Source organism: Callospermophilus lateralis, chromosome 15 (assembly GCF_048772815.1).
Source record: "Callospermophilus lateralis isolate mCalLat2 chromosome 15, mCalLat2.hap1, whole genome shotgun sequence".
NCBI classification, from domain to species: Eukaryota; Metazoa; Chordata; class Mammalia; order Rodentia; family Sciuridae; genus Callospermophilus; species Callospermophilus lateralis.
In genome coordinates, this window is record NC_135319.1 from 82,834,053 (window position 1) to 82,906,141 (window position 72,089).

Below are 72,089 nucleotides of genomic sequence, written 5' to 3' on the forward strand. Positions count from 1 at the left end.
TTCCTCGTGGTGATTCTTCATGTCCTTGTGATTTTAGATTCTAAGTTCATCCTCAGCAGTGGCAAGGCCCCTGAATTGTGAAAGAAAAATAAATAAAGTTCCATGTCAAGTAACCATAAGTTTGACTTGAATTCAGCACCAGAAAGGCCCCAACCATGTCCAGGCCCATCCATGGGCCCACAGCCCCTGGGAGAACATCATGTAATAAGCCGCCCAGAACTTGGTGGACTAAAACAGCAGCATTTATTCCACTCAGAAATCTGCGATCAGGGGCTGGGCTCAGGGGAAATGGGACATCTCTATCCTACTGGCCTCGGCTGGAACAACACAAAGGCCAAGAGCTGGAATGCTGAAGGCTCATCCCAGTGTCCGGCAATTCAAACTGTGGATTCAGATGGTGGGGACTGCAATAGCTCGGACCACCTCAGCCACCTTCCTCTAGCTCTGTGTGGCCTCCACATGTGGCCTCTCCAGGATGACAGCTCTGCCTAGCCAGACTTCTTATATGTTGGCTAAAGAGAGGAGAGAACCATAAGGAAACTGGATCGTGTTTGTTGTTTAGTTTCAGAGCATCATTTCTTCCATGTTGGTTTGTTTTTTTGGTACCAGAGGTGGTTAACCACTGAGCCACGTCCCCAGTCCCCCCGCCCCGACCTTTTTTTTTTTTTTTTGAGACAGGGTTTAAGTTGCTTAGGGCCTTGTTAAATTGTTGAGGCTGGCCTCAAACTTGGAATCCTCCTCAATCTCCTGAGTTGCTGGGATTACAAGCGTGTGCCACAACACCCACATGTTCCAGTTTTTAGACCCAAGACCATCTCCAATTTAAAGAGAGGCATGAAAATCTCAGCAGAGAAATCTCAGCATCACATCTTCAAAGGAACTTGTGAGATGAGCAAGGTGGATTGCAGCCATGTTTGGAAAATATAATCTACCCTGTCCCCTTCAGAAAGAACCCTGCTATGCCACCACGCAACCTTCCCTAATGAGACCTGTCGCCATCAGCCAGGTTCCTGTGCACTGAAGAAGGGGAAATAACCAGACATTTTAGGGACTGCTGAACACTTGCTCTGAACCAGCATGATCCAAAGTGGCCATGGTGTTGTGGATGGAGGACGGATGCAGCAATGTGAACTCCCACCCGTCAAGACTCACATTCCCCAGGGGAACCAGCTCGGGATCACTGACAAGTAGACTAAATTGGGCCACTGTCATCATGGAGGGGCAGCACTTTTTTTCTGGTTGGAATGCAATCTCAAGGTATGGACTTGCCTTTCTTGCTGGCCATCCTGCAAAATCGACCTGCAGAGGCTTCCTGGACACCTAATTCACAGTGGTGGTGTTTACTTGGAGGCCAGGGTAAGGAGAAAAGGAAGACTTACAAACCAAAATAAATAGGGAAATTGTACTACTCAAACCTAACCGTCATCAAGTTCAGATTAGTCAAGGGTCCCTTCTGACAACTGAAGGCCAGCAGATGTAATGTTCCAGGGGAGAACTGTTTTTAAAATTAATGTCCCAAGCCAGGTATGGTGTCATAAATATGTAATCCCAGCTACTCAGGAGGCTGAGGCAGAAGGATCATAAATTTGAGGCCAGATTCTGAAACTTAGACCCTATCTCAAAAAAAGGGTGAGGGGAGTTATGTGTAGATCAATGGTAGAGCTCTTGCCTAGCATACTTGAGACCCCGGATTCAATCCTTGTGCCCCCCTCCAAAAAACTCCTGCCTCACCACAAATTTATTAGATAAAAACTTAAAATGAGGGCTGGGTATATAGCTCAGTTGGTATGCACAAGGCCCTGAGTTCAGTCCCCAGCAACACACACACACACACACAAAAAAAAAAAAAAAAAAAAACCCTTGAAATTAGAAAAAAGTTTTTCAATTATAGGAAAGTATTTCTTCAACTGTCCACTAGGCTTTCTGCAAGTTGCAGACACAGAAACATGAAGACCATTTAATTCTATTTTTTAAAAAATACGATCTAACTTTTATGCTGTAGCCACCCTGAAAACAGTATGTCCCGATATGTATCCCACCAAGTAAACCTCAACTTTCCCAGGAGGTGAAGTTGTGCACTGTCAAGGTCCCCCAGGAAGTCAGCTCTCTGACCTCTCCAAATGGATCCCTGACTGGGCTGCAGCCCATTCCCACAGGGGACCAGCCTGACGCCCTGGCCACCCCTCCCAGGGACCAGGACAGGCTCTGACCGCCAGCTTCATCCTGGCAGATGCCTGGGCCAGGGCTTTGGGCTTCCTCCTCAATCTGGAAACAGTTCTATCTGTTCTCACAGCCTGAGGCGGGTCAGACGGGGTCACGGAGGCACCACCCACGCCCAGCCCCCTTCCTGAAGTAGAAATGGGTGCCCGGTACGATTAGATCTGTTTCTTTTCTTTAAAAGCTTCTCTGCCAGGAGAACTCAGATCCAGTTAGTCACTGAATACAAGTGTTAGCAGCTGCAGAAAGGGGCTCGAGGTGGCCACCATCACTTACTCACCCTTTACTGAATAAACCTCGGCTCAGAGCTGTGAGCCAAAAGAGGAGCCGGGAGGTCCCGCGGAGGAGGACAGCAGAATGTAACAACACTGTGTCAGGGAAATGTGAGTCACTAATTTCAGGAAGGGGGGCAGGGTGGAGACCCACGGGGGTCAGGGAAGTGGTACTGGTCAAGTCTCCTTTAGAGGCAAGAAGCAGAATCCCAGATTAAACTGTCACATTAAAAGAGATTTATTGGATCATCTAACAGGGAAATCCAGGGGTATCCTGCTTCAGGAATAACTGGATCCAGAGGCTCAAGCAATGTTGTCCTTAGGGCTCTGACAGTATATGATTTTCTTTTGCATGGCGGTGCTCTTCCGGTGCAGGCAAGATGGCCACTAGCAGTCACAAACCCCTAACATCCCAGGTGACATGACAAAAAAAGAACGCTTTCCTCTTGTAAGATTCTCAATCTCAGGGAAGGGTCTGGTTAACCCTGGTTGGGTCCCGTCACCCATGCCTGAGCCCATGCCTTGGCCCATCCCTGTGACCAGGGAGAGAGGATTCTGGATTGGTCTGTGTCAGCCCTTCCAGGACCACCTGGCATGAGACAGGCGTTATCCAGAAAAACTTAAGCGAGTTTGGGAAAGCATGCTTCATCAGCCAATGGCCTGAGCAGCCGGAGCCGGCCTTAGGAAACCAGCATGGGACAGGAATGACCCAGAGAACATCTGGCGAGGGAGTGGAAAGCAGAGGAGAGCACCAGAGCTCCAGGCAACTCCTCGCTGTGCTTTGACTCTCTCCTCCCCAGGGCTGTCACTCTGCTGAACCTGGGGGTGGCAGGTGGGCGCAGAGGGAGAGGTGAAGAAGCCCAGAGGACAGGACTCCTGGGTGGGCTATTCTGAGAATGACGTCGCCACCACCAGGTCCTGGCTGGACGCCCCCCAAGCGTCCGGTGCTGGCAACCCCTGGGCAAGTGTAGCTACCGAGACCTGCTGGCAGGTGGGCGAGGTCCCTGCAGAGGCCATCTGGCTGAGTCTCCAGGACAAGGGAGGCCATCGCTGTCAGGCTTCCGTGGCAGACACAGCAGCAACGAGAAGACAGGAGCTCCGTCCGCACCTGGAATCTGACATCCTGCATCCAAACTTGGGTATTTTTTTTAAAAAATGAGTCAGCCAATATACAGCTCAATAAAGAAAAATAAATACTCTAATCCCACCACCTAAGGCCACCGTTTACAACCTTTTATCATCTTCCTATACTTTTATGTATGCATATATACAAAAGCAAAGGTACACACCAACAGTTTAAAAGAAGGGGAGTTCACCGTGTTTGGTGACCCCATTTCACAGTGGGGTGGGTTCACGTTTCCAAGCCACTGCCTGACCTGCTCCTGCAGAGCGGGGCACCTGGGACCTAAAGGAGAGAAGCGACTGGCCAGTTTCACGGAGCAAGTCACAGGTGGGTCTGAAACATGGACCCTGGCTCTGGGTCACTCAGGCCCTTTCCATCCATACTGCTGCCACCCATGACTTCCTTTCTGAAGGTGGCACCAGTGGTCCACCAGGGGCCTGTGGCCTCCGGTGGCAGGCAGCAGCTGGCCAGGAGATCATGCCTTGGACTGCCCCAACAGATCCTGCATGCACCCAGCCCTCAACCTCAGGGCAGCCTGCAGAACAGCCACGGTGCCGGCCTGGCCAGGACCCTGCTTCCTGTCCAGGGGGCTGTCGCCTCCTGTCCTCTGGCTGGACTGGGCTGCACAGGGAGACGGCCCTACACTTTATCTCTGGCTGCGAGATGAAGTGGGCACCTCCCAAGCATAGCCAGGTGGTCAGGATTCTCTGCAGGGCTCGGAGACACATGCTGCGCTTTTCTTTGGTTCCAGAATGGAGCTAATCATTAGCAAATGCCACCCACCTGGATGCCATGGGCCCTGACAATGCATCCAGCATCCTGAAAGGCAACTCCATCACCCAGAACCTTCCCAGGGAACTAGAGGAAAGCGGACAGATAAAATAGCAGCTTGAGACACACCCAATAGGGCTGCTGTCCCCTGAGACACAGGAGGACAATCACAGCTGAATCAGAGAACAGATGGGTGATGGCTGTTCATCTATTGGACTGGGTTCAAATTCCCTTCCAGCTTTCACTGGCTGTGTGGCCTTGGGTATGTTGCATTCCTCTCTGAGCCTCACCCTCCATATCTATAAAATGGAATTGCCCATAATAATCCTCTCTGGGTTGTTGGGGATTAAATGAGTTAACAGTACCGGGTATGCTACTCTTGATTCTTATCATTAGTGTGTGTGTGTGTGTGTGTGTGTGTGTGTGTGTGTATGTACCAGGGATTGAGCTCAGGGGCCCTTCCATCCCCAGCCCTATTTTGTATTTCAGTTAGGGACAGGGTCTCACTGGGTTGGTTTTTATTATTTGGCTGGCAGTCATGCAAACTATCATGTTGGTAAATAACGGCCATATGATAAGATACTCAAAACACCAAATTATGTGTTAGTCACTTTCTAAGCTGTAGTCTACATCTCTTGCTTTCTTTTTTTTTTCTTTTATTTATTTTTTGGTTTTAGGTGAACACAATATCTTTATTTTGTTTCTCTGCGGTACTGAGAATCGAACCCAGTGCCTCACGCATGCTAGGCGAGCACGCTACCACTTGAGCCACATCCCCAGCCCCATCTCTTGCCTTCTTAAACAGAGTAAATGAAATTTAACGTGTACCCAAGAATTCAGAATTAACATTGCCAAATTACTATATTCTGCCCCGTGCAGAAATACCTACAGATGCATGTCCACCTCCTCCTTTACCTCCAATAACTTTTGGTCTGAGCTGAGAAACCAGGTAAAATAGTATGTAAAAGTGTGTGCAAAGGAAGGGCCAACAGGCTCCTAGAGAGGGGCCCACCTTCTGCTTAGCAAAACTGCAGCAGTAGGTCACCTCTGTTCAGAGACATCAATCCCAGGCCTTCCAACTCACTTCCCACTTTGCAGCCTCACCCTGGATGGCCAAGGGCTGGGGAGGGAGGAGTGTCTGGTCAAAAAAAGTGACCATTACTTCCCAGAAGTGTGACACACAAGTTCCTTTCTAGAGATTTCAGTTGAAGTGAATTAAAGTCTCTGACATCTGGGTTTCTCCTTCCAGTCTGGGAGGGACCATTCTGGAGTCATCCTGAGAAGAGCCAGCTGCCAGTGGCCTCAGGGAAACGGTGTGGGTCTCCGGACCTGTGACTCCCCAGCTTGTCATCCACACAGCACTCACAGTGCCCCGCCGGCCCCCACGTTCCCTTTCTGCAGTCCTGGCTCTCCTCGCCCAGCAGACATTTGCAGAAACCAGAACGGGCACCAAGGGTCTCTCCCTCCAGAGCCCCCACCACGTGGAGGAGCAGACAGAAACCAGCCAGGTCCACTCAAGTCTCCTATCGCGTGATGGGGAGGTGACAGGTACAAAGTCCCTGAGGACTCAGAGGTGAAAGTGATCTGCTCTGCTGCGTGGGAAAAGGGGAAGCATTCTGAAGGGAAACTAGAGTCGAGGCTTGAAAGCCTAAAAGGGGGAAGGGAAGTGTATTCCTGGCCGAGCAAGCGGCTTGTGCAGAGGTTTGTGTGAAGTCGAGGCCAGAGCACAAACCTCCCTACAGCATTCAGTCACCACACTGTCCCAAAGGGCCAGAAATCCCCAAGAGCTGACGATGGAGACCCCTAGGTCTGTTTTAAGATTCAGGGACCCAAGGTTCCACATCAGTCCCTCAGCCAGGTCCACCCAAGGAACAGGCATATCTTAATACCTTGCAATCGCTATGCGTGGTGGTCCGTGCCTGTAAACTAGCTATTAGGGAAGCTGAGGCATGAGCGTCAGCAACTGAGTGAAACCCTGTCTCAAAATAAAATAAAATGAAGGTTGGGAATGTAGTTCAGTGGTACAGCATCTCTGGGTTCAATCCCCAGTGCTGGAGTAGCAGGGATCTTGTGGTCACCTGCTGAAATCAGTAACCACAGAGGAGCAACTGGCCCTGCGTACACAATGTTTTCATAGAGCAGCTGATCCCCTGGGCAAACCGACTAAAAATAGCCTTGGGATAGATTTCCAGACAAGACTGACGCATTCAAACCAAAAAGACTCCAAGATTGGCACAGGCGGTGAAACCCAAATATCAGTAGGCTCCTGCAGCCTGCGGAGCACTGGCTCCATCAGCAGCAGATCTGCTCATTGAGCACCTGCCAGACCGGGGAACAGAGACGGGAGTGTGTACCACCCCTTAAATAGACCACGGCTTGTCCACGGCAGGGCTCTACATGTACTGACCCCAAAAGGGTCTAAGACACAGTTAATGAAAAAAGCAAAATGCAGGATTTATGGGATCTCAGCTACATTAAACTTAAAAAGAATGCCCAAGTGTGCATGCATGTGCAAGCACATGGCAAAAAACACAGGGCTACCTCACAAGCCCGTGCAGTGGTACCATTAACCCCACTGAAATTTCTGAGGTCACGGAACCTGACCATGAGATATATAACAACAATTGCTAAGATTTATGCAGCAATTTTTTTAAACATTAAACTCACTCATGAATGAACTGAGGGATGCTGTGTGCCTGGCCCCAACCCTCCCATACTCCCACAGACAAAACAGCACAAACCAAGCCCCACCTCCACCTCCAGAGTGCTCACACTCCAGGGGTTGCCCCTGGGGGAGAAATCACAGAGGGTAAGATGAGGCAGTGTGGGGGGCAACTTTAGTGTCATCTGCATTGTTTGAATTTTTATAATAGGAAAAAAATCCACTATTTGAATAATTAACATGTATTTTTAGTGTTTTCATTGAAAAGGTACTTTTGCATTTGAGGTGCTTACTCTTCAGGTCTCATACCCCAATACTGGGAGATTTTGGTTTGGGTTTTTAATAAATATTTTTTTAATCATACATGGATTATTTATTTTTTTATGTGGTGCTAAGGATCAAACCCAGTGCCTCACACATGCCAGAAGAGTGTGCTTCCACGGAGTCACAACCCCAGCCCCACATTTTTAATAATTTTAGTTTTAATTACTATAATAGTAATGTGCATTGAGAAAAGTAAAATATGTATTTCAAAAATCTAGAAAAAGGCATTCTGAATGTTTTCGCCATACAGAAATGGTGTCTGAGGCGACAGGTACGTTCGCCCTGGTTTGAACAGTGTGCTGTGGAGTCGTGTGGAGACGTGGAAACGATTTGGTACGCTCTGAAGTGAGTAATCAGCAACATCGACTAATAATAAAAGACCAATATGCACAATTTTTATGTGTTTGTGTGTGCATGAAAAAATGAATTTGGTATTTTTTTTTTGAAAAGTGAGACACCGATACGTGCCACTCAGAGGAACCTTGCTATGCTTGTCCCTTCGCTCAACTTTATGCAGCTGTCACCCCATGGGATCTTTAGAGGCACATGATAGTCATTTACAGATCAGTTCTCAACCAGGGGTGACTTCGCCTCTGAGGGACAAGAGGCAAAGTCTGGGGACATTTTGGTTGTCACACTGGAGACAGGGCAATTATTCCTGGCATCTAATGGGTAGGCCCAGGGAGGCTGCTAAGCATTCCACAAGGTTGGGGACAGTGGGGGTAAGACACAATGCAGAACTACTCACCCCAAAACATCCACAGGGCTGAGGCTGGGAACAACAACTAGCCCAAGGTGACGTGGCCAGGGACACAGGCAAGATATTGGCATCCCAAACCCGCGCACACACTACCCTCCAGGCCAAAGGGCAAGTAAAGTTGGAAATGGGATTAAGATTTCTAGTCAGCTGATCCTAAAATAGGGAGAGGATCTGTATTATCCAGGGGTGCAATCACCGGGGCCCTTAAAAGGAAGAGGTGTCATAGAGATGCGGAGTGGGACTGACTCACCCAACACGCTAGTTTTGAAGATGGGAGACCCCCAAAGCCTAGCTCGTGACCCATGTTAGAAGAAGGGGGAAAGTATCTGTAATCTCATCCCATATCCCAGGGAGAACCACTGTTATTATTTCAGAGTTACACCAGTTACAGATTTAAATTGTGAGCATTTGCCCAGGTCATTAAAATTAAAACATAACTTCCATTGACTATATAATAACCACCATCACTGAACTACTCTTTTTTTTGGGGGGGGGGGGTTTACTAAGGATTAAACCCAGGGTCACTCTACCACTGAGCTACATCTCCAGCCCTTTTCATTTTCTATTTTTAGCAAGGTCTCACTAAGTTGCCTAGGCTGGTCTTGAACTTTTGATTCTCCTGCCTCAGCTCCAAATAGTGAGGATTACAGTCCTGCACCATGCCCAACTAAGGTGTTCCTCCCCCACTTTGGCCATTAGGTTGTTTTCAATTCTGTACTATTACAAACAACCCCACAAATAATGATTTTTGCTGTAATTTCTGAGTGCATCTTGGGTTACAGTCAGCACATAATGATATTTCAGTCAACAACAGATGCATAAGATAACAGAGCCATGAGATGACAAGCTGTCTTTTTTGTTTTTTTTTTAAATACCAGGGATTGAACTCAGGGGCACTCGACCACTGAGCCACATCCCCACTGAGCCACATCCCCACATCCCCAGCCCTATTTTGTATTTTATTAGAGACTGAGTTGCTTAGGACCTTGAGATTGCTGAGGCTGGCTTTGAACTTGCAATTCTCCTGTCTCAGCCTCCTGAGCCGCTGGGGTTACAGGAGTGTACCACCACGCCTGGCTTTGTGACAGCTGTCGTAATTGATCTCACAATGAGGGAATCATCCATTCTATGAGACATTTCTCAGGCCAGGTCCCTGTTAAGAAGTGACTGTTTCCTTAGAATGAATTCCTAGAAGTGAAATCACTGATCCAACAGGAAGGAAAATGTTGACACTCTTAACAGACCCCACCAAAGGACCCTCCCACACAGGAGGCACAGGAAAGTATCCACTTCATCATATTCCTCAAAAAGCCAAAGGATTTTTAAAATATAATGTGATCGATACAAATTGTATCTTGTTTTAATTTGCCCTTCTTTGATTATTAAAGGAGTTGGACCATTTTATCTTCCATTTGCAAATCGCTTTATTTCCTCCAAGAATCCTTTTTCCATATACATTGCCTATCTTCTACTTCTATGTTAATTTTCTAGCCAGTTCATGGTTTTGCTTGGGTTGGTTTTTACAGTGCCAGGGACGAAACCCAGGGCCTCACACATGCTAGGCAAGCGCTCTACCACTGAGCCACACTCCCAGCCATGTGTGTGTGTGTGTGTGTGTGTGCGCGTGCGCGCGCATGCTATCACTGGGAATTGAACCCAGGGGTGCTCTACCACTGGCCTCCACCCCTAGTCACTTCTATTTTTAGTGTGAGACAGGGCCTAAGTTGCCTAGGCTGGCCTGGGACTGGAAATCAGTCTCCCTGACTGCCTCAGTCTCCTCAAATAGCTGGGATTACAGGCATGCACCACCATGCCCAGCAAGGTTTGTTTACATAAGTAAATATCAACAATAAAAACAGTGGCCCTGTATTCTCATATGTGCAATAGACATTTTAGAAACCATATTTTGGGGAGGTATTTGCCATGTACATTTGTCATGTTTTATAAAGATATTTGCCATAAACAGTCGTTTGCTGTGGCCCTTTAAAACTTTGTCATTGTTATTGTTTTATACCCTCTTTGCCCCCAGGTTGTTAGATCTTTTGCTTTTTCCTTTGGAATTTCATCCATCATCTAAATGCCTTTCAAGACCCTCCCTGTTCAGAAAAGGAATAAATATTTACATGCATTTCCTTCTAGGTTGTGTGTGCACAGTTTAATTTCCTAAACTTAACTCTTTAATTTACAATCCATTGGACCATAAAATGCCAACCATGAAGACACAGTTCATGCAACATTTCAAAGTTATAAACAGATGGAAAAGTGAAATTATAACCCCAAGAAAAATTTAGCAAAAGCAAGCTTGAATGCGACATACACTAGATTACAGGTGTCCTTGCTGTGGTGCGGCAAGGCTGTTAGGCACAAAGGGCGAGCAGATCACACAAGACCCCCCAGTAGAAGCATCCCCTCTCCACAGACAAAGCCTTGTTCAACATGTCCTGCCTCACACTGAGATCCCTAGGGCTGGCCACTGGAGTAGATGCTCTGGTTCCCCTGGACTTCCTCCTTCTACGCCATGCTCAAGTTCACAAAGAAGCCAAAGGCCCTGCCTGGGGCTGCCTGAGTTCTGCTTCCCTGTCCATCTCCCACACCCAGGGGAGGAAGGATGGAAACTCCTCTAACCAACTCCAAGTGGAGATGGGTGTCCTCCTGGATAGAGAAGCCAGATCATCAAAGAGGGGATGGGTTACAGCCTGAAGCAGTACTTCTCCCTTCTCCATTGTGTGTCTGTGTCTGTGAGGTGCTGAGGACTGAACCCAGGGTCTCACCCATGCTAGGCAAGTGCTCTGCCACTAGCTACACCCCAAGCCTGGAGCAGTAATTCTCAACGGCAGTGTCTAGCCAGGACCTACTAATAATAAAGGACCAAAGACTGCAAATAATTCACACTTTGCCAAAACTTTTCCCCCCTATTTTTAGGAAATAGGGTCTCACTGTGTGGCCCAGGCTGACCCCCAAACTCCCAGAATCAAGCGATTCCCCTGCCTTGGTCTCTCAAGTAGCTGGGACTACAGATACCCCCACCACATGCAGCAAAACTTCTCATTTTTAGTATGTAGCTTCAAAAGACACACACACACACACACACACACACACACACACACACACACAGAGCAAAACTATGTATAAACCATGTGCTTTTCCATCACTTTCAGTCGCCTTCTCTGGTCCCACACGGTCCCCAGAGAAGCACTGTCCCAAGCCTCCCAGTCATTCCCTTGCTCTCCCCTACAGCTGTACATTTTCATGTTTTTTTGGTGTTAAAATTTCTTAGACCAAATAAATTCAGTGAAGTGTGTTTGAGCAACACAAAAACAATTCTCAAATCCAGCAGCTCCTGAAGCCAGAACAGTGTGATCACTTACAGGAGAGCAGAAGTGAGGCTCGGAAAACAACCTAATTATCTATAGCCTAGTCAATCAACCAGTCAATTGGTTACAGATTAACTAGTTAATTGCTTACAGCTTAATTGGCTACAGTGCCCGTGCAATCAACCACAGCTCAGTCACTGCAATTAAACTATATTGGTTTGGTGTGTGGGGCCCGGTTCAGATGCTCCTAGAAGTTCATGGCCGCCTGCAAAATACTATTTAACATTATATTTATCAAAATTGAAACAGAATACATTTCATTCTTTTGCAATCATATTTTTTTTTCATTCAACATTATGCCCACGTTTTCTCACGAAGCTCTAATTCACGCATTAATGCTGCTCAATGTGTTCCACTGAATAAACACATCACAAGTTATGTATCCTGTCTACTGTTGATGAACAGTTGGGCTATTTCCAGTTTGGGGCAATTAAGAGTAATGCTGCTGCTGGGTGCAGTGGCACATGCTTGTAATCCCAGCATCTTAGGAGGCTGAGACAGGAGGATTGCTAATTCTAAGCCAGCCTCAGCAAAAGCAAGGCGCTAAGCAATTCAGAGACCCTGTCTCTAAATTTAAAAAATACAAAAATAGGGCTGGGGATGTGGCTCAGCAGTGGAGTACACACCCCACCCCAAAAAAAATGAAGAATGCTGCTGCGAACATCTTTTACAACTTTGAGGTATAACTTATATCACACAAAACTCATTATATAAGTGGGCCCATTTATAAATACATATAGTTATGCAAATGCATACAGTTGTGCACCCTCACCACTTCATCTTAGAACACTTCCATAAATAACCCAGGAGCTCCTCCTGCCCCTCTGCAGTCAGCCCCACCCACCCACCATGAATATCTCCAAGCAACTGCTAATCTGCTTCCAAACTCTATATCACTATCTTTTCTAGAAATTTCATACAAGTTGAACTGTACAATATCTTTTGTGTCTGGCTTCTTTCGCTTAGCAGTTTTTGAGGGTCATCTATCCTGTTGTATATACCCATAGGTTTTCCCTTTTTATTGCTGAGGAGTAGTGGTTCATTCTGTGGATATACCACACTTTGTTGATTCATCAGTTGGTGGATTATATTCAGGCTATTATGAATGATACTGCTAAGAATACTGGTGTACTAGGCTTTGGACCTCTGTTTTCATTTCTCTTGGGTACATACATGCTCTAGGAGTACGAGTCATTTGGTAAATTTATTTATTTTTTGTTTAATTTTTGGCCATGCTGGAGATCAGACCCAGAGACTCCGACAGGCTAGGCAAGTGTTCTGCTGCTGAGCTACACCCCCAGCCCTTTTTATTTTGAAACAAAGTCTCACCAAGTTGTCCAGACTAGCCTTGGACTTGTGACCTTCCTGCCCCAGCCTCCAAATTGCTGGGATTAAAGGATTGTGCCACCATGCCCCACTAGAGTGCTTTTAAAAGGACTTGATTTTGTTTGGGGGACATCTGACATGGAATGTGATGTACCCATTTTGCCCCAAGTGATACTTGCTCTGTCCCTTCCCACTGCTGTGCACTGCTGGCCTTTCCAACCCCCCTAGCAGAAACTCAGCTACCCCAAGAACAACCAGGTGCATCTGAAGAGGCTCACACCCAGCTTGGAGTGAGAACAACAAAGGTGCAAGTCTCAGCCCTGCTACTTCTTAGCAGCAGAAGTCTCTGCAGTAGCAGAGCGAATCAGCCCTAGCCCTACAGGGCAGCTGGGCGAGGTGGGAGCCGCTAGGCAAGGTGGGGGCCGCTGGGCGAGGTGGGGGCCGCTGGAGTGACACGTAGAGGAATTATTTCTATTTCTATCAGCTGGGAGCCTTTAGCCCACAGGCAGGGGAAAGCCATACCCTAAAGCACCTGCCCTCAATCCCCACTACCCCTTTGAGACCTTGTCTACACACAGGCAATTTTGTCAACCAAGTCAGCTACAAGAATACCCAGCTCCAAGTGGCTCAAACAAGGAAGTTTACGCTTCCAGTGTGCTGAGTTATCTTGTGCAAACAGTCACCAAGTCACCCCAGGACTGGGTCAGCAGCCCTCTTCTTACCCCCATTGTGACCAGGGGAAATGAGATGTTTTCTGCTTGTCCTAAACCTATAAGCGGCTGCCACTTTACATATGAGGAGTCCCTTCACTTTTCAGAGGAAAGAGCTGTGGCCCAGAGGCGTTAGGTTCCTCATCCAAGGCCACCTGTGTCTTTGCAACCTGGCCCAGCAAGCTCCCCATTTCAGCAAGGGATGCTTCCAGAGGCAGGACCTGGACAGAATCAACACTCTGCAGGCAAGATCCCCCCCATGCCAGCCCCTCCTCACCCCTGCAACCCCACAGCTGGGGCAGCTGAAACATTTCTGGCCCCTTGCAAAAGCTTGGCAAGCAGACCAGCAGGAACCCAGAGCCCGACAAACAGCACCTCTAGAGCTGCTGGACACCAGCCAAGCTGCCCCATTCCCCAGGGCTGACTTCATGCTTCTGAAGAGCACAAGGCCTGTGTGCAGTCTCTCAGGGTTCAGCTCTTGTGCCAGCAAAGGAAACAGCCCTGGCTGGGGACATGCAGAGAGGTGAGAATGTGGAGCCCAGGCAGCCCCACCACCACCACCCATAGGAAACTGAGCAACACCCCTGACTGCTAAAATGAGGCCTGATGCCCACCTGTCTTCTTGCCTTGACTGTCTGAGGGTGTCCTCTGGAGAAATGTCCACACCCTGGCTACTTCCACCTGTTTCGTTCCAGACTCCTGGAAAGTGAACAAAAGACAGTCAGACTTCATGGGAAGTACTAAGACCCACTCTCAAGTCAGTCCTCCCACCTCAAAGAGCTGGCAAGCTCACTGCCAGGCTGAGGACTGTGCTTGGTGACAAAAGTAACCATTTATTTTACCCAGAGCTGGAGCAGTTGCCACTTTGCCCCTTCTATGGTGACTAACAGCAAAGGCTTCCAGGGTACAATGCCCAGCATGCGCCCGTGACAAACACCTTCATGCTTCACTTCCACTTTCAGTTTTTCCTTTTGGGCCAAATGCCTGCTTGACAGTGGGCAACGGTGACAACGAGCAAGGTGAGCAGCCACGGAAATAACACGTGGCCAGACTCCAGAACACACTTGTTCCTTCCACTTCCTTCTGGGGCATCTCTGTCCTGTCACCACTGCCCACTCACTCAGGCTGCAAGTCCCCAGCAAGGCATTTGTTCTTATTCAAGTTCATATCCAAGTTCCTATTCTCCTCATTCCATCACATAAGAACTATGTGGGGCAAGAAAGAAGGTCTCCGTTTGTTTGCCTTCCTTCGTTGGGCCTGACCCAGAGGGAGCAGAAACAGTAGTTTTAAACTTTCCTTGCTGAACTTTTTCTCAGAATGATGGTTCCCACTCTTCAGAGCTCAAAAAGTCTGCGTCCCTTGGAGGTATGCAGGCTGCAGGATCACGGTGGAATTTTCCATTTATAGAATAATAATCTTCATACCACTCTGGGGCCTGCATTCTCATGGTAAGAGCTCAAGTTCAGTGTCAGCAAACCTGCCAGGCTTCTGTGGGAGTCCCAGAGCACTTGGGCTCTTCTATTTATTTTTGGTGGAAGAGGGGGAAGAAATAAAGGATGACTTTTTAACTTGAGTGCCAACACAAACTTGAATGAGGAACTGTATTGGCAAGTGGATTGTACTACTGCCTGGTTGCAGGTCTCATATCACCTTTTGTCGGGGGCTAAGAGCCCTAACCCAACAGGTGATCAGAACAGGCACCACTTTACTGCCTCAAGTCCTTCCCTGTGCCTGCCAGCAGGCCTTGGATTGCTTCCTGCAGGCAGGGGCCCAAGCTACAGGCACATCAGACCGTCTCACTACTCTTTCCACCTTCCCTTGCTCTGCATTTGAATTCTGTCCATGCATGTACCAATTCCATCTCTTGAAATACCTTCTAGACATGGTGTGGTGGGGAAGCCACAGTGTCAAGAGAGATTGGGCCCCAGTCCTGGTTGTGGCTATCACACAGTTAACTGTGTAACCTCAAAAAAGTCTTTTCTTCAGAGGCTCATTTTCTTCATCTGTAAAGACTAGTAGGAATGAGACCAAAGACCTCTTCCACCACTAACACTGATTCACCCACTCATTCATTTTAATGTCAGCCCAGGCCAACATTAGCATCCTCTGCCAGGCCACCCTAAACCTGGAGGGTACAGCCAGACCTGGAAGTGTGACTTCGGGCCTAACCAGGGCTTTCAACATCAGGGATCCCATCTCTTAGTTTGAATACCCATTGCACGGTCCAGAGCCGGGGAAGGAAAGCCTTGACCTGCCACTGGCCCAGAGCATGCATTTTACTGTGCAATATCTAGGTCACATCCTAGAAGAGCCCTCAGTGCCTCAAAACTTTCCTTCTTTTGATCTTAAAGGGGGAAAAAAATTACCTCTTCCTGGGAAAGGCAAGACAACCTGTCATCCTATCAGTCAATCAAAAAAGTATCTAAATTTTGTTCTCCAATGTTTTTACAAATGAAAATCTTATTCGCCTCAAAGCATTAAATTATAATGTTGGATATGCTATTTTTCAAATTGCATACACCCTAGATTTCAATACAGACCCCCCAGGGGAGAGAGACTTCACACCCATCATCATCATCACTGTCCTAAGCTCTGTGACGGGTGGCGATTTTCTGGCCCTGCCCTCACTCCTACCTAAGTCACCAGCGAATGGCCCCAGACTGAACACCTGTAGGAAGGCTCTAGGTCCTGTGGGAAACTCCAGCGCACCTCCGCTATTTACTAAAACTGAAAGCTCTCTGAGCCTTGGAGGTTTGTGAGTATTTCATTCGCCAGAAAACGTTCCCGAGCCCTGTGCGATCGAAGTTACTGGGTCGCTGGGCGGCTACGATGTAAGAGGTGCATCCTGAGATCTCCCCCGTGTCCTACCTCCTACGGCTTTTCTTGCGCACGTTGGCGAGAAGCTAGGAGGCAAAAAGAGGGCTTCTCAATCCGCAGCCCACGGTCATCCTAGGCTGGAAGGTGGCATCCCCCGCCCGCCATCCCGAACCCTGACTTCGTCGACCCTCACCAGCAGACCCAGGGAGGCCCAGGCCTGATCACCTGTTCCAGTCCCAGGGTCCAGCTCTGGAATCAAGGCGAGCCTCCGCGCCTCCGCCCGGGTCGGCTCTCCCCTACTTTCCCTCACCTCCCCGCTGCGCGTGCCGCGCACGCCCCCTCCCCAGCCGCCACCAATCAGCATCGGGAGCGGCGCCCGTGGCGCTGGGGCTCCGGTCCGCAGCCAGTTAGCGCCGCGGTCCGAGGCGGCGCCTCGCCCGCCCCCTCACAATATGAAAGGCGCCCCGCAGCTGGCGAGGCGGGCGCAGCGCGCTGGGCGCGGGAGCCGCGCGGGTCTGAGCGGAGCGCGCGCACTGCCCGCCCGCCCCCGGCGCGCCCGCCTCTGCTCCGCCTCCGTCCGGGGCGCAGGCGAGGTGGCCCGGGCGGGGGAGCGCAGGGGGCAGGGCCGCAGCGGCGAGGAGGGGCGCGGGGAGGAGCGGGCCCGATAAAAAGCAGCGAGGCGGCCCCACCCCGCGGCTGACCGGCGGGCAGGCTCGGCGCGTCCCTTCCGTCCGGCCTGCGCCGGCGGCAGGGAGGCGGCGTGCGGCCCGCAGCCCGCCCATGGAGGCTTTTCCCTGGGCGCCCCGCTCGCCCCGCCGTGGCCGCGCCCCCGCGCCCATGGCGGTCGTGCCCAGTGCCCGCTACGTGAGTGCCCAGGGTCAGGCGCACCCGCAGCCCTTCAGCTCGTGGAACGACTACCTGGGGCTTGCTACGCTCATCACCAAGGCGGTGGACGGCGAACCGCGCTTCGGCTGCGCCCGTGGCGAGGACGGCGGTGGCGGCTCCCCGCCCTCTTCGTCGTCCTCGTCCTGTTGCTCCCCCCACACGGGGGCCGGGCCCGGGGCGCTGGGGCCGGCGCTGGGGCCGCCCGACTACGACGAGGACGACGACGACGACGACGACAGCGACGAGCCGGGGTCCCGGGGCCGCTTCCTGGGGGGCGCGCTGGAGCTACGCGCGCTGGAGCTATGCGCAGGCCCCGCCGAAAATGGTCTGCTGGAGGAGCGCTTCGCCGAGCTGAGCCCGTTCGCAGGTCGCGCCGCCGCGGTGCTGCTGGGCTGCGCGCCCGCCGCCGCCACCACCCCCGAGGTGACGCCGCGAGAGGAGCGGGCCCCGGCGTGGGCGGCCGAGCCCCGACTGCAAGCTGCCTCGGGGACAGCCGCCGCCCGGCTGCTCAAACCCGAGCTGCAGGTGTGCGTGTTCTGCCGGAACAACAAGGAGGCGGTGGCTCTCTACACCACCCACATCCTGAAGGGCCCCGACGGGAGAGTGTTGTGCCCGGTGCTGCGTCGCTACACGTGCCCCCTGTGCGGCGCCAGCGGCGACAACGCGCACACCATCAAGTACTGTCCGCTCTCCAAAGTGCCAGCGCCGCCCGCCGCGCGTCCGCCGCCGCGCGGCGCTAGGGACAGCCTGCCAGGCAAGAAGCTGCGCTGAGGGCCCGGCGTCCAGTCTGCGGGCACCTGACGCTACTGCCCTCCGTTTTGTTCTGCGAACGGTCTTTCCCGGTTTATTGGTTGAGATGCGGAGCTGTCCGCACTGGCTCAACCTGGAACGTCGTGAAGTCGGCGGTGCGGGAGTACTTCTGTCAAGCAGATTGAGACTAGACGCTTTTTTTTTTTTTTTTTTGGGGAGGGGAATGGATGAGGGGGACTGTGTTTCTAGTTTGCACACATAGAGGACTGCGAAGGCGGCTGGATGATATGGCAGCCGAGACGCTGTTTATTTACTATACGTCGACCTATTTTAGATGCGCGTCGGTATGAAATTATCTCTAATCTTGGGTGTTTCGTTTTATGAATGGAGGCACTTCACTAGGTCTAGTATATTTTTTTAATAGCCTCTGAACTGAGCTTAAAACTGACGATTTTATGGAATGTCAGCAAAATGACTATTTTATTGTTTGATGCACTATTTTAGTTGTCCTTAGTTATATTCTAATTCCAGGTGAAGCAATTACAAGCATTATAAGAAGTGAAATTTAGTTCTTTTCAGTATTAATTTGGGTGGGTATTCCCTCCTTGTGGCTTGTTTCCGTCCTAACTGGAGGTGTAAAATGCAGTCTGTAGCAGGTAGAATACAGCTCCTTTTATGTACCAGATCTTTTATTACTGAACTAGCAACTAGCCTTTTTCACCTTTAAAAACTGTGCCAAGTCATAATCATATTGTGTATACACTTGGAGATGGTGCTGTTTAAAAAAAATATTTATACAGTATGATTGCATAGCATTTTCTCTTCATGCCCCCAACTTCCCATTTCCGTTTTTTTTTAAACAGTTTAGTTGCCAGTGGACCTTTATTTTACTTATATGTGGTGCTGCAAAAAGAACCCAGTGCCTCGCAAAAGTTGGGGAAGCACTCTACCACTGAGCCACAAACCCAGCCCACCACCCATTTTCAGTTCTTCACAAATATTATAGAACAGTGCTCATCCTGACTTGCTCAATTTCAGGATTCCTAAATAGTGAAGGAAAGCTTACTGTAGCCATTATCCCTCAAACTAAAACACAAGATGGGAAAACTGATGTAATAACATGGAGTGGAATCTTCAGTATAGGTTATCTGGCTTCGGATATTGGCACACCAGAATTGGCACTGATCAAAATAACTGCTGGGGATTGCAGATTAGAAACAGGGCTCCCCTCATGTTCCCAGTCTTCACAGAAGACCCCCATATGCTTCTGGAACCCTGCCAGTTATCAGTGAGAAACCTGATTCATAGGCAAAGGTTTCTAATCATGACCTTACTTCCAAGATCATTTAAATTCAACATGCTGCATGCCATACTATGGTATGTAGATACCTACCCGTGAAGACAGATGTACGCAGCAAAAAAACGAAGTGAATTAAGATGAATGCATGAACACAACTACCTGAAAATACTACCAAGAGATTAAGTACATAAAGCTACCAGTAGGCAGATTTAGCTAGGGTATTAGGAGCCAGACTCCTTTGGTATTAAACAGCTAACTTCCTCCATAGTAAATTGACTTGATCTGGAACACTCATTTGAAGGCATAACAGTCGCCAAGGTAAATCATACTGGGTGGCTTTTGGAACCAAGGGGGGAGGGGTAAACAGGCAAGCTGGGTTTTTTTTTTTTTTTTTTTTTTAACCAAGAAAATAATCCACTGGGAAGTCTAACTGCAGATCTGACTGGGCCTAAGTTTAAGTAGCTTAATAAAACCACTAATTACTTGTTCTGTTCTTTTGCTAGAAGATATACAATTTAAATAAGCTTTGCTTTATGCAGGTCAATATGAAGTTGGTACTTCCCTGGCTGCTCTGCTCAACCTTTTCAAAATGGTCACTCACTATAGGGCTGGGGCTGTAGCTCAATGTCAGAGCACTTGCCTAGCATGTGTGAGGCACTGTTTGATCCCAGGCACTGCATAAAAATAAATATTAAAGGCATGCTGTCCATCAACAACTAAAAAAAGGCGGTGGGGGGGGGGTTGACATCAGTATAAACAAAGAGTGCATTTTTCCAGGCCAAAAGGCCTAGACAAGTGACCAAATCAATTTGGCTGCTTTGAATTTTTTTTTTAAGCCAAATTATACTGTTCCAAATTATACATGTTCAAGCAGGTGATACTGACATACCCTTAATACAAGAGAAATCATTGTGATGAGATGTAAATGATAATCTGCTTACCCCGCCTCTTTACTGAGATCTGTTTTAACCCAAGGTCTCCCACAACAAGCTCTACAGCTGAACTACTCAGCTCACTCATTCGCTGTTCTGACATTATTTTACCAGAACTTGAACACTAAGCATCTTAACAATGTGGAAGCAGAGAGGGTCCGAGTCCAGGATAGCAGAAACCCAAGTGCTGGATCACAAAGCAACAGCATCAGACTCCTCTGCCCTTCTGCTGTGCTCTCAGTTCTGATTCCCAAGACAAAGAAACCCTGGGAGAAGGATGTCTGGGAAATGGTCCAAGCCAGTTTGCAAACTGGCCTTGAAACCTGTTATACATGCTTCTATGACTCACTTAAACAAGTCTGATAAAATGTATCTTGATTGGGATTTATCTATGACATCATATGTACAATTTGCTTTACAGTAACAAATTCATAGCAGGTCATTGCCCCAGATAATCACTGATCTTTTTATGAAAGAAAAGATTCTCACAGAAGAGCTTTTAAGACTTCCACATGTTTCATACACCAGAAATGAAGTGTTTAAAACTGATCACTGATAACAGAAAAGCTGCATCTGATTAAGTCAAAAAGCATCAACAGTCCCTCTTCTGGCCTTGTAACTGTACCAACAGGAACTCTCAACAGTAACAATCAAGTTTCCCATGCCCACAGCCACTAAAATTTAGTAAATAACATTCTCTAAAATTAAGTCATGCCCCTCACCAGGTGAAATTAAGGAGTTTCAGTTAAGAAAGGAGGGCACTTTATAGGAAATGTCCTAGCTGCATTTGCATTCTGTGTTATAATTAAGGTTGTTTTCTATTTTCTTTGATATTCATTGAAACATTTAATGGCACTGATACAAACTCAAGTAAAATAAACTTCAGCTGAATATGCAAACTTACCATTATATAACACTTTATGATCACAAATCAACACTAAAACAAATTCTGTAAGTATTTTATTTATCACTGAAGAAAAAACACAGCAGCAAGTTCTGGGTTGGCTTCAATAAGACCAAATAGTTAATCTTTAACATAGCTACTACACTCCAAAAATTGAAGTCAACACAGTCATTACTACAAATTACTTGTTGAAAGAATCTATTCTGAAGAGAAAGGAAATTAGGAAAAAGAATTTAAAGAATTCCTCCAAATCACACATTTATAAATATTGTCATATTTAAAATGCTTGAAAGGCATGAAGTCTCCATTAATGGAAAAGCAGTTTGCTATTGGCAACAGAAAAAAACAGCGATAGTTTACCAAATGCTTTAAAATTTAAAAGCTGTACTGTTTTGGGTTTGCACTTGAACAGTATTGTCATTACAATAATGACTGCAAATTGCTTTATACTCACCTCTTCTTAAGTAAAATCTACAGAAAATCCCACTGTATCCAATGTCTGTAATATTTACTGCACTTAGAGTGAACCTAAAAACTTCCTAAATTTAGTTAATAGTAAATACCTCAAAATACCTAAAGAGGTATGTTTCAACCGCTAATGGTGTGAAAATTGTTTCAGATCCACTGGTTTAAAGGGTCTTCGAATACATTTTAACAAAAGCTTAACACCTCATTCCAAATTAATATCAAATATTTCAAAATCAAACAAAAAAATATCAGTTCTATACCAAGATACAGGTGTTATTCCATACCCGATGGGTTCACATTTTAAATTTATTTTTTAGTTTTTCTCTTTTGTAAACAAGTGATTGATGAAATAATGCAACACCTTAAATTCCAGAAAATGGCATGGTTTTCCAACCTTCTGTGGAAACGGTGCATGATCAATCTATTATATAGGATTAATACGAGTTCATGCTTTTTGTGTTATGGTGAAACAACATTAAAGAATCCAATTTAGATTGGTTGAAGAACAAGTATAATAATCCTTGAATGTGATCAAACCTATGTAAGACACGAGTCTGAATCCACCATCTTGGGACTTAACGTCGTACCGTGGTCCATCCATCTTCATCAGTCTCATTTTTAGTACGACGAAGGGATTCCCTATCCTTCTCAGCTCTCCATGAGGTCTTTTCTTTTTCACCGTCTCGGTCTCGGTCCCGGTCCCGGTCCCGATCCCGATCCCGATCCCGTTCCCGTTCTCGTTCCCGGTCCCGGTCTCTTTCTCTCTCTCTCGAAAGAGCTGGGGGAGGAACTCGGCGAGGGGGATCCCGTTCTTCTGCCCGGTCATCTTTCCTATCATCAGCACGTCTCCAAGAGCTTACTAAAAAGTTCAATTTAGAAAATAAAGCTTAAGTATATATTATATTCTTCTGGCTCACGCTAAACATAACTCGAGCAAAAGGAATACTTCCCACACTGAAGATTAACAGTACAGAATCACAACTTTAAAAAAAAAAAAAAAAAAAAAAAAAATCAATAAAAGTTCCACATATTTTAATTATTTTGACTATAATTCCTGAAAAAAAATCTTTAACATACTTAAGAGAGATAACTCAAAATTTCAAAACAAAACAGAAATCATTGGCCTGGAAAATATACTAATAGTTATAAAATTTTAATACAAAGTGATAAAACTCCGGCTGACCTGATGGGTATGTCACCACGGGCTTATAATCCCAGCTACTCTGGTGTCAGGCAGGAGGATTGCAAGATCAAGAACAGTCTGGCCAACTTTAAACTTCATTAGCAAGACCCTTTCCCAAAAATTTTTAAAAGGACTGGGGGTATAGCTCAGTGGTAAACTGCTTGCCTAGTATGCACAAGGCCATGGGTTCAATCCCCAGCACAGGGTGGAGGATACTAGGTGAATGGACATTGTTAAATTGAAAGCATTTGGGGCTCTTGTTGAAAAATTTAACAACAAATTAGCCATAAAAATATAAAATTTTAAATTATGGCTATAAGAGAATAAACTTATAATACTGCTGTACAAGGCAAAATACTAAAAGTGTAGGATTGGGGCTGTAGCTCAGTGGCAGACATGTGAGACACTGGGTTCTATCCTTAGCCCCACATAAAAATAAATAATAAAGGCACACTGTCCATCTACAACTACAAAAAAATGGATAAATAAACAAATAAAAAATACTAAAAGGGTGTGAGAACAAGTACTTAAGTGCAATGGGCATATTAAATACATTAAAATATTTTTTAACGTTTCAACTGTTAAAATTTCAGAGAAAGAACTATTAAACTTTGTGCTAATCTGCCAGGATCTTAATTCTAAAATAACTGATTAAACTGCTTCTTCCTTTGTGCTAAATAAATTTCATCACCACATATTGCTCATTAACCAATTTGGTCTATTAATGTACTTTAAATTTAGATGAGCTAAGTCACAGCTTGACCATTAAGTGAATGAGAATCACAAGTTCTAAACTAAAATAGACTGTTTACCTGGTTTGGGGTGTTGATGCAGATTTACAAAATAACTACATAAAACCCAAACTGCCAAAATGACTGTTCTCCAACACTCCAGCATAAATAACATTCATACCTTCTTCACGTTCTGATCTGAGGGGAGGCCCTCTCCGGTCTCTGTCATCTCTGAGATCTCTTCTTTCCCTTAGATCACGACGATCATCTCTCTCACGACGACGATCATCCCTATCTCTGTCATCTCGGCGACTTGAATCTCTCCAGCTCGAAGATTCCTCAGCTGGTCCTCTTCTCCAGCCACCTTCATCCCTGTAACCATTTAAAATGACAAGTTCTTGCTGAAGGTAAACTATACAGGCAATTTTAAGTGAACACATCATACCCAACTTGATGCTTAGTTTATGAATATATAAGGGACAAGGTTTAAACTCCTAGGTGGACCTCAGATACTGTACCCACGCTGGTTTCATTTCCAGTTTATATAACCTGTAGATAGCTACACACAGTTTAAGACATTGTCTCATGAAAGGGATAATTCAATTATATGAACTCTAAAATTTTATTACATGATTTAAGAGATAAATGAGAAAAGAAAGGTTTCTTAAAACACAGTTTGGAATACACGAAGAGTATTTAAAAGAATATTAAAACTGTAACTCTACAACAGTTCAATTAGAAACATCCAACCTAAAAAAAAAAGAGAGAAAAAAAAATTCCCAACCTGGGTCTTCTGAAGCGATCCTCACGATCCCCACCATCTCTCTCTCTGTCCCTCTCTCTTTCGGGGTCTTTCTCATTCTCCTCACGATCATGATTGTCTCTATCCCTTTCTTTGTCTCTATCCCATTCACGTTCTTCTGATGGCCTTGATTCTCGAGGTGGACCCCAACTCTCTTCTCTGGCCTTTTCTTTCTCTCTCCATCCACCTATTTTTTTTTTAAATAAGCAGCAAAATATTTTTTCACTCAAGAAACAGTTCAGTAATCATAAAGGTATGTTGAAATTAATTCATTATTTAGAATGATGAAGACACTCCAATTTCATTTAAAATGAAAAATACTAAAGTTGTTGTGTGTCACTGCATAGACTACCTGGGTTTATGTTCCGTAAAATAAAAATATCATTGAATTTTTACTGTAAGCAAAGGTTTGGGGTATACAATTTGTCCTGAGGATAAGCAGACTGTTCATTTTAGCAGAAAACCTAAAGAGCTTTCCTTGAGCATTAAAGCCCAAATTATGAGTCATTTATACCTTGCAACATTCTCAGAATCTTCATCACCAAAAAAGACTCTTTCCATATTCCTGTCATCCACCACTTACCACCCACCATCTAGTCATGAAACAAAGACAAATGCTTTGATCCTGCCCCATGTCTTGCATGTAGCCATGGATCTGAAATCTATAAAGAGGTCAAAGGAAGCAAACATTTCAGTGAAAACTTATCATAGCTATACCACAAATAATTATTACTGTCACCAACACAGACACTAACCTAAACCATATGCCTAAATTGCCTTGCTCAATCCTATCAATAGCTGAGTCGGTCTTAATATTATCAGATTCTGTGCTTGCTAAAAACTAGCAACCCCAAAATTTAGTCTTTTGGCACCTTGCAGTCACTCCAAAGCAGCAAAAATTGTGAGTCGCCCAACATACACGACCACAGCTAAAGTGGGCAGCACTTTGCCTTCTGGTTTCAGCTCTTACTCTAACAAGTGTCCTTTCCAAGGATTATTTATTTAGTGCCATGTTTTTCATAACTTTGTGGTTTGCTACTGACTTCACTGTTTCAAACAACCCAAGCATACTACTGAAATGCTATCTAGTATCCCCAAGCACAAGAGGGCTATGAATGATGTCTCTTAGGGAGAAAATATATTATGTATCAAAAAAGCTTTGCTCAGACATGAGTTACAGTACTGTTGGCAGTGAATTCTATGCTCATGAAGCAATATTATGTTTCAAATAAGGTACCCTGAAAAAAACACATAAACATAGTTATTCTGACTGGCTAAAATATGACCAGAGGCCCAAAGGAACCTAATGTTATATTTCCTCTAGGACTCCTCAGTACCTACTGTACAGTTAACTACATTTTACATGAGGCCCCAAAGGTCACTTGCCCAGGGTCAGAACAGAAAAGATATAGATAGTACAACCAAAGATAAAGACAAGGAAGCTGTTCGCTTAGATCAGAACTTAGAATGGCTTTTTATAGCACAAAGAAAAGAACTGGGAGTAGAACCAGTGGAGATAAGTTAGTAGGTAAAAGCAAGACCTCAAAGAATCATGGTGGCCCAGACAGAAGTTCAAGCAGATAGAATACAAATGTGGGTGGTTTTAAGGAACATCAAAAAGGCAGATTAAATTAAATTAAAGGATGAAAGAGACCAGAGAAAGGAGAGCTCCCAAATTTCTAAATTATACAGTTAAGACAGTGGTGAGCCGACAGAAAAGTAGGAGTTTTATACAAGTTGAGTCTAAAATGTCAGTGAGGTTTCCCAGTGGAAACGTACCATGTGTGAAAAGCAGTTGTTGCCAATGTGCAATACACAGACATCACCTAAAGATGGTCACAAATGTGTCATAGACACATACAACTATAGAAGGATCATAAAGTGAAAAAGATGAATAGGCCCAGAATTAAAAAAACAAAAAGAGTTCTTCCATGTATAATCCTACAGTGGACAGGAGTCTGCATAAATATTTAATAACTGTACATTTTAAAGATCTATTTTCAAGAAGGCTGGCCTAAGATAGAACCTGAAGAATACTTAATATTTAAGTGATGGGAACAGAAAAATAGCACTCAAAGCAACATCCAACTGAACAGAAAGAAAATGAGCCCAACACCACTACAGAAGACAGTATCTGTTTTGGGGTGTGGAACAACAAAGGAAACTTTTGACATGAAATTGACTACATAAGGCATTTATGAAAAAAGATCCACTTATAAACAGAAAATGATAATATAGCTGAATGTCATTTATCCATTTAAAATTCATTTTCTGCATGTAAACACATCAGATGCCACAGAGCATCTCAACTAGTTGTCTATATACCAGAATTTTACCTGGCTTAACAAATGGCCTCCAGGGACCAGGTCTGGAGTCTTCACTTCGTCTGGGAATCCGATCCTCTTCATTACGTCTGGGAATCCGATCATCATCCATGTTTCTCCAAGGCCCCCTGTCATCATCTGCACCACGTCTGGAAATTCTATCATCATCAGCATTCCTCCAAGGTCCTCGGTCATCATCCAACCCTCGCCTGGGACCCCGGTCATCATCCATGCCCCGCCTTGGACCCCGATCATCATCAGCATTGCGCCAGGATGATCGCTCATCATCAGCACCTCCTCGCCTGGGCCCCCGGTCCTCATCCATTCCACGTCTTGGTCCTCTGTCCTCATCAGCTGTTCGCCAGCTTCCTCTGTCGTCATCCAGTCCTCGTCTAGGTGGTCTATCATCATCTGCATGACGCCAACTTCCCCTGTCATCATCACCAATTCGTCTGGGAGGCCTGTCATCATCTGCATTACGCCAAGAAGGACGGTCATCATCTGTTCCACGACGAGAGAAGCGATCTTCATCAGGACCACGTCTAGGGCCTCTGTCGTCATCCATGCTGCGCCTAGGCACCCGATCATCATCTGGTCTAAGAGAGGACTCTCTCTCTTCATCATCTCCCAAACGCCTGGGTCGATCTTCATCTCTCCGATGAGGCCTTTCCTCATCCCGCACTTCTCCACGTCTCCACTCCCTACAGAGGAACAGCCACACATTTTTAAGGTCAAGTATTTTCACAAAGCATCCCATCATTCAGGAATTGTATTTTATTTTATTGCCTTTAAAAATACCTCAGGCCAGTATGGTGATGCTCACCTAAAATCTCATGACTCAGGAAACAGAAACAAAAGGATTCCAAGTTTGAGGCCAGCCTAGGCAACTCATGAGATCGTCTCTCAAAATATAAAAAGATCTGGGGATGCAGCTGAGTGGTAGAGCACTTCTGGGTTCCATCCCCAGCAGCAAAAAATAAAAACCACCCAGGCACAGTAGTACATGCCTGTAATCCCAGTGGCTTGGGTGGGTGAAACAGGAGAATGAACTGCAATAAAGCAAGGACGTAAGTAACTTCAACTTGGAAGGCAGAGGCAGAAGGATCTTGAGTTCAAAGCCAGCCTCAGCAAAAAGCAAGGCACCAAGCAACTCAGTGAGACCCTGTCTCTAAATAAAATACAAAACACGACTGAGGATGTGGGTCAGTGGTCAAATATCCCCAAGTTCAATCCCCAATACCAAAAGGGGTGGGATGGGGGGCAAAGTGGGGGAAACAAGAACCTTGGCAATTTCTAATCTTTTATAATGATTATTCTAAACTTACTTTCTGAACAGAAACTAAAAAGCTGGCATTCTTGTCTGCCACTAGTAGTTATTTCAAGGACAGCTACGTCTATTTAGCAAATCTAAGGAAAAAGTGTTATAGAATTCTTCCTTCTTACTCTCTAAACTCAATACTCTTAGGGAATTTAAAATATCTGAGTGTTTAGAGGTTAGTCATCATAGTAAGGGTGGAATAAAGAATTAGGCATGATAATAATTCTCAGCTTTTCCTTTCTCCATCCCTACAAATAAGCCTATTTTAAAAACCACTGGTAGATGTTGAGTGTGGTGGCACACACCTGTAATCCTTTGAGGCCAAGGTGCGAGGATCACAAGTTCAGTGTCAGCAACTTAGTGAGACCCTAAGCCACTTAGCAAGACCCTGTCTCAAATAAAAAAGGGCTGGGAATGTAGCTCAGTGGCTAAGTATCCCTGGGTTCAATAATCCTAGGTACTGGGGAAAAACACACACACACCCGGATGGAGTATTAAGGATCCACAACAAAAATAATGTGACTCTACTTACTTCTCTGGTGGACCCCTCCTCCACTCAGAGTCAGCTTCAGGTCCTTTTCTCCACGTGCCTTCAGAGTCTCTATCTCCCCAACGAGAATCCTGCATAAGCAAAGCAAATAAGAAGCACCACAGTGACAATGATTCATAATGACAACTACTGGTATTACCAAACACAGTCAATCTTTACCTCAAGCCCTTAAATATAAGCATGTCTTAAAATTTTCTTGTTTAATCTGCAATCAGACTGCCAGTACAACCAAACTAATATTCTCAAATATTGTACATGGCTTTTATAAGCTGGTAAAACACCACTTGAAATCACCCTGAGAGTACACATCTGGAGCTCCTAAAAGATCTACAGATTACCACTGGCCTAGAAATTCCCTTTTGAAAAATATGATGGGGGGGGGGAAGAATAGAATAAATGAAATGTCTAACAGAATGGTTAGATTAACAGTGTTTCTCTCTTGAAAGCACTGCACTAAAAATCATGGGAAGGGTGTCAGGAGATATTTAATTGGTATTTCATTAATACCAATGAAAATGAAAATCTGGCACAACATTTCAATGAGCACCCTCTGACACAGCTTGCCTGCTCCTACAAACATAACCTTCAGCCATAATTAGGTATGTAAGGCTCTCTGGAAGATACAGCCTACAGATGAGAAGCACTGAAGGACACATGTAGTCAGATAATAATTGTTCTCCTGCTATCATGGATGACTCTGGCCTATTAAGAGGGAGGCTGTGCCAAGACTTTCCCAAGTGGACACAAATTAAAAAGTCAATGTAACTAATAACTAACATGGTCACTCCAATGGAGGGAGACATACATACCCAAAGACCACATTTCTCCCACTCCTCACATTTCCTTTAAAGATGTTTTTCATCTTTTTTCCAACTTTGCTTTTCAAGGTGCTCTTCTTTATCTTTTAATGTTTATTTTACTCTTGTCATCTTTATGCAAAACAAAGAATTCAAGATATTGGGCCCCCCTCAATTCCCTTTCAAGGAGGGTGGTACTGAAGACTGAATCCAGCAGTATTCTCCCTACACTGAGCTACATCCCCATATCTTTATTTATTTTGAGACAGGGTCTAGATAATTTGCCCAGGCTGACCTGGAATTTGCAATCCTCCTGTCTGAGCCTCCTACTAAGTAGCCGAGATTATAGGCATGCGCCACCAGGACTAGCCACAAATACTTTAAAGTCAGTAGAGCAAATAGTGGAATGGGCCATGCTAATGAACAAACAGGAATTCCAGACAACTTACTACAAAAAAAAAAAAAAAAAAGAGCAAAAGAAAGATTTTTAAAGATAATTCAGGAATGGTGGTACACAGTTATAGTAATCTCAGCTAGGCAGGAGGATGAAGCACACAAACAACACAAAATTCAGGCAAGCCTTAGCAACTTAGTGAGACCCTGCCTTAAACAATAACAACAAAAGGTGGCAGGGTACAGCCGGGCATGATGGCACACATGTGTAACAGTGTGTGATGCAGCAGGTAAGGGAGGATCACAAATTCAAGGCCAGGCTTAGCAACTCAGCAAGCCCTAAGCAACTTAGCAAAACCATGTTTCAAAAGAGAAAAAGGGCAAGAAAAGGGTTGAGGATATGCCTCAGTGGTGAAGCATCCAGGGTTCAATTCCCAGCACTAAAATAGATAGTTAAAGTGACCACACAAAAGAGATTTTGAAGAGAAAAGGGAGGGAAACTTCCTTAAGTTAATATAATCTTATCTTGTCTAAAGAGAATTATACCTCTGATTTTAAGAGTAAAAATGCCAACAGTGAATAATGAAAAAAAGACCAATCACAATGAGCCTAACATCGTCAGTGAAATGATTAAATTCCTTTTAAGGATAAAGAAAAGTGTAGAAATTTTCAAGGAATAAAAAAGCATCTAGGGGGTTGGGATTGTGGCTCAGCGATAGAGCGCTCGCCTGGAACGGGCAGGACCCGGGTTCAATCCTCAGCACCACATAAAAATAACGGTATTGTGTTGTATCCATCTACACCTAAAAACTAAATAAATAAATATATTTTTTTTTTTAAAAAAGCATCTAGGGCTGGGGTTGTGCCTCAGCGGTAGAGAGCTCGCCTAGTATGTGTGAGGCCCTGGGTTCAATCCTCAGGAACACTAAATAAATAAAACAAAGGTATTGTGTCCAACTACAATTAAAACATAAATTTAAAAAAAAAAAAAAAAGACCAAGATCGATAACAAGAATCCTCCCCTGTGTGATAATGTATTAAAAAGAATAAAAGATGATTTTGAAGTGGCCAAACACTGAACCATTGTTCAAGTATGAGAAAGAAACAATATCTCTTGAGATACACACAAAGACATTCTGTGGAAAAAGAAAAAAAAAAAAAAAAAAAACTAAAATATATAAAATAAAACCAAAATGTATCTGCAAAGAGGAAAACATGATACAGTATAAACATATTTAGCCCTAAACAATTGCTAGTAAGATTTTTCTGTTGTTTTCTTTTGTTTAAACAAAGCTTCGCAGCTTATGTGGTTGGGCCTTTTCCCCTCAAGAAAAAGTGGAGGGCTGGGATTGTGGCTCAGTGGTAGAGTGCTTGCCTAGCAGGCATGAGACACTGGGTTTGATCCTAAGCACCATATACAAAATAAATTTAAAAGCTCATATTGACAAAACTGTAAATTTGATATATCAGTAATTCATTAAAAAAGAAGGAGAAAGAGGAGGAGGAGGAGAAACTGGAGAGGGGTTCCATGGTAGAGTGCTTGCCTAGCATGTGTAAGTCACTGGGTTCAATCCCCAGCACTACAAAAGAAAAACTGGAAAACTATTTGCCTTTGATTTTATTGTGCAGTACAGGTGTGTCCCCCCTGTTTACTGTGTTGGTTCACTGTATGACCGCCGTATTGGAAATTTCTGAAATAACTTATTATTTTTGACAGAATAATTAATATTTCTTAATTATTACTGAAATAAAACAAATACCTAAAAATAAACTAACAGTTGCTCACATAGCCATAAAATTTACTGCTAAGAAATCCTAAGTAGAAAGAGAAGAGGTTGTAATGATCTTGAGGCAAAATATACCCAGCAATAATACCTAAGTAAGTCATGCTCAGAATTTGGTTTGTTCTGTAGAAGTAGAAACTAAAATTTATACTATAAAAATTTAGATAAATTTTAGGGAAAATTAGTGGTAACCACAAGAAGAGGAAATAAAAATAAGCAGAGAAAAGTCCTTAAATTTGCCTTAAAGAAAAAAGGCTCTCAAGAATATGGAAGCAGACAGCATGAAAAAAGAGGCATTACAGTAACGGTATGTCCTTATAGCCATGGGGTGGGCACGTCTATAATAGGGTAAAATGACTACAAGTATAGACAGATTTAGGAAAGCTAACTAAAAGAATTTTTTAAATCATAAATCACAGGAGGTCTCTTTTCTTTTCTCAGAAGATGAAGTTCCCATAAAAAAAAATAACAGGTTTGAAATAACAGCAGCTCTGATTTCATACATATATATACAAAACTTTGTGTCCAACAGAAAAAAATATTCACAAAAACCTAACAATGTATTTTAGAATGCACAGAAATAAAATTGGAAATTAGCAACAAGGATAAAAATCCTACAGGGTGCAGTGGCACATGCCTATAATACCAGCAACTTGGGAGGTTAAGACAGGAGGATCATTAAATTCAAGACCAGCCTATACAACTCAGTGAGTCTGTCTCAAAATTTAAAAAGGCCTGGGGATGTAGGTCAGAGATAAAATACCCTTTGGTTCAATCTGGGGGCGGGGCCCCCAAACTCTGTCCATATACATTGTAAAAGTAAAGACTATATTGTAATAGCATGAGGTTCTTCCATAAAGATAAGCATCCAATACAGGTGTGGCACAGAGAATGTCATGCCAAGCTATTTCTCTTAAAATAAAAGTTAACCCACGAGATGCAGTGGCCTACACCTATAACCTTAGCAACAAAGGAGGCTGAGGCAGGATTGCCAAATTCAATCAAAGCCAGACTCAGCAACTTAGTGAGGTCCTAAGCAACTTCATGAGCCCCTATCTCAAAATTAAAAATTAGGGATGGAGTTGTGGCTCAGTGATAGAATGCTTGGTAGAGCACTTGCCTGGCATGTGTGAGGCCCTGGATTCAAGCCTCAGCACTGCATGTAATTAAATAAAATTATAGGGGCTGGAACTGGGGCTGAGCAGTAGCTTACTTGTCTAGCTTGAGTGAGGCACTGGTTCAATTCTCAGTACCATGTGTAAATAAATAAAATAAAGGTCTATCAACAACTAAAAAAGATATTTAAAAAATAAAAATTATAAAAGATACACTGCCAACTAAAAAAATATATATTTTTTAAAAAATTCTATAAGTGGGGGAGCTGGGGATGTAGTCCAACAGTAAGCACCCCTGCACTCAATCCCAGGTACCAAAAAAAAGAAAATGTTAAAACAATGTTTTCTCTAAAGAGCAAAGTGGGCACATTACAAGGAAAAAGGAAGAATACAGAGACAGGCATCAGATACATAAAGCAGAAAGAGAAGAAAGTGGTGACAGTAGGGCTGAGGTTATGGCTCAGTGGTAGAGTACTCGCCTGGCACATGTGAGGCACTGGGTTCAATCCTCAGCACCACATAAAAATAGTTAAAAATAAAGGTATTGTGTCCATCTACAATAAAAAAAAAAAAATGGTGACAGTAGAAACTAGTGAAAAACGCAATTACCATGAGAAGCCTAATGTAGGGACACAAAGAACAAGCTTAAGAGTTCTTTGACTAAGTGGGTAACACACAATCAGGAAATGAAATTCATGAGACACAAGATTGTAGAGAGAATACAGGTCAGTTTGACAATATGTATTATAAATATTTAGAACAGTGTTTGAATCATTTAGGAATCTGATTAAACTGCAGATTCTGAATCATGAGGTTTGGGCGTGGGCCTGAACAAGCTCTCAGTTGATGCAGACTGTTTTATCTCTGCCCAAGAGAGAATTTGTGTCACGTCACCTTCTAGGTATCATGCAAGAAGGTTAGTTGATATGTCAAGATTATTTTAATGTTTTGAGCAATAAAAAAAAAAAGAACGTAAGCTGACAAACATGAAACTCATTACAACAGAAAATCATATCTGCGCTCACCTTCCTAGAAAGTGGGTCATCGCCAAGTCTTCTCTCCTCTTCTCTGCGGCGTTCTCTCTCTTCAATTTCCAACTCCCTTTGGCGTTTTTTCCTTTCTACTTCTTCTAGTTTTTTGACACGCTCCTGATATTCTCGAAGCTCTTCCTCACGTTTGGCACGCTCAGCCCTCTCTCTTTCTTCTCGCTCTATATAATTTATTTGGTTACTAAGTGTTCCTCTCACCAGCACCTTTCCCCCTAGTTTTAGGCCTAATTTTCTAGTGTTAAATAAACAGGATGCACAGAGTAGAAGGAAATTACAAAACAGCTAAATGGCATAAGACATTCAAGAAAACAAGGATGAGATTAGATTCCCTCCCTCCATTCCTGCAAATCTGAGATTCTAGACAGAGGACCATTTGACACCCTTCATTTGGCATTCATTCTTCAATCAATGTTAATACCTTTACAGAATTCAGTGATGAAAAACAAAAAGCATGAATTTTTAAAAGAACATCAAACAAGACTCAGGAAGTTGAAGCAAGAGTTGCCCAAGTTTGAGGTCAGCCTGGACAATTTAGCAAGGCCCTGCCTCAGAAAAATAAATAAATAAATAGATAGGCTGGGATGTAGCTCAGTGGTAGTGCCCCTGGATTTAATCCCATTACCGCAGGGGGAAGAAAAAAAAACAGAGGATCAAATATATGGAAACAAATCCACAAAGGACACAGTATCTTCAATGTAACAACCTGGATTCTGAAAACAGTTCACTACAGTGCTAAAAATTCACCTATCTAGATTCCTATATTTTCTATGAAATAAGATTGCCAAACACTACATTTGACATCAGCCAGAATCCATCCCTCCAATGATGTCTGTGTGGTTTTACCTTTCAGCATTTGCTCCTCGGCCCTCCTCTGCTCCTCTTCCTCTTTTTCTCTATAGTAAGTTATTCTGCGCTCTTCTTTACGTTGCCTCTTCCGCTCCTCCAAACGATTATGTCTTTCTTCTGCTAATCGCTCTTCAAACTGTTTAAGTTTTTCCTACAATGAAACAGTCCCCCAACCAAAAAATAACAATTTTTTCCAAAAGCATAAACTACATTTCTTAGAACCCGAAAAAGAAACCTCGAAGTACAAAGACCAGAATTTCCAACCATATCTGCATGCCAAATTTCTTACATTTTACATTGTTGATAAAATTATTAAAATTACAATGCCTAGGAACTCTGATCTCAAAATTGCTGTTTCATTTCTGAAACATTAAACAAACCTGTACAAAGAGACTTAAACATTTAGAAAAGGTGAAAACTTTTCCAAAATATTTCTAATAAAATAACATTTGAATATTCTTTAGTAAACACATTAACTCAGGACAGAATCTACCACTGTGTTTACAGAGAATATTAAAGCAAAACTAAAAAGCTCATAAATAAACTTTTCCTTAAAACCAGTAAATTCACCTCATAAACTGACTGCCGTGCCGCTTTGAGTCGCATCACAAATAAATCTCTGTCTTCAAGCATTCGCGACATTCGAGTCTTATGTTCAAGAGCCTTTTCCCGCTCTAGCTGCATAGTAGTAATCTGCAAGTACACAATACAGTTAAATTTGAAAGTATTTATTACTGATTACTAAATCACTCCAAACAAATTGCTGACATTCTCGAACAATTAGCAATCACTACTCCCTTCCTTCTTCCATCTTCCAATAAAAGTGGCATGATAACCATCATTCTTGCCCACAGGTCCCCAGGAAGGCACTCAGGCACAAGGAGTCCTGGGGGAGCTATCATTTAAGAGATAGGATTCATTTAGTACCATGATATCAGAAATTTTTATGAGATACATTTTTTAAATATTTATTTATTTTTTAGTTGTAGTTGGGGCACAATATCTTTATTTATTTATTTTTATGTGGTGCTGAGGATCGAACCCAGGGCCTTACATATGCTAGGCAAGCGCTCTACTGCTGAGTCACACACACACACACCCACACAATTCACCCATTTAAAGTGTACATAAGGGCTGGGGTTCTGGCTCAGCGGTAGAGCGCTCTCCCCCCACGTGCGAGACCCTGGGTTCGATCCTCAGCACCACATAAAAATAAATAAGTCAAATAAAGGTGTTGTGTCCAACTACAACTAAAAAAATAAAATATTTAAAAATAACAAAGTAAAAAAATAAAGTGTACATAAAGTTATTTTTTAAATAAGCATTCCAGTTGTCCTTTATGTTACTCCGTTTGTAATCTAGACCATGAATTTTCCTGTTTTTTTTTTTCCTCGTTTTCTCTTTGCTATTAGGGATTGAGCCTGCGGTGCTCTACCTCTAGATAATTCCCCAACCCTTTTTTTATTTTGAGACAGAGTCTCACAAAGTTGCTGAGATCCTTCTACCTTAGCCTCCCGAGAAAATAGGAATACATGCGTGCAACACCATACTCAGTTCTACTGTAAAAATTTCTACTTTCCATTAATCTGACTTATTTTTAACAAAATAAGTCAATTGTGAAGCCCTAGTCCCATTGAGGGCAGAAGATTTTATTACAGTTTACAACCTAAAAATATTAGTTAAATGAAAAACTTACTCTTTCTTCTTCTTGTTGTTCCCACAGATCCATGTCTTTAATCCTTTGTTCTTCATAAGCACTCTTTATCAAAGGAATTTCTTCCAAACGTTTAGCTCTTTCAAAATAGTCAATCTGAATGGCATGGAAATGAATTCAGTTGTTAACATTTTTATAAATATTTTTTTCCAGTTCTGGGGATTGAACCCCATATATAATAGACAACTATTCTACCAAATCTTTTTAGCCCTTATTTTGAGATAGATTCCAGCTGAGTTGCCCAAACTGGCCTTCTTCTGCCTCAGCCTCCTAAGTAAAATTATAAGTGTATACCACTATACCCAGTTTCTTTTAACTTGTGTTGAAAGTTTAATGGACCTTTCATTTACCTTCTTTTCTTGGTTCTTCAGCCGTTCTTGAAGTTCTTTCTTTTCTTTCTCCAGTTGTTCAACCTGTTTAGCCATGATAAAATCTGGATCCAATTCTTCAAGATCCTAAAAGGTAATTCAAATGTACCATCATTAATATAAACATAAAAGAAATACCTAACAATCAATAGGACACACTGCTTTCTAAATCAAATCCTAAATTAAAACATACACAATCTTAACATCTCTTTCTGCCTCGTCCACTTTACATCCACCCAAATTACCAATAGATGAAGACACAGGTTACAAACTGTATGAACCAATTAAAATCAAATGCTTACTCTCAGATTAACTCACCAAGATAGCTATAACAAAATGCATGAAATATCCTAAAACCCCAAAATAAACCAATTAATGGCAAACGACTATGGTTGCAAGAGTAACAGAAGACCTAGGTCAAACTCGGTTGTTAATAAGTGATATTCTACATACTTCAATGTCAATATCTTTGAATGCTTTGGCACCCAGCTCTGTCTTTTTGATCTGCTCCAATCGCTCACGAACAGTTTTCTTTTTGATTTGTTCATGTTCTTGTAAGATCCGCTCCTTCTCCCTCTCTTTTGCCTCCTGGCGCAGTCTCTCTTCTTCAGCCTTGCGTACTTTCTGAAGTTCAGCTTCCCTTTGTTCCAATTCCTCTTTCTCACGCTGAATATTAAGACTCTCAAGCCGCTCTTTCCTTTCCTCAATTGTCTGACGGCGAGCCAGTATACGCTGATGTTCTTTCCGTGAATTTTTAAGGTATGCAGTCACTGCCAACTGATGTTGTTCTTCTTTCTCTTGCTTCAAAACAAATGCATTTTTTAAAACATTAAAAGCAACAGACCCTGGTGTTAAACATCAAAAAATGTACAAAATAACCCTGATGCAATGCCCTTATCTGTATTTTCATTTAATAAGAGAAGAAAGCATTACCCAAGCCATTTGTTGTGATGCTACACCTATTCAGTCACTGATAGCAATTACCTAGCTAAAGAACCATCTCTACTTGCTAGGTCAACTTTTCTCTGTGCCCAAATCTATCTTAAATACTCAAAGAAATACTGAGATCACAAACAACTTAAGCAGGAAGGAGAAGCCCAATCACTGTGTACTTCACTCTTTGGGGGTCATAATATATGAACAGCCTTCTGTTTTATATTACATGATCTGTTACTACATTACCTCTGCAGTATTTTGTGCTGAAAGGTATTAAAGTGATTTGTTTATCTAGGAAATCTGATAAAATAACAAAATTACCAAGTGAATAAAAAATAGCAAATCTCCCTTCTCTCAGATATCATCTCAAGCCTTTTCGTGAAAGAGCATAAGAGTCCCTCACAACTTGGGTAATTCATTTCCCCCAAAAAACATGTTTATACCAGTATATGAGCTGGCTTGATGACTTCAAGTGCCTTTGCAAGCACTGAGGACATGGCTGTGAGCTGATTTCTTATCTGTTCTGAAGGCATGCTCTGCAGATGAGGACCGATTGGTGCATCTTCTCGGGTAGCATAATTCAAATCAGATCCAAAACTCAGGGTCCGAGAAGTGTGGTCAATACGAACCTTGGGAAATTAAATTATCAGATGAAATTGATATATAACATGAAATCATTCGACAAGTATCTTGATAAAAATAAAATTCAACTGAATTTAAGAAGTTAACAAGAATGCTAAGTATAAAAAAGCAGTTTTTTTAAAAAAGGTGCCATTATACCAGAAGCACAAAAAACAAAAGGTATGTCTTTCTAGTCCTCAGGGAACTTCTGCCCACCTCAATGTCCCCTTATAGTACATACCTGCAGGTCACAGTGCCTGGCTGCATCTACTATGGCCCGTTCCAGTTGGAAAGCATCAACAAAAGGAACCAGAGAAGTCAAGCGAGAAAATTCAATGCTCTGATATATCTGTGCCACCTGCATAAAAAACACAGGGTTGATAATAATAGCTGCCATTTATTCAGCACGTTTGATGTGCAATCTCATGACATCTAACTGTTCAGAAAAACACAAAACTGAACCTCAGTTATCTTCACAGTACATTTTCCAAACTATCAAGCGCTATTCCTATGCTATAAATCATCATATTATACTTCTCCTCCTCAAGTGTCATCTGTTGAAATCCTAGTTTCATAAAACATACAAAAGCTCACATATTTATCAATAAGAATTACTATTCATCTATTACCTTTAAACACTTTTTGTAAATTTGTCTGAAGGAGACTGGCAGCATTACTATTTATAGTTATTCTGCTAATTAACCTTCAACTATTTGTGTAGCACATAAGAAATAACACTGCTCACATATACAAAGGAAAGCAGGTCAATGACATGTGCATATACTTAAGGGGATATATAATTAAAGAACCCCTCACCAAAGAAAACCAAAAAGAACATTTAGCTATTACTAAAAGTAACATTTCAACTTACTCAAGATGTTGGACTTAAACTGTACTATAACAAGTGTTAACAAAGAGACAGGTTGTCTCATTCTCTATTCTTGTTAAGAATTGGTTGAAAATTTGTGTAATTGTGTAAGACAATTCCACTGCTTATGCTAAAGAAAATCCCATGCACATGGAAAGACAGGTATATGTAAGAAGCACAATGCTGTGACATTTTCTAACAGGAAAAAAACCTATAAATACAGGTTTTCACTAATAAGTACACCTGGCTATGAAAAAACCACATAGGTATGAAAGAAATAAGAAAGCCCGGGCTGGGGATGTGGCTCAAGCAGTAGCACGCTCGCCTGGCATGCGTGCGGCCCGGGTTCGATCCTCAGCACCACATACAAACAAACATGTTGTGTCCGCCGAAAACTAAAAAATAAATATTAAAAAAATTCTCTCTCTCTTTCTCTCTCTAAAAAAAAAATCCTACATTAGCCAGGTATGGCTATGTAGGCCTGTAATCCCAGCAATCAAGAGGCTGAAGCACGAGGATTGAGAGTTCAAAGCCAGGCTCAGCAACTAAACAAGGCCCTAAGCAACTTAACAAGACCCTGTCTCAAAATAAAAAAGGACTGGGGATGTGGCTCTGTGGTTAAGCACCCCTGGGTTCAATCCCCAGTACTAAAACCAAACAAACCCCACTTTAGTAATAAGAAAAATGCAAAATGATAGGGTTCAACAAGAAAGTAAGTAAACATTGTTTCATTTTGTTTTCAAAACAAATCAGACTAATTTGGATGGGGGCAGTACTGTTGAAAGCTTTCACTTCCTGGGCAATTCTAAATTTTTCCAGTAAATGCTAGAAATGCTCAAAAAAGAAAATTCTACTTTCTCCACAAAACTGCATTTGTATTTTTACCTGCTGTAGAAGGCGGAGTATGGTGTTGTTCTGCAGTTGAGGCACATACTGTTGCAACTCTGGTTCCTTTTCAGGTTGTTCCCTAACCCAATTTAAAACCTACAAAATCCATTAAATTAGAAAGAATTATACTTTTAAGAAACAAATACTAAAATATTTGAAATGCTTTCATTTTTATAATACACAAAAACATCATAAAATGCAACGAAATAGAAAATTTAACATGAAGGTTTTTGATACTTGTCTGAAGGTGACTGACAGCAATGGCTAAGACAGTCATGCTGCTAATTTACCTCCACGTTTCTTTAGCACATCAGAAATATCTTTTCTCTTGATATAAAAGAAAAAAGACAATGAAATGTGCACTGATTCAAACATAAGATAATACTTATCTTTTAACAAAGATAAATACAACCCGAAACTGCCATAAAGCCGGCTACATGGTATCAAAACGTAAAGACAAATGCTTACTTTAGTGACTCTCTCACAGAGTTTTAATGGATTAAATTCTACTTCCAGCCAGTTGTACAGATCTTTTACTTCTGGGACAACATATTGTAGTACATTGAATCTGACCTACAGTAAACAAAGCACAAGGTTTAACAGCAGTATATTTTTCACTAAGAGTCTAATGAGGTATAAATTTAGAGAAAACAAAGGGGTCAGAAATCTGTAAAATGGATTTGAAGATTGTAAAGCCTGAACCCCCTTAAATTTACCAAAGTTTACCTAAATCTATCTAAACTATAACCCAGGGGAGTTTCTTGCCCCACATTATACATCTGTCTATAGTGAAATAACTTAAAAAGGAAATAACTCTAAGCCAACCTAGTAAGATACTGGCACAAATATGGCTACCATAGACAATTTATTACCAACAACAAATCTGTGCAAATTATCACAAAAATTAGGGAAACACTTTCTATTAAGCCCAAATTAGAGAAACCTCAAATGTCCATCAACAAGACAGTGTTCCATTCATTTGGCAGTTACATCCTCAGGATCACCCAACCATATGTAGGAAATACTGGGGGAGGGAGACTGCATCTCTGCTATATATGTACTTTTTTTTTTTCCACATAAGAGATTGAACCCAGAATGCTTAACCACTGAGTCACATCCCTAGCTCTTATTTTTTATTTTGAGACTGAGTCTAAGCTGCTTAGGGCCTCGATTAGTTGCTAAGGGTGGCCTCAAACTTTTATCAAATCCTCCTGCCTCAGCCTCAAATTCCTGAACTGTGGACATGAGACACCACTCCTGGCTACTTGTAATTTTATTTTCTTCTCATTGTTCTGTAAAGAGTCTTAACAGTACATTCCAAACTATCAAGCCCTATTCCTATGCTACAAATCACTTTTTACAAAGCACTAACTTTGCATTAAATATCATAAGTAATCTATAGCTTATTTTAAGTTTTTAGGAGATTATATGCAAATTTACACTATTTTAAATAAGGGACTGTGGTATCCACAGGGGATCTGGAAACAATCCTTTGAACACAAAGGACTGCTACTTTATAGCTTTAAGTGGATAACAATGATTAAGAGCCACAGCTTTAAAGCTATAAAACAATAGCTGGGCACAGTGCCATACACCTATAATCCAATCGGGGCCTGAGGCAGTTGTTCAGTGACAACTTATCAAGGCCCTAAGAATTTAGAGACCCTGTCCCTAAAAAATATAAAATGGGCTGGGGATGTGGATGTGGCTCAGTGGTTAAGTGCCTCTGGGTTCAATCGCTGGTACCAAAAAAAAACATATAAAATGAAACTTTAATAGAAAAAAGTGTCTTGTCTAGAATAAGGTCCAAAGCTTGCCCCTTTTCTCTGGGCCCCATCATCCATATGTGGAAATGCTACATAAGTCAGCTTGCTTTGTTTTCCTATAGCCCCCTGAGATATGACTATGCTTGCCCATTGTTACACTTCCTTGGACTCAGTGTCCCACAATGTTCCTCAGAACCAGTCCAAGTCTTCTTATATCAAAGCTCCCACCAATTTAACCTATTGGAAATGATCATCTGGAAATACCCCATTTATACCAATGGTTTCCTATTCATAAATGAGAATCCTTTTGACAATTAATCAGAATTCCCAGTACTTAATCACAAATTATTCAACTTTATCAGTTTTCTGTCCAAAGCTGTAAAAACAGACTGATACTAACCATATCATTAATAAGGCCAATTCGTGTTGGTGGGGCTTGAAGACCTAGTAATGTTGCAAGACGACGTTGTTTTTCAACTATAATGCCATCCATATCCAGAAGTCGAGCAATGTCAGTACGCTCAGGGGTTATAGGGATGGACAGAGTAGCCAAAAGGACTCGGGTAGACATTCTGTGGTAAAGAGATTAACTCTGTTAAGTCAAAATGTTGCTTGATGAGCAGAAAAAGCAGATCAGAATCACCTTTCTTTAGTCATATAGTATGATATGCCAGTGTCAGAAGATGTACATTATACCCACATTATCCCAGCATATGGGATTAATCAAAAGAGAAATAGACCCTGCTTAAATTAATACTCATGGAATCACAATTTCAATCCACCCACTCACTATTGCTGCTGCTTTTTTGCGGCCAACAGGCAGAAAAGACACATTTTCTGAACCCAATAAATAAATGGCAATAAGGAGAAAAAATTAATGCCAGGTACAATGACACACTTCTGTGATCACAGCACTTGGGAAGCTGAGGCAGGAGGAGCGCAAGTTCAAAGCCAGCCTCAGCAACTTAACAAGGCCCTTCACAATTCTGAAGACCCTGTCTCCAAATAAATATAACATGGGAATAGGGGACCCGCAGGGATTGTAGCTCAATGGTAGAACACTTGCCTGGCATGTGTGAGGCACTGGATTTTATTCTCAGCATTATATATATCTTTATCTATTATGTAAAATAATTTTTTTAAGTGCTGGGGGTGTGGTTCAGTGGTTAAGCACCCCTGGGTTCAATCCCCAGTACCAAAAAAAACAGGGGAGGGGGGTGCTGAATTTGCCCTAAAACATTAAGACAAAAGTCAATGAATTCAGACTCTGAGGCCTCAGCTTCACTGTTTCCAATATTGTAACCTTAGGCAAAATACTGAACTTTGTCACAAGGTCTTTGTGAATATTAAATCAAATAACATACACAGAAGTAAATAACTTGATGCTTGCTACTATTACAGTACTCCCTGAAGGGACAGTATCAGTATCTTACAGGGAAAAATGTTTTTTCTTATATAGTGAATTATGTAACAATGAATGACAATGGATACTATCCTCAAGATTTTCAAAGAAAGTAGCAAAGTACTAGCAGATTTAGTTGGTTCCTTACATTGCAATAAACCTCTAAGAAAAATAAATTGGCATATATAATTCTACAGAAAACCAAAATAATATGGTCAGGCTCAATTAGTAGAGTGCTTGCCTTACATGCATAAAGCCCTTCGTTCTAATCCTAATAATAATAATAATAATGTCAACCAATTCAAGGAAATAAGTGGCATATGAAGTGCCTAATTACTTTTTAAAAAGTAACCGAAGTATGGAGTTGTGTAGCTCTGTGGTAGAGCCTAGAACAAAAAAGGCCTAGGGTTCAATCCCCAAGAGAAAACCCAGGTAGAGGGTTCTTTCTGCCGAAAGAAAAAAAAAAAAAAAGAAGTAACTGAAAGAAAACAAGCCATATATAATGTGTTTTTAAAAAGAAACATTTAATCTATAGATTGCTAGGTTATAGACACTTCTTTTTTGTATTCGCATAAATTTTTCATGTTTATATATAACTCTCAAATACAAACGGTGCCTAACTTAGAATGCTTCAACTTAACGATTTTTTGGCTTTACCACGTGAAAGTAGTGTGTGGTCAAGAGAAACAGTACTTTGAATTTTGATTTTCTTCCCCAAATTAGTGGTATAGGCTTTGATGTTCTCAAAATGGCAGGGAGCCACAGCTTCCAGTCAGCCACACAAGCATGAGAGTCAACAACGGATGCCCTGCAATGCACTATGCTGCCAAGCTGTAATGCTGAGTGGATTAGGGTTATTAAATGATTTTTTTTAACTATCATATATTCAACTTACAATAGTCTCTTCAGGTCATAACCCCTTCTAAGTCAAGGAACATCTGTATTCTACAGTTAGGGTTGTATAATCAGGGAAAAAAATAACTTGATGCAATAATTATCTTAACTCTAATTTTTTTCTAAGAATAGACTACCTGTACATAGAAGGCTCATGTCTCTCACATATCTACACAGATAAAAGGTTCACTGTCTCCCTCTCTTTCTCTCTATCCCCTAATACTCAATTTTCTCATGTGGGTTTTTAATGGAGTTGGCTATCAGATAAAGAATGACTCCTAGGACCAAGAGTATTATCCAAGAAAATGCCTGGAGATATTTTTGGTAGTCACAACTAGGAGGACTGCTACTAGCACCTAATGGGTAGAGATTAAGTAATGGTGCTAGACATCTTACAATGCACAGACAGTGCCCTGCAACAAAGAATTATTCAGCTCAAAATGTCAGTAGTACAGAAGTTGAGAAATCCTAATTTATACCATTCTAACAGGTCATTTAGAAGATATGATACGTAATTTCAATACTACTCTTCAAGTACAACATTCTTACCTTTGCATCTCATCTTGTGTAAGATTCTTTCTCATTTCTCTAGATAGATGGTAAAGACGATGGAGTGTAGATGCATGAAAAAGAGCATTTCCGGACTTCCAAAACACAGTTGAGACTTTGTTATAATAATTTGCCATCAACTGAGGCTTGGGTGGTTTTTTAGACAAGGAGAATAGTCCGTGAATATCTTCCACAGCTTTGAATGCTTCCTAGAATTAGTAGTATAAATTAGTCACTGCATTCGGAAACAAAAAAAAATTCTAGTTCAAATCTGTGAATGAAACCTAAAACACAGAACACACAATATTAAAAGCATCAATCTGCCTTCACACATGGTTCTTTTCATTTATCTACAACTTACAACCGCTAACTTTTCAAATTTTTCAAAATTCTTTAGGAAATACTGTAAATAGAATAGACTAAAAGCAGCAAATATTCGCATATCATCATACCACTTAGTGCAATTTATAAAGGAAAACTCTAAAAACGTGTAACAGCAGCATAAATACAAGTAATTTCTGTGTGATGTGACAATGGAAGAACATTTAACTTATCTCCTTTTTCCTATAATAAGTATGTTTATTTGTCCTCTATAGGTAGTGTTTTAAGATGGATGTTTCTATAAAGGGGAAAACATTAGGAAATAAGAATGGGAAATCTAACACTTTCACTTGGCTAAAAAACTCCAATTTTTAGTTTGTTCCTTTGTAATTACAATTAAATATTTTGCATCAAATATATGAAAGCTTTTATATATATATGGTATTCACCATGCATACTTCCTAAGCCATAGTGCTTAGGCAAAAGTCCAAGGCAGCATTTCTCTATCTCTAAAAGAACAGTAATTTCCAATCTGTCACCACAAAAACTTCTATGAAATAATGTTCCTACAAAAGTGAAAAAGAGGGGCTGGGGATGTGGCTCAAGCGGTAAGTGCTCGCTGGCATGCACGGGGGGGGGGGGGGGGGGGGGCTGGGTTCGATCCTCAGCACCACATAAAAATAAAGATGTTGTGTCCACCGAAAAACTGAAAAATAAATATTAAAAAAATTCTCTAAAAAAAAAGTGAAACAGAAAATAAACTCATTTTTTATTATCCAATTAGTGGGGAAAATCCTTTGTAGAGCCTGGGGATGTAGCTCAGTGGTAGAGCATGTGTTCACCTTGTACAAGGCTATGGTTCAATCCTTTGTATCCCCAACCCCCCAAAAAAGCAAAACCAAAACACCTTTGCAAGTTCCTTTCTCCTCTACAGTTATTTCACCAGACCAAACAGTTTAGACTGGCACCAATCATAGAAACACACTTTGAGCAGCACTGAAAATGTGCCGATTTACAGGAAAAGAAACTAACTCTAAAAGAGATTACATGACTAGGCCCAAACTTCACAGGCCTGAAAACTGAGACTTCCTGTCTAGAACTCATCCTGCTCCAGATAACCATCATACCAAGATGAAGATATTCACTAAGGGGAAAAAAGTAATGCCGATTATTACTAGAAGAAAAAGCTAATATTCCACAACATACCTGCCACAGTTCCATGCTGATAGCACTGTCCAACTGAACAAGCCGGGTTTCCAAATGCATGGACTGGCTCTCTGGATTATTAAGATTGATTGCTGTACTTTGGTTATGGTGGCGTTGAATCTGTGATAAGTGCATTCTCAAATTGTCACACAGCTTACGGAATTCAGCCTTACGGGTGTACTGGAGGCAGAATTTAAATGCTACAAGCATAATTGACAAACATATTAGGCATTTTCCACTACTGACTTGAGTACTTGAGGTTTTATTAAGATTTGCCATGTTAACAAGATTCACCAAACTCATGTTGAGCATCTGAATGTGTTATGAAGAGAGGCAACTCCCTTCAAGGGCCCTATTTTGAACCTTGACAAAACAAAAAAGGACAGTGTCATCATTCCTGGCCTAAGACCAAAATATGGTTCTGAGAGTTCAAATTGTAAATGATTGGCATTTAGAAAAACTCACCCTTCAAAGACTTATGACTTCAAACTGAAACAAGTAAAATATTCTAGGCTAAAATATAATTAACTTACATATCTCACTGACACAAATGCAACATGCTTTCATACTGAAATTACAAAATATATACTGGGTATTTACAGTAAACTAACTTCACCTGTATACAGATATCTATATAAACTACTTGCTCCACAATTAAAATATAATAATTTCCTATACATTATTATGTATATGCAGTATTAGTATTCCTTTGCTCTTTAAAAATAAAACAGTATTTCTATTTCAAAAGGCCTAAAACAAAGTGGGGCAATTAACTTTAAGTTAGTATTTATATCACATTACCCGCAAACAAAAAAGTTCACTTATGGACAATGAAAATTGACATTGCTAGACACGTAAACAAAACACAGTCCGGTGGAGGAGGCTCATGAGTTCAAAGCCAGCCTCAGCAATTTAGCAAAGCCCTAGGCGATTCAGTGAAACCCTGAAACCCTGTATCAATAAAATATAAAAAAAAGGGCTGAGGATGTGGCTCAAAGGTTAAGCATCCAGGTACCAAAACATAAAGCAAAAAAAAGCACAGTTCCCAGTATTCACAGTAAAACATTCTTAGTTGCAAATCACTTAGTACTTAGTATTTGAATAAAGAAAAGCCCATCATCCCTGTAAGACTGGCTTCACAGACACAAGTTTGTCATAAGGGTAAAATACAAAAGGCCAAGAGCACAGTCATATACAGTAAAAAGGCTGCATTCAGCCTTTTTATACCACAGGAAAAGTATAACAAGTGACAATAAGGGTAAAGAGGCTAGACACTTTCAATACAGTCCTTCACAAATTAAGTGTTTGGGGCTGGGGTTGTGGCTCAGTGGTAGAGCATGCGCCTTGCGTGTGTGAGGCACTGGGTTCGATCCTCACCACCACACATAAAAATAAAGGTACTGTGTCCATCTACAACTAAAAAAAATATTTTAAAAAAAAGTGTATGCAGAAAAACAATTAGATATTAAGATGATCCTCAATCACCAAGAAGGCCTAATTCTATATTCAATTTTACTGCTTAAGAAAGGAAAACATACCAGGCACAGTGATGCACTCCTAAAATCCCAACAACCTGGGAAGCTGAGACAGGAGTTTAAGTTCGGGGCAGCTTCAGATAACTTGGTGAGGCCCTCATCAACAAGAATAAAAAAGACTACGAATGTGGCTCGGTGATAAAGTGTTCTTGGGTTCAATCCCCAGTATCCATCAAAAAAAAAAAAGAAAGAAAAAACATTTTTCATGGAATTCTTTTAAGCCAAAGGACTATCAAAATTGGAACTCAAGTTTACCAGAAAACAATGGAAAGTTTGGTTTTTTTCAGTCAACCAGAGAATTCCAAAATGACTTTTTAAAAACTCTCTTTAAGTGACATCAATGGCATGTATTTCATATGGAACTATCTTAACTGGTAATGAATTTCTTATTCAAGTCATTTGTTTAATACTCAAATGTCAATCCTATTTCAATAAGGGTAAAACTAGCTTGTTTCCTGGAAGTACCTTGGAGAAAAAGCGGTTAAACTTCTGGAAAAATCTTTTTTTATTTCTTTCAGTTATATTTTTATGTGGTGCTGAGGATCAAACCCAGTGTGCCTCACATGTGCAAGGCAAGAACACTCTACCACTGAGCCACAACCCCAGCCCTGGAAAAATCTATTCTAAAGTCAACTTTTCAAATCAAATTATTTGGATTTCACATTGCCATTTTACCTTGCTGTGCAATATCATGATAGAGGCGCTCTACTCTAGAATTGTTTCGAAGAAGGTCCAAACATTGTCTGTATGATTCCCACAGGAACTTTACCCAGGGAGTTAAAAGTAATCTGTCAGTCCGATCCTGAGTGTCCTCCCCACTTACAGCACTTAGGAGAACACTACAAAAAATTAAAAAAAAAAAAAAAAATTTAAATGTTGAAAACAATGAGACATATTTCCTACTGTGTCAATGATTAAAAAAATCAAAACCAACAAAATAGTACAAATTTTTTCCACAACTTCATATACACTTATTGTCTACATCTAATTCCCAACCTGTATTACAGCTATCTTTCTAAATGCTTCAATTTTCTGCTTTTACAAATTTCCAGTATTACCTAAATAATTGTTTGGGTTACTACACATTTAAAACTTTAAATAAAAATTTTTTTCTTCTAATAAACATCTACTTCAAGTGCGGATGATGGAGACCCATGTAAAGAAAAACACTGACTTAACTATCAAAATATTTATCAAAGGTTTAATTCATACCTCTCAGGAGTCTGAATATTATCCAGATCTTCTATATCTAATACCATCTGTTGGGATTCTTCTTTAGCAGCTTCAGTTTTTTCCTCTGCCAGTTTCAAATATGCCCTAACAACATCCTCTAAAGATTTAATGTTCACCTAAGCAGGAGGGGAAGAAAAAGAACTTAAACCACTTTTTCCCAAATGTTTAGAGTAAATTATATGATAGAAAATATATCTGAAAGATAAACTCTTCAGCAAATCACTAAAAGCACTTTTAAAATATAAAACTGAATTCTGTCTGTACCTGCTGACAAATGTTCTTATACTGATATAATCCTTCCTTAGCCAAGTGGCTCTTACGAAGATCCACGCAAAGTTCCAAGTATTTCAACATAATCGGCTCGTGTATCTTTTGCCATGTTCTATGTTTCTTACTTTTCATAACATCATAAAGAACATCCAGAGCAGGCTGCTTTTTGCCAACCTCAAGAAATTCTGAAAAAAAAAATAAAATAATTCAGGAGAATTAGTCAGTTACATATACAAAAGTCTAAATCTTGCATTTTTAACTGGTTGCTGTAACTTCTCATTACAGACTTTTTAGATCACATGTATTTTTGACATCTAAAAAAGCTATGCCATAATTATCTAAGATAGAACAATTAAAAGTCTGGTACTATGTCAAAATAGTGTACAGGTAAAACAACTTCAGCCAATTCCACTATGACTTAAAAGTTCCAGAAATTGAAACAATGAGGAAAAGAAAATTTCTATCAACTTAGAAAAGTTCAACTTCAAAGTCACTTTCAACTAGCTGATGAAAATTTTGCTCTTTTACACTAACACTTGAGGCAGAAAAACACATCAGATTGCCTTTAAAACTTAAAATCAGTTGACAACACTGAAATTTTTAGGGTCTATTTCTAGGCTTTTTGTTCCATTCATTCTCTATTAATTAATGTGCCTACTCTTTAGTCAATACCACACTATCTTGATTACTGTAGTCTTTAGATAAGGTCTTGAATTCAAGTAGAGTGTGCCATCTTTGTCCTTTGGTTTTGTGCAGACTAAACTAGGTCCTTTGCCTTTCCATACAAATTTTACAACTAGTTGGTATCATCTTCAAAATAACTTGCCAGGATTTTGACTGGGATTCCACTGAATCTATAAATGGGAGTTTAAAGAACCAATAATACTGAGTCTCAGAATCTGTGAACATGGTCTGTTTTTCCATTTATTTACCCCAGTCTAAACATGAAAAGTACTAAGACAAATTATAACTATAGTATGCTATGATTTGAATGTGTCATCCTCCAAAATTCTTGTTGATACTTAAGCCCTAATGCAACCATATTAAAGAGATGAGAGGGCTCCACCCTCATAAATTGATCAGGACTTTAATAGAGGGAACTAGTAAGACTGAGGAAACATTGTCTCCACCAGAGGAGGTAGTAACAAAGCACCACCTTGGAAGCAGATAAAGCCCTCACCAGACATAGAATTTGTTGGCAGCCTATTCTTGGACTTCACAACCTCCAGAAATATGAAAAATAAATTTCTGTTGTTGCAGAAGTACCCAGGATGTGCTATTTTGTTTCAACACAAATGGACTAAGACAAAGGACATTCTACAAAATACCTTATCGGTTTTTCGTAAAACAGTCATGATTTTCAAGGTCATGAAAACACAAGGAAAAGACTAAGAAACTGTGACAACCAAGAAATCTTAGAAGTGACAACTTAATACAATGTAGAATTGTTTGATTGAGGTTGAATCCAAGGTGCTTAACCACTGAACCACATCCCCTATCCTTTTTATTTTTCATTTTGAGAAAGCGTCTGGCCAAATTGCTAAAGCTGACATCCATGTTCATAGCAGCACAATTCACAATAGCAAGACTGTGGAACCAACCTAGATGCCCTTCAATAGACGAATGGATAAAAAAAAAAAAATGTGGCATTTATACACAATGGAGTATTACTCTGCATTAAGAAATGACAAAATCATAGAATGTGGAGGGAAATGGATGGCATTAGAGCAGATTATGCTAAGTGAAGCTAGCCAATCCCTTAAAAACAAATGCCAAATGTCTTCTTTGATATAAGGAGAGTAACTAAGAACAGAGTAGAGCATGAGAACTAAGTAACTAAGAACAGAGTAGAGCATGAGAAGAAGATTAACATTAAACAGGGATGAGAGGTGGGAGGGAAAGGGAGAGAGAAGGGAAATTGCATGTAAATGGAAGGAGACCCTCAGGGGTATACAAAATTACATACAAGAGGAAGTGAGGGGAAAGGAGGAAAAATATAAGGGGGAGAAATGAATTACAGTAGAGGGGGTAGAGAGAGAAGAGGGGAGGGGAGGGGGGAGGGGGGATAGTAGAGGATAGGAAAGGCAGCAGAATACAACAGACACCAGAATGGCAATATGTAAATCAATGGTTGTGCAACTAATGTGATTCTGCAATCTGTATATGGGGTAAAAATGGGAGCTCATATCCCACTTGAATCAAAGTGTGAAATATGATATATCAAGAACTATGTAATGTTTTGAACGACCTACAATAAAAATTAATTTTAAAAAAAAGATTAAATCTATAAATATCTTACAAAAAAAAAAAAAAAACAAATTGCTGAAGCTGGCTTTGAACTTGCAATTCTCCTGCCTCAACCTACTGAGTCACTTGGATTACAGGCATGCACCACCATGCCCAACACAATGAGGGATTGTTGATGAGATGCAAGACAGAAAAAGACACCAGGGAAGATAGGAAGTCCAAGTACAGCATGGAATTAAATATTATCAGTTACTGATCTAAAAGTTGTGACAAATGTACCATACTGATGGAACTTGTTCATAAAAAGGTACAATGGGGTATAATATAAATGGGAACTATCTACTACTCTCATAATAATTCTGTAAGTCTCACACTGTTCTAAAATTGTTTTTTTAAAAAACTGGAAATCCTCAGCACCACATCATAATAAATAAATAAACAGAATAAAGGTTTGTGTACATCTAAAAACTGGGAACTGTACACAACATAGTAACTTTTGAAAAATTTGGAGTATAACAGAGCAAAATTCTTTTGAATTTACTATTCCTAAGCCAGAAGGCATTCCGATTGTGGCAACATTTTAAAATCCAGTTTGAGCAGGGCACAGTGGCTCATGCCTACAATCCCTGGCTTAAGAGGCTGAGACAAGAACATCTCAAGTTCAAAGCCAGCCTCAGAAACTGAGCAAGGCCCTGAGCAATTTAGTGAGACCCTGACTCAAAATAAAAAATAAAAAGGGCTGAGGCTCAGTGGTTAAGCACCCCTGGGTTGAATCCCAGGTACCAAAAAAACAAAAAAAAGGAAAAAAAATACAGTTCTAATCATAAGTTCTATGTATATTGTTCCTTTGGAAATTCTCACCCTTTGTTTTATTTTGCCCAAACACTTAGTAATTGGGGAGAAAAGAGGTATTTTATCGAAGCCAAATGGTTAAGTTTGGCTTAAAATTCAGCAATTACCAAATTTCACACAAACAGAAAAATCTTCCAACTGCACATCTGAAAAACAATTTGAAGGAACTAAATCACTAATTTACACTATAAAATATCTTAAAACACTGCATCTCCATTTTTAAAGATCTGTATTTTTCTCCTAAGGAAAAAATCTTGGACAAAGAATTCTTGTTCTTGCCAGGCACGGTGGCACACGACTGTAATCCCAATGGCTGAGGCAGAAGGATCTAAAGTTCAAAACCAGCCTCAGGAAAAAGTGAGGGACTAAGCAACTCAGTGAGACCCTGTCTCTGAATATAATATGAAATAGAGCTGGGGATGTAGTTCAGTGGTCAAGTGACCCTGAGTTCAATTCCCAGTACTCCCCCACCCCCCAAAATAATTCTTGTTCTTTACTTAATGTGGCTGGGAAGATTGGGGATGCTGGGTGGGGGGAGAGCAAGCATGCTGGAAGCCCTGGGTTCAATTTCCAGCACCAAAACAAAGGCTAACCTAAAAAGTTACAGCATTATCAACCATGTAACTATGCTAGGCAAACAGTCTCTTACTTGGGGGTTTTACTACATCTACAGATACAGTAATTCTCTACTATGTCTTCTTTTAACTACCACATCTTTCAGGAATGGTGCTTCCCAATATTCCTTCTTCCAGTGAAACTTACAAACAATATTCCAACTCTCAAGACATATTGAAAAATGTGGGCCAGGCACATGCCTATAAACACAGCAGTCAGAACACTGAGGTGGAAGACCATAAATTCAAAGCCAGCCTCAGCAATTAAGCAACATCCTAAGCAACTTGCTGAGACCCTTGTCTCAAAATAAAAAATAAAAAGGTCTAAAGAAGTAACTCAGTGATTAAGTGCCCCTGGATCAATCCCTGCTACAAAAAAAAAGTTTGCAACTGGACGAATCACACAATGGAAAGAAATAATTATCTTTATACAACACCTTGAATCACCCCTTATAATATCAAATCATCTTCACATGCAAATATAAAACCCACACCATTATGGGTTCAACTGAAGTCAGTCTTAAATGAGGGAAAAAACTCACTAAATTAAACAAAGTACAACCAGAAACTTTACTGGAATAAAAAACATCTCCTTTTAAAATACTTATCCTCCTCCTGGAGTATGCAAAAGGTTATTTTCTAAAACCCAGGGTTTTTTCTTTCTTTCTTTAGTCTTTTGGTACCAGGGATTGAACCTGGAGCCCTTAACCAGTGAGCCACATTCCCAGCTCTTTTTAGTTTTGAGATAAGGTCTTGCTGAATTGCTCAGGACACCTCACTAAGTTGCTGAGGCTGGCTTTGAACTTGCAATCCTCTTGCCTCAACTTCCCAAGCTGGAATTACAGCTACAAGCCAAGAGCGCCCAGTGCTTCAGAATTTTCCGAAGCTGTTTAATCAAAAGTCCATCGGTCAAAATTTTAGGAGAAAATGCCTTTAATCAAATTTATCCTTTACATTAAGAAAACCACAGTAGTAACACTAAAATGACCTCTTATTTTTAATTCACACATGTATTTAAATATTAAAATACCATATGTAACCATAGTCAATATGCTTACAATTTGGAATAGGAACAATGAGTTAAATTTGAAAACAGAACCCACGAAAGAGTGATGACAAAATACAAAACTATTAAAATTTTTAAAATAAAGAAATAAAATAATGCAGTTTTTAAATGGAAGTGTAGTTTCTTAACAATATTCTTAAGTTTTGGTCAGGGAACTACCAAGTACTTTTCACTTCCTAAACAACCGATCTAAATTTATTATGACTCCATACTGGCTGTGGTGAGGCACACCTGTAATCCCAGCAGTTTGGGAGGCTGAGGCATGAGGATCTCAGATTCAAAGCCAGCCTCAGCAATTTAACAAAGCCCTAAGCAACTTAGCAAGACCCTCTCTCAAATAAAATAAACAAGGGCTGAGGATGTGTCTCAGTGGTTAAGCATCCCTGGGTTTAATCCCTGGGATTAAACAAAATTTGTAACTCCAAATCCCAAATTCAAGCAAGCTAAAGAAAACACATTTTTAAAAAATTAAAAACCAAACTTAGGAAACACCCTCACCTCAACCAAATTTTAAAAACAAAGTATGGATACAAAGGATGTTAAAAGAAAAAAACTAGAATGGAAATATTTTTTGTAATTCACAAGGATGAGTTTTCCTGTCTTTATGATTCATATATGTATGTATATATGTGTGTGTGTGTATTCATATGGAAGATTTAGGGAGTTTTTTTAGGCTGGAAAGAACTATTATGCATTAATTGTTCTATTCTAATACTTAAAATGTTGATTTTCAGAATATTCTACAAATTAAAATTAAAATCTGGGGGTCTGGAGATATAACTCAGTGGTAGACCATCTACCTAGTGTACATAAGGCCCTGGGTTTGATCTCTAACACCACAATCAATCAATCAACCAAATCAATCAATCAGTCTAGAATTAGGACTATTACTAGAAGGGTGGGCACTCTGAGTTTATCTTTTGAATACACAATTGAAACTATGTTTCTATCAATAAAGAGAAAGTTTAGGTCAGTCCTTTTTACTAATCTGTGCCAATAGAAGAAATAGATAAGCTATAATGTTACTCCATTTGTGGGGTTAATAACAATTTCATTTTTTAAAGGCATTGGTTGTAAAGTATAAATTAAAAGGCAGTTATAGGGTCAGGAGCACCTAGTTTGACACTAGTAACAACATAATCTGGAAAAGGCACTTTCTCCCAATGATAAGGAGATATTAATTTCTGGCCTATAACTGCTGGGACAATTTCCTACCTTCCAGAACGAATACTGTCACTTTTTCCAAAAATAATGCCCTGATACAGTGACTCAGTGTGACTTGGAGGTTTATTCTACTAAAATATATTATTTTATTAAGATAATGTAATGGATGTTCGGGGTTACAATGTTATAGATAAAAAAAAATTGATAAAATTAATTTCCAATGAGTGGAATACCCTTTTATCATTCTATTTAATGTTTGGTAAGCAGTGCCATGTGCCATTCACAATTTGATCCCTTTGACACTTTAAGAGATACCTCACTTAAAAGATCAAATGTATATAAGCTATTAGTTGGAAGTTAAAGCCTCTCTAGCCACAAAAGCCACCAAAGTACAAGGAGTCAGTACAGGACTTAAAAACTACACAAATATGATCCAAGTTTCCCCCCATAATATCCATTTCTCATTTTGACTACTTTACTCTCAAATTCTTTCCAACTTGCCCTGCATGAATCAAGTTTACTTCAACTTGGAAATTGTGGAAAAAAGATTTGAAACACATTACATCCTTTCTATTTTTAAAAAGTTACTGAAATAAACTTATATGAAGATTCCAAATGGAGTGATGAGGAAACAAGTTATGAACACAATGTAAGCAATGTTCAGGCCAAGGAGACCACAGTACTTCATCCTGCTAGCATAGACAAGAGTCTGCCAGTGAGGCATGCAACTGACCAAAATTCATCTATAATAACAGCGCAGAATAGAAATTTCATGCAAGTTATTTTGTATACCATTATAAAATTCTAAGTTTCAATATATCAAAAAAGTCATTAATTTAGCTACAGTTTAGTCTGTAGCAATAAATTTCCATTCCATTATATTTTCTTTCCTAAAAAATTTGTTTTAAATCCTTAAAGTGTCTCTTCTAGCCATTAGATTACTGTTTAGGATGGGTAGGGATCAAATCTATGTTGTAGTTTTAATGTTTTGAACACAATTATTATGCAGTTAGTCCATTCCATAGACTAGTCCCTCCCCACAAAAACTCAGTTTTATTTTAAAGTATGAAAACAACACATCTTTGATCCCGACATTATCAACAATACATTAATTTTCATTAATTTTATGTGTTGACTCCCACTGGTCTTTTCACAAAATGAAGTTTCAAACAAACTGAAGAAGAAGGAAAAAAAAAAAAAACACAACAAACTCTTGAAACATAAAACTGTTAACAGACACGGTATGTCCATCTACAACATAAAAGACCCAAAACTTGTTTGGATGTAGGAAACATGAAAATAAGAGCTACGGGTGCTTACAAAATACTTGTGTGTTCGTTTAAAAGTAGGGGGAAAAAAAAAAAAACCCTGAACAAGAAAGTTTCTGAAGAACAGAGATATGCAAAAGACATCTGCACCCCCATAATGTCCATGTAGTAAGTGCCTCTGGAACAGATCAGGGAGCACAAGTTTTTCCTGCAAGCGCGAGGGTTTAACTACCCACATGGAAATAGAAATAGCAAACAGCAGCGCTATGACAAGAGGGGAGAAAAAAACGATTTGGAAGTCAAGAGACCTTGGTTTTAGTCTCCCGGCTCAACAACTAACTGCCAGAGTGACCTTGGGGAAACATTCTCCTTCCAGGCCTCAGTTTAGGAAGGACCTTCAAGTCCCTTTATATTAACTCTGTTCCAACTTCCCTAGTTTCGGAATAGGCATTCGGACTGCCCCAATCAATGCCAGAGGAGGAGGGGAAAAAAAAAAAAAAAAACAGGAAACGGGTTAAATGGGTCAGAGGCCCCAAAGTGCACTTAAGTGGCTGGATGAAGGGTAAGTGGACCCTGACCTGGCAAAGCACCTCGCGGGTCTAGGGGGCAGAGGTGTTTGCGGGGGAGGGGGGGCGGAGGTGGACCTGCGGACTCCCGGCCTCTGGGGGAGGTGGGGCCGAGGTTCTCGCGTGCATTGTCCCCGGGAGGGAGCCATGTTTCCTCCTCCCGGGCACTCCCAGATGGCGGTCGGGGTCGCTGGGCCTAAGCGGACCAGAGCCAGGTGGTCTCTCTGCAAAGCCAGCTGGAGACGGCCGCCAGGAAGGAGCTGGACCCCGACAGGACTGTCTACTGGACCGCCGCCCAGCGTCGCACCAGCAGGCAGCAGAGGGAGTAAGGCCCGTACGACGGTTCCGATCCACGCCTCCACCCCCAGTCGCTGGGAGTGAGAAGGAAACCGTGCCAGACCCGGGCCAGGACGGCGAATGAGGCCGCAGCGACCTCGGCTCTGGGGGCAGCCCGGGCAGGAGGCAGCAGGCCTGGGCCCTCGACCTCCGAGGCCTCGGGCTGCCCCACGCCGGCGCGCCCCGACACCCTACTCACCGTTGGCGCGTTTGAGGGCATTTTCCGGCCTCTGGAAATAGGCCGGCATCTTGGCGGCAGGCGCGGCTCACCCGGCGTCAGCGAACTCCCTAGCGGCCCGGGCCGGGAGAGAAGACGAAGGGGAACAAGCGCGAGAGTCCACGCGCCGCCAGCAGTCGCCCGCGCCCAGCCGGCCAGAGACGGAAAGGAAGGAGCCACGTGACCCCCGCGCGGCGGCACCGCCGCCACCTAAGCCCCGGATGTAGGGGCTGGACTCCGCGCGCGCCACGCCCCTCCCTGCGCGCTGGCGTCACGTGCGCCGGCTGACGTGGCAGAGACTGTGGCGATTTCCGCGCGCGCTGGGATGGAGGCGCGCATGGGTCGTTAGGGAAACGATTCCCAGACCTTCACTACTCCAGCGAGGGTCAGGGTGGGAAAGGTGAGCCTGGGTCCAGAGGCTCCGCAAGGATACAAGGCAGGCGCGTACACACGATTTCATTTCCAACACGATTTGTGCGGACTCATGCGAAGTTGCCATCAGGCCCCATCAGCGAGGCTAAGTGAAAATGCTGAGTTTATTTAAGGGGAATGTGTTGAGCAGGCTTCGTTAGCCCAGTGCTGCTCCCCACCGGGAAATAGCTGTGGCACGTCCTCAACGAACAAGCTGGGGCGGGGGAGGGGGCGCGGTGAAGAACAAACGAGCAGTTATTTCGTAACTTGGTAAAATAAAGTTGGTGTCACAAGGATTGCCTGGGAAATGGAGGCTCCCCAAGGTGGCGAGCAGGGGCAGAGCAACCTGTCATAGAGCAAAAGCCCTGGAGCAGATCAGGCTTGCATGTTTGAAAATACATGAGTGTCGTCGCCTTTACATATGGGGCACGTCACAAACAAACGTGAGAAAAATGTGTGTTAGTGGGGAAAAAAAATATAATGCTCACAGATTAAACCGAATCAAATTCTCAAGCCCTTGGTATGAAACTAAGATGAATTCAGAAAGAAATATAGAAAGCTGTGGAATAAACTTTGCAAGAGTATTGCACATTTTGTAATAATAGGCGGAATATGTGAATTAGTGAAGGGATACTACATCAATAAATGAAGAAAACAATGCACATAACAAGCATTTTTCATTCCTTCTCCTCAAAGAGGTGTTTTTATTATTATTTAACTAAGTTTATTGCTATAAAGAAAGAAAATTTGGAAAATGCAATCCTGGACCAAAAACTAAATGCTTTTTTTTTAAAAAAAAAAAAAAAAAAAAAAAAGGCTATTTTTAAATTAGTGTCAGAGGTATTCTTTCTCCAAAATGCTTAGATCATTGTATATGCATTAGCTTAGTTGGCCCCCAAAATAAGAGCCAGTCAGGGGTTATATAAAAGCCCCACAAGTACTAAGAAGCTATAGGAACTGTTTTATAGGCAAGATCAAGGGACTTGTTTGTGTATATTATAATTAAGTCAAAATTAAAGAGTCAAACATAAAAGCAAATAGTTCTTTCATGTGTTTTATGTAAAAAAAGAAAACCTACTTAGTAGACCATAGAAAGATGCAAGCTGAATAAAATGAAACCTGGCTTAAATATCAGAACATGCTTTCAAACATTCTTGACTTTCTATTATCATACCTCAAAGAAAATGGCAAACTGGACTCATTTATTATTATTTGGTAAACCTAAAAGCAAACAAACACTAAAAAGTTGAGGGGTAAAGTAAAATCCAATATTCCTACACATTGATTTTTTTCCCTTTCAAATTATTTAAAGTATATGAAGCATTTGGTAATAGATAATAATTATGTAAGTGCAATAAATAAAATTATTTAGAATCTAAGGCTGGGCACAGTGGCTCTAGCCTCCAGCAGCTCAGGAGGCTGAAGTGGAGGATCACTTGAATCCAGCCTGGGCAACATACTCTATCTCAAATAGAAAAAGTGTTTAGCACTGATTTTATGAATGAGTAAAGGCATAATGTCAATTTTCAGGATATTACGTATTAGGGTCAACCAACAGTTCCAACTTATTTGGAACCATCTAAGAGCCATAATGTTGAATGCTATAGATTAAAAAAAAAAAAAAAAAAAAAGTGCAAGAGTTAATGATTCCCACCAAGGCAGTGGCACATGCCTGTAATCCCAGTAGCTTGACTTGGAGACTGAGACTGGAGGTGAGTTAAAAGCCAGCCTCAGCAATTTAGCAAGGCCCTGTCTCAAAAAAAAAAAAAAAAAAAAAAAAAATGAATAAAAAGGTCTGGGGATGTGTCTTAGTAGTTAAGCACGGCTAGATTCAATCCCTATCAAAAAAAGAAGAGTTAATGATTCCCTAGTTGACAATGGGGACACAATGAGAGTGAAGATGGGGTCTAATTTGACCAGGAGAAAACCATAATTACTTGCTGTTGCTCATTTAGTAGAAAACAGTCAAATTGAATATGATGGGAAATATTCTAAGCATGCTAAAAGGAAGTAGTCAGACTGAAGATTTTTATCCTAATCAAGTTACTTTTGTAGTGCATGTGATTGATAATTTCTCTAATACAATGTTTTAGGGGTTTAAAGAGGGTTTTTCCTTTTCTGTGGTTTGTTTGTTTGTGGTACTGGGGATTGAACTCAGGGTCTCACATAGGCTAGGTAAGCACTCTACCTCTGACCTATGTCCCCAGCAATTTTTTATTTTTTATTTTGAGACAGGGTTTCAAATTACCTTGCTGGCCTTGAAGTTGCCATGCTCCTATGCTCAGCCTCCCTAGTAGCTGGGATTACAGGCATGCACCATCATGCTGGGTTTATTTCAAGGTTTATGTTCCTGCGTTAGTGGAGTAAAGATTCCCCAAAAACCAGTTGTTAGAGACATTATAAAGGCACTATTTTTGCAACATAATATCAAACAGGTTTAAAACAAGTATTATAAAATAAGTGTGGTGTTGGATTCCTGTAATCCTAGCTCCCTGGGCAGCTGAGCCGAGATGATCGCAAGTTTGAGGCCAAGCCTCACCAATTTAGCAAGACCCTATCTCAAAAAGGACTGGGAATGTAGCTCAGTGGTAAAGTGCTCCTAGATTCAATCCCCAGTATCAAATATGTTCTGCAATTTACAGGGTAGTCATATTGATGAACATAACGAATTTCAGAGAGATAAGCTGTGACTCGCAGTAATACATTCATTTAACAAACCTTTATCAAGTGCATACCATGTACCAGGCATGGTAGTTACACCTGCCATGATACCTGATAAGTATGTGAGTGATAGAAGTGAACGCGACATACTAGCTTCCTGCCTTCCAGGACTTGGAGTCTTAGGGAAAATCCAGTCTTCAAACATTGCAGAAGCTCCATGAAGAGACACACCACTGTGATAAAGGCCCCATGCATCTCAGCCCTTCTCGCCACACTGTCTTTCAGTGTTCTAGTCAGCTTCTCCTCCAACTTGATGTATGCCATCAATTCACTTGGAACATTCTTCACATCACCTATTCTTTGTTCTTATATTGGGTTCCACTTAAATGTCAATTCACAATCCTTCCTTGGCCCCCAGATTAGCTTAGATGCCAAGGCAATAAGCACCAATAACATCCTATCTTACCCCTGCTCATTCTAAGCTCAGAGTGAAAATAACCAAATTTGTAATTCTCACTACTAAATCTTTCATGCCTGACAGAACATGGGCAGATATTCTATTCTAAAAAATATAGGAGAGAAAAATGAATGATTGCCCATACATTTATATAAGATAACTTCTGTATCTGTGAGGAAGTAAGAAGACAATTGAAATCCAATGTGTCTTTCTAGTTCATAGAGCATCTACCCAGCTACTGTGAGCTCCCAAGTATATACCAAAGCACCAGTACACAAATATTAATGAAGAAACAGTAATGTTCCTCACTCAAAGCTTCTAATTGCACTGGTTCTGAGTCTGGATACACCAAAGTCCATTTGTGATTTTCTGAGGACATCATTCAACAATATCATGCTTTCCTACACCTAAGTATCCCTTCCCTTCCTCCCATCCCACTCACACTAACCTCACTGACTGCTGCCAATACTTCAAGCCTCAGCCCAAAAAAACCTTCCTCTGCAAAGCTTTTCAAACTGCAGGGCAACTTAGCTGCCCCTTTGCCTATGTTCTTCAATCACGCCACTATTTATTCCACCACTGGCCCCATCTGTGGGCACCCTGCCAACCCAGCAGCCTTCTCAAGGAGTGACTGAATCCCTATGTCAAACAACTGACTCCTAGAGACAAGATGAGGAACCAAGAAGCTCTTCCCACTAGCTAGCTCCAATCATTCTCTTTCTTTCCTCCCTTAAACTCTGACCTTTTAAGATCATACTGTGGTCAAGCTGGACCCCCTGCTACCCTTCTGAGTCACTGCCTTTATAGGGTCTTCAGATCACAGACCACATCCTCCATTCCTTGACTCAGTTCTTGCTCCTGTCACTCTTGGCAACACTAATGTCATAATTATTGGTGATTTCCTTTTTATTTAGATGATCCAACATCCTGGCCACTTCACCTTCACAGCTGTGTCCTCTGCCTTATCTCAGCCACTCACACATGGGGTCATACCTAGAGTCTGGAACAGGAATTGTCAAACTCTGCAAAGGCCAGATAGCTTTGTGAGCCAGGAAGTAATGTCTAATGTCTTCAATTATTTGACCAGGTGCTCTTGCTGTGTCCTCCCCCTTACACTTTAAAATGTAGAGATCATTCTTAAATTGTACAAAAAACAGCATCAGGCTAAATTTGGCCCACAGGCCATAGTTTGCTGACCCCTACACTAGACCTTGTCATGCCTACAATCTCAGTTCCCAAAATCTTGATTTCAAGCATCTCAGCTTCTGGCCACCAACTCCTATGTTTTTTATACCTGAACTCCAACAACCCTTCTGCTTCACAGGGACCTGTAATCTATTCATCAATTCTGTGTTCCTAACTGGGACAAAGTAATCCCAGCTACTTGGGAGGCTGAGGTAGGACGATAATGAGTTCAAGGCCAGCCTGGGCAACAATACAAGACCCTGTCTCAAAAAAATAAAAGAAAAAATCTACATCTCCCATATTTCCTCCTTTCCTGACTTAGATTTGATTCCTTTCTTGCTCCTCTCTCCCTTTATTGTAATCACCTGGAAAACTTCCAACCCCAGTCAAATCCCACCTTTATTTTTTCCTACATCCTATTTTGGTCAGAGAAAGACATACAACCTTGGTGGCATGTCTGACTTTGAATTAAGACTACAATCCTCAAGGAGCACCTTGTTTTTTTTTTTTTGTTGTTGTTGTTGTTTGTTTGTTTGTTTGTTTGTTTTATTGGTTGTTCAAAACATTACAAAGCTCATGACATATCATCTTTCATACATTTGATTCAAGTGAGTTATGAACTCCCATTTTTACCCCAAATACAAATTGCAGAATCACATCAGTTACACATTCAAAATTTTACATAATGCCATATTAGTAACTGTTGTATTCTGCTGCCTTTCCTATCCCCTACTATCCCTCCTCCCCTCCCCTCCCATCTTCCCTCTCTACCTCATCTGCTGTTGTTCAGTTCTCTCCTTTGTTCCCCCCCCTTCCCCTCACAACCTCTTATATGTAATTTTGTGTTACATTGAGGGTCTCCTACCATTTCCATATGCTTTCCCTTTTCTCTCCCTTTCTCTCCCCGCACTCGTCTCTGTTTAAAGTTAATCTTTTCCTCATGCTCTTCCTCCCTGAAGGAGCACCTTGTTGATGAAGGAGCTGTCAAACTATAGGGGTTCAACCCCTCCATTGCCTTGATGCACCCTTCGGTTGGCTTCCAGGATGACCCTTTTCTGATTTTGATTTTTTTTTCAATCTTTGCTGACAACTGCTCACTTGTGTGTCCACGATGCTCTGAACTTTGAGGTTGAACTATTCCAGGGCTCAAGCCTCTGGACCCTGCCCTCCTCCAGCTACAGTCATCTCTCGGTTCTAGATCATGGCTTTCAAAATCAACTCTCCACAAAAGTACATTGCCAGCCTTGACCTCTCTCCTGAAAGCCAGACCTGTAACACCTGATGCCCATTTCACACATTGGCTAAGTACTGAACACACTGTATGCTCATAACCTGCTCCCAACCAGACTCCTGGTTTCCTGTCTCCAGTATTCTCCTGTCACCTTCTCCATGTTAATTATGGCAACCTTATTCTCCCACTTGCTCAGGTAAAAAATACTGGGAACATCCTTGACTTTTTCTAACACATCCCCACCTCTAATCAATCCATCCAACAGACCCCATATCTATGACCTCCATGGCTACCACATGGTTGGAGTCATGCCAGGTGATTACTCCTTTTTATCTAAGATGAAATAGCTTGCTAACTTATCTGTTAACTTCTTAGCCCTCTTCTCTTTATTCTGCATATAGCAAATAGAGGAACTCTTTTCAAAAATGAGATCAGAGTCCCCTGATCAAGACCCTATAGTTTTACAGCTCACTTGGTAAAAGTCCTCACAATGGCATGCACAGTCTGTCCCTACAGTGTCTCCCCTGTGATTTATTGTTTTCCCACCACCACAATGTCACCTTTTTAATGAGGTCTTCTCTCACCTCTTATTTATTGAGGTTCTAGGGATTGAACCCAGGGCCACTTTACCATCAAGCTACATCCCCAATCCCTGCCCCCTTTTTGCTTTTTATTTTATTTTGAGAGAGAGTCTCACTAAGTTGACGGAGCTGGCCTGGAACTTGCAATCATCCTTCCTTAGCCTCCTGATTTGCAGGATTACAGGCATGCACCACCACACCAGTCTGGTTCCCACACCTCTTTAAATTAGAACTTCCCTTTCTCCATACTTCCCAGCACCCTTTTTTAAAATATTTACTATTTTTTTCGGTTGTAGTTGGACACAATACCTTTATTTTATTTACTTATTTTTATGTGGTGCTGAGGATCGAACCCAGTGCCTCACGTGTGCTAAGCGAGTGCTGTACCCCTGAGCCACAACCCCAGCCCCAAGACCCTTTTAAAAAAAATTTTTTTTAGTTGAACATGGACACAATACCTTTATTTTACATATTTACCTAATTTATGTAGTGCTGAGGATCGAACCCAGTACCTCATGTGTGCAAGGCAAGTGATCTACCACTGAGCCACAATCCCAACATCCTTAACACCCTTTTTTATTTTCCTTTATAGTACTTATCACCATCTGACCCCCGATATATTTTATTTATTGTCCATCCCTGTAGAATATATAAGCTTAATTAAGGCAAGGGGTTTCATGTCCATTTTGTTCTCTGCTGTTTTTGTAACACCTATAACAGTACCTGGCACATAATAAGCCTTCAGTAAATATTTGCTGCGTAGATGATCTAGTTGATTAAAAGAAACTTCCTAAACTTGGCATGGTGTGCACTTTAATTCCAGCTATCTGGGATGCTGACCCTATAGGATCGCTTAAGCCCCGTGATTTGAAGACCAGCCTAGGCAACACAGCAAGACCTTGTCTCAAAACCAAAAAAAAAAAAAAAAAAAAGGCCTCCTATATTATGATTGACTATTTGCATATTGATCTCCCTTGAAGGTGACAACCGGGACAGCTCATCATTGTGCACAGACAGTGCCTGGTACATGATCAACACACACAAGGTGTTTGTTCAGTGTGTGTTTCAGAGCCCCTTAATCATTCCAACTTCAAGATAACAAGGTCCAGGCTGTGTGCGTGCGGAGGACTGAGCTAGCTCGCAGTAAACACCTCTTTGCTGCTTACATCGATCTTGGTCTCTGGTGGTCTTTTAGGGGTCCCAAATTCAAGCATAACATATGGGGGCTCATCTGGGATCCCCCTTATAAGCCTACCCAGACACCTCAATCAAGAGGTGATGAAAACCCGGCTGGTATACAAGTCTTTTAGGTAGAAACTTTAAAAGAGCATTATATCAAGCTTATTTTCTAAAGTTGTATGAAGCACCCATCCCCGGATGACAATCTGATTTTCCCCAACCAGACTTCAAATGGAACTGACTTCTAAAAGGGAACTCACGTCCCCCACGTCGTTCCCCACGTCATTGAGCCCCCTCACGTTCGACACCCCCTTTCAGCTCTGAAGCAGCCAGAATGAGCCATCGCCCCTTCTCCTTATAGCAATAAGGAGTTCCTAAAATTAGAGGGGGGAATGAAGCCAGAAATAGATAGATAGTGTAATTAGATAAATCGACTCAGGTTGGATCTAAGAGGCCAATTTTGAGTGAGTTTGGGAAGTTGAAGACTGTCCCCTGAGGGTTACTGTTTACCAAGATGTAGAGCCTGCCCAAATAGACCCCAACTGAGGGAAACATGTTTGGTTCCCAAGTTTCCAGACAAAGAGGGGAATGAAAAACCAGCCTCTACCTCAGAGCAAAGCCTGTCCAAGAAAGGGGGCATGACCCTTGTCCTTGGAAAAGTCCACAGAACACTCCTAGGTACATACCCACCCTGCTGAGTTGTTTATCTACAAATAACAGAGAGATCTGCTGCCTCAGGTGTCCCTGACTCAGTCAGGCTAGGTGAAGACCCATAGCAATCCCCTAGCAACTACCAATCAGCATGAGACAGGGAAAATACCTGGGATGCCAGATGACCCTCCCAGTAGTTTATGGTGATTGATAACATGTTGGGAAAACATGTAGTTGAGCACCTACTCCCCTCATGGCTTAAATCAATCAGTTCAAACAAATCCCCTCTTGTACTAACCAATCACACTTACCCAACTTGTTCCTGCCAGTGAATGTGCAAATCATGTTTTAGAGTTGTTTTATGATTTTTCTCGCGGTGTATGATGATTTGCTGAGAGATGCTATGATGTATGTGAAGTCCCTGCCTTCCCCAAAGAGTGTATAAAACTGCTGCAAACCCTGAGCTCGGGGCCTCTCAGCGTCACCAGTTGCTGTGTGCGCCCGGAGCACTGAGCTAGCTCGCAATAAACACCTCTTTGCTGCTTACATCAAAAAAAAAAAAAAAAAAAAAAAAGATAACAAGATCCAAAATCTTATAGCCTTGCGTTCTTTTTTTTTTTTTTAATTTTTAGCTGTAGATGGACACCTTTATTTAGTTATTTATTTTTTATGTGGTGCTGAGGATCGAACCCAGTGCCTCACACATGCTAGGCCAGTGTTTTACCACTGAGCCACAACCCCAGCCCTAGCTTTGCAGTCTTAACCATGACAGTGTCCAGATGGGGTTGAAATCTTTTCAACAGGGATATAACAAGGGCAGAGGGGAGCACATTGTGCCTGGCAATTCTCATTGGATCTCTGAGTTCTGGAAATTTACAGCAGGAAAATTGGAATGCAAATTCAATTGAATGTATTTTTAGCAGAAACATATCCTGTCAGTGTTAGCTACTTATTGAGAGAAATACATTTTACGCTCATCCATTAACATTCTGTTAGGCCTTAGGAGAAGGCTGAGGGGAAAAGGGGGAACATGTTTATGAGAACTGGTACATGAGACTGCTCCCTAATTTGTTCATTGAGTAACACTTGTCACTGTTGACAAGCCACGAAGCCCAGCTTCTGCTTGGGGTTTTGGGAGGCCATGTCCAAAGCTATACTAACCAACTAAGCCACAAAAGTGGAGTGAGTAAGACTGAGCATAGAGGTTCAGGGTGTGGTTTGAAAACAAGCTTCTCTGTTAAGTATGTTAAACATGATTACAAGGAAATGTGGAGACACAGGGCGTGAGCTTTCATGTTGGGGAGGCAGAGATTAGATGATATTTGCGTGGACCTTTTCCTTGTATTATCTTTTCACGGAGCAACTTTAAGTGGCATCTCCTTAGAGAACCCTTACCTAACAATCTGAATCTGAAGACCATGCTGTTGGAATTCCTGCAGAGCACTCACAGTTAACTGCAGTTTTCTTCATTTCCTTGATTACTGTTGTCTCTTCACAGTAGACAGTAAGTTTTAAGGGGTCAAGTTTGGTTCAATTTTGTGTCTTGCCTGGTACAGAGCACTCACTCCATACATAATGTGATATATGAATAAACAAAAGGAGTGAAGATTGTAGTAGACAGAATTCTAAGATGTCTCCAACATTCCCATCCTCTGTTGTACAGAGGGGTTCCCATGCCCTACCTAATCCCTGGAGATTAGGTTATGTTTTATGTTACGGTCGTCTTTAAGAAGGAGAGATTGGGGGCTGAGTTGTGGCTCAGTGGTAGAGTGCACACCTAGCATGTGCAAGGTTCTGGGTTCGATCCTCAGCACCACATAAAAGTAAATAAAAAATAAAGATATTATGTACAACTACAACTGAAAAAAAGAGAGAGAAGAAGAAGAAGAAGGGGAGATTACTTGAGCAGGCCCAATCAATCACAAGAGCTTTTAAATCTGGGCCAATAGGTCATCTGAGCTTGTGGAAGGAAGAGATGCCAAGCAGCAGCAATAGTACAGGAAGGGAGCTCAGTGACAGGGAACTGCAGGTGATCTGGAAAGACTGAGGGTGACCAACAGCCTTCCAGAGAAACAAAGGTCTCCTTCCCACAACCACAAGGACCTGAATTCTATCAATATTCTGAGCTTGGAACTCCTTCCTGGAGCTTCCAGGGAGGAATGCAGCCTAGCTTTTACCTCGATTCTAGCCTAGCAAGACCCTAAGCAGAAAACCCAGTCATGTTGTACTTGGACCACTGACCCACAGAACTGGGAACTCATGAGCAGGTATTGCTTTAAGCCTCTAGTTTGTTAATTTGTTATGTAGCAATAGAAAACAAATATAGAGAAACAGTTTTCTCAAATTAATTTTTAGAGAAACAACAGTAAAATGCTAATAAAATTTAAAATTCTAAAGCTACTTTGCTCAGGGATGTAGCACAGTGGCAGAGCATTTGTCTAATATATATGAGGCTCTGGCTCCATCCCCAGCACTGCAAAAAGGAAAAAAAAAAAAAAAAAGAAGAAGTTTAGAGCTACCTTGCCTTGTGTGACATGAAAAGGAAGGCACCATTCAATGTAGGAAAAGGTCTAGACTGTGTAAGGCTACAAATTCAGACTGCTCAAGCAAAAACCTTACAGGGAAGCTGAGTTGAAGATCATGTGATTGGGGTTTATATTGAATTCCACCTATGGAAAATGTGTGGGGGGGTCCCTCGTCCACGTGACCAGACAGGTTTGGGCATTTTCTAAATCTGCTCCTAGTACCAACAACTACTTACTCTTTTCTGTGGATCAAGGAGCCAGCAGGCTGTGCAGTATATTAGTGACAGGCAGATTTGGGACTGATGTCCTTTGGAAAGCCTGCTGGTGAGATAGGCTCTGACTGGTGACTGGGAGCTTAGATTTCAGCAATGGGCCACCATTCCCAGAACCCACAAGAGTGTTGACTTTACTAAACTATGTGTATAAATTATGGGGTTCATGCTGAGAATCTGGAATTTAGGTAGGTGCTAGGCAGGGGGTTGCCTACATGACTGGTCCCCAATAAAATCTGGCACTGAGTTCTAATGAGCTTCCCTGGTCAACAGCATTTAACAAGTGTTGTCACAACTTGTTGCTGGCATCCTGTGGGACTCCACTGGGAGAGGACTCTTGAAGCATGGGCCTAATTTTCTCTGGGCATCAACCCTGTCACCTTCTCCCTTTGCTTTTGGAGACTGGGGGGCTGGGGTTGTGGCTCAGTGGTAGAGCGCGTAATAAACCATATCCATGAATACCATGAATACAGCTGCATGTTGAATCCTATGAGTCCTTTAAACAAATCATCGAATCTGGGGTGGTCTCTCCTTATCTACAAATGTTGCATAAAGATTTTTCCTGATTCAAGCCTTTATTAGGGAAGCACAGAGAAGAGTATGATTACTCCCACTTAATCACTGAGAAAACAAGCACAGAACATCATCATGAGTGAGGTTTCGCAGCTAAGATGGAATTTGAACTCAGTCTATTCCCATGCCCCAGTCTGTGACAGCACAGAGATCAGTCTTGAAGCTAAGGTTGGATGGGAATGCCTCCTTTCTCCCTCTCTCCACCTACTCTTTTCTCCTTAACTATGGCAAACCTGTCTGGCAGGTCTGACAACACAAACTGATGAAATAGGAGGGAGGGAGACATCATTTCCAGTCATCCCCTTCCTATAAACAATGTCTCCACAGCTGGCCTTATGTCCCACCCCTCGGAGCCACTCAGCCTTCATTATCCTCCCCGTCCTTGCACCTACCACCATCTCCCTCAAATCCTTTGTTTCCTTCTCCTTCTCCCTCATTTATTTTCTGAATTCTTCCTATGTGCCAGAGACAAAGTTAGCACCTATAGGCCTTGGCCACAGGGGCCTGCTCCCTAACTTATTCATTGAGGAACTATTTGAGTGCCTACCCTGGGGCAAGGACAAGGAACAAGGAGAGGCAATAAATCCAACACTTCTATTCCATTCCAATCCTGAGACTCTTTACCTTTTTCTCTCACATTTGGATGTCTAGTTCTGAATTTCCAAAAGCAATAAAACTGGCCATGACTTCCCTCTCCCTTTCTGTTTTTCAGCCTGATTAGGAGAAAATTTCAGACAAGAAATCTGCTTTGATCACCTCTGTACCCATCTCCCTAGCCTTTAGCTATGTCACAGACTGTTTTATGAATGTTTGCACAGTGCACATCATGCAAGGGAAATTGTTATACTAACCCTGTGTTCTTGCAAATTTAGTGAAAAATTATTCCCCAAGCCCAAATACCACACAAAATTGTTTTGAGATAAATGTATCTCTGTGAGATTCAGTCAATGACCTTGATAATGTGAAAAGAATAGTAGATCTGGGGTATATGGATTTAATGTATTCTCTCATATTTCTTATTTGCCTTATTTCATTGAATCTAGAAATGCCATTAATGGTGAAGCATCATTATTGTACATACCACTAAGGGGAAAAAAACCTGCTACCAATAGTAATTATAAAATGCATTGCAGTTTTTGAGAATATTTAATTTGAACTACTGAAAACAATCAAATACTGTATTTTGAAATTTTGAATTATAAATAAAAGGGGGAAGGAAAAATTGACGAAGTTTTGCCCAACTCAAGTAAACACTCGAGGCTGGGGATGTAGCTCAGTGCTCACCTAGCTTGTGTGAGGCACTGGGTTCGATCCTCAGCACCACATAAAAATAAAATAGAAATACTGTGTCCACCTAAAGCTAGAAATAAACAAATAAATATTTAAAAAAGAAAACACTCGGACAGGGATGTAGCTTAGTGATAGCTCACATGCCTTAGCACATTACAGGACCTAAGTTTTATGCCTAGAAAACTGAAAATAAAGAAAAGATAAAAGGAGGGAAGGAAGGGAAGGAGGAAGGAAGGAAAGAAGAAAGAAAGAAAATGCTATTAGCAAATGAGTTTTTTCCAAAGTTTTTCTATGGTATTTTTATAGGCATGGAGTCCAAATAGTGTATTTAATATATATCTGTATTAAATATGAACTTTAAATATTTGTAAATATTTATATTTGAATTCTTATTATACAGTTCATATATGAATATATTCTCATTTTAAAAGGTTGGAAAACCATGGGGGTGCATACCCCAAACTTTACTTCCCACCATTTCCCCACATGCTTCCTCTGAGGAAGTTTGGCGTATGGTTACCTCATCCTACAAATAACCAGATCAGCTTAGAGTTTTGCTTATACATGGGCTTATAGTAAGTTAGTCAACACATGTCTGTTACTGGACTACAGTCTAGGCTGCTGGCCATTTGAAAGCCAATATTTGGGAGACAAGAGTTTGAAGAAATTAGGCTTATTCGAGGGCCAGCATCTTGAGAGATGGAGGGGCTGTCACCCTCAAAACTTCATCTTGGAGGACTCAGGAGCACATGGGGCTTTCATAGGGAGGATAAGGAAAAGATGGACAGGAAGGTCCATCTGAGGGGGGTCTTCATCATCCCAGACATGCATCTCTTTTTTTCTTCTTTGGCATATCACTATGAAACTTGATCTCCAGAGGCTTCTGTAGTCATTTTAAGGGAAACATTACTTCCATGTAAGTTAAATCTCACAGCTATTTACATACTTTGTGTTAGTTTATGCACTGGGTTAAAAGAACAAGTTATCTGAAGGTCAGCAGATATCTTGGGCTCTATAAATGTAAAGAAAGATTACTTAGCAACTAATACCTTGACCATTTAGGTGGGGCTTCTCTCTAGAATTAGGAATGCTGGGTAAGAAGGAAAGAGGTATATTTGCCAAAGTTAGGGAGGGGAAGAACCCTGCAGAAAGGCAAAGGGAAGGGAAGGGAAGGGAAGCAAAGGACAACTCCCAAAGTGTCAGTCACTGTTACAGTCTCCTACATAGTTTCATAGCATTCTACAGTATGAAATGGAGCCTCTTTTTTTTTTTTTTTTTTTTTTGTACTAGAGATTTAAAGCAAGGGCACTTTACCACTGGGCCACATACCCAGCCTTTTTTTTTTCCTTTCTTTTTCTTTTCTTTTTTGAGACAAGTTCTCACTATGTTGCTTAGGGCCTCGCTAAGTTGCTGAGGTTGGTTTTGAACTTGCAATTCGATCCTCCTGTCTCAGTTGCTGGAATTACAGGCCTGTGCCACCATACCCATTTGTACCATAATTTTAAAAAGTTTATTCATTAATGTATTATTTAGGTAATTCTCACATTTTTAAAGTTATCAGTAGCACTGCATAAACAACATTGGCCAAGCATTTTTGTATGCTTGATTATTTCTTAAAAGTAATTGTGGGAGTCAGGCCCCTGCAATTCACTGATAATAAGACAGATAGAGGGCTGGGGATGTGG

At 41.6% G+C, this 72,089-nt stretch overlaps 2 protein-coding genes, 1 long non-coding RNA gene and 2 other non-coding genes across 5 annotated transcripts; 2 read left to right on the forward strand and 3 right to left on the reverse strand.

The window, feature by feature from the left end:
• Positions 1-17,110: 17,110 nt before the first annotated feature.
• Nanos1 (nanos C2HC-type zinc finger 1) lies at positions 17,111-19,469 on the forward strand. The gene has a single exon (XM_076834885.1). It carries the CDS (start codon positions 17,137-17,139, stop codon positions 18,010-18,012), a length of 876 nt encoding a protein of 291 aa, XP_076691000.1. The 5' UTR covers positions 17,111-17,136; the 3' UTR covers positions 18,013-19,469.
• Positions 19,470-21,168: 1,699 nt separating this feature from the next.
• Positions 21,169-57,569, reverse strand: Eif3a (eukaryotic translation initiation factor 3 subunit A). Its single transcript, XM_076835150.1, has 22 exons — positions 57,371-57,569; positions 49,053-49,243; positions 48,768-48,904; positions 48,231-48,394; positions 46,021-46,220; positions 44,494-44,702; positions 42,049-42,220; positions 40,351-40,455; positions 39,880-39,978; positions 38,368-38,484; positions 37,949-38,134; positions 37,023-37,370; positions 36,552-36,656; positions 36,184-36,297; positions 35,058-35,180; positions 34,485-34,638; positions 33,618-33,802; positions 28,486-28,574; positions 26,648-27,336; positions 24,294-24,498; positions 23,691-23,881; positions 21,169-22,454 (listed from the first exon to the last, which is right to left on the reverse strand). Exons 1-22 carry the CDS (start codon positions 57,417-57,419, stop codon positions 22,171-22,173), a joined length of 4,116 nt encoding a protein of 1,371 aa, XP_076691265.1. The 5' UTR covers positions 57,420-57,569; the 3' UTR covers positions 21,169-22,170.
• LOC143381664 (small nucleolar RNA SNORA19) lies at positions 38,775-38,906 on the reverse strand. Its single transcript, XR_013088839.1, has one exon. It is a non-coding gene; the product is annotated as a small nucleolar RNA SNORA19 (small nucleolar RNA).
• LOC143381665 (small nucleolar RNA SNORA19) lies at positions 40,118-40,245 on the reverse strand. The gene has a single exon (XR_013088840.1). It is a non-coding gene; the product is annotated as a small nucleolar RNA SNORA19 (small nucleolar RNA).
• LOC143381478 (uncharacterized) lies at positions 56,788-58,837 on the forward strand. The gene is made up of 2 exons (XR_013088822.1): positions 56,788-56,831; positions 57,072-58,837. It is a non-coding gene; the product is annotated as an uncharacterized LOC143381478 (long non-coding RNA).
• Positions 58,838-72,089: the final 13,252 nt, after the last annotated feature.

Coding starts and splice junctions, on each gene's coding strand:
- Nanos1 (XM_076834885.1), top strand. CDS start 17,137: ATGGAGGCTTTTCCCTGGGCGCCCCGCTCGCCCCGCCGTGGCCGCGCC.
- Eif3a (XM_076835150.1), bottom strand. CDS start 57,419: ATGCCGGCCTATTTCCAGAGGCCGGAAAATGCCCTCAAACGCGCCAAC. Junction 44,703..46,020: donor TCAGCATGGAACTGTGGCAG/GTATGTTGTGGA, acceptor TACTAATTCTAG/GAAGCATTCAAAGCTGTGGA. Junction 23,882..24,293: donor GATCGCTTCAGAAGACCCAG/GTTGGGAATTTT, acceptor AAATGGTTACAG/GGATGAAGGTGGCTGGAGAA.